This window comes from Pleurodeles waltl, chromosome 3_1, assembly GCF_031143425.1.
Source record: "Pleurodeles waltl isolate 20211129_DDA chromosome 3_1, aPleWal1.hap1.20221129, whole genome shotgun sequence".
NCBI lineage: Eukaryota > Metazoa > Chordata > Amphibia > Caudata > Salamandridae > Pleurodeles > Pleurodeles waltl.
Window position 1 is genome coordinate 209,367,160 of NC_090440.1, and position 72,089 is coordinate 209,439,248.

Consider the following 72,089-nt stretch of genomic DNA (forward strand, 5'->3'; position numbering starts at 1 on the left):
TAATAATGCAACTCAAAATCAGTGGTTTTGAAGCTTTTCTCATGAAAACATCTATTAATAATAAATAATTGTTTGCTATAGAGCTCTGTAATACCATTCTGCAAACAACAGATGTTACTGTGATCTGCTTCAGTGGCACTAAAGTAATGACATCCAGAGGATGGAAGACTTAGGGGGTGATTCTGAGTTTGGCTGGCGGCGGGCGCCGCCAGCCAAACGGGAACCGCCAGAATACCGCTGTGCGGTCAAAAGACCGCCGCGGTTATTCTGAGTTTCCCGCTGGGCGGGCGGGCGACCGCCAGAAGGCCGCCCGCCCGCCCAGCGGGAAACCCCTTCCCACGAGGAAGCCGGCTCCGAATGGAGCCGGCGGAGTGGGAAGGGTGCGACGGGTGCAGTTGCACCTGTCCCGATTTTCAGTGTCTGCTATGCAGACACTGAAAATCTTAGTGGGGCCCTGTTAGGGGGCCCCACGACACCCGTTACCGCCAGCCAGGTTCTGGCGGTCAAAACCGCCAGAACCAGGCTGGCGGTAAGGGGGTCAGAATCCCCATACCGGCGCTGCCTGCAGCGCCGCCATGGAAGATTCCCCAGGGCAGCGGGAAACCGGCGGGACACCGCCGGTTTTCCGTTTCTGACCGCGGCTGTACCGCCGCGGTCAGAATGCCCATGGGAGCACCGCCAGCCTGTTGGCGGTGCTCCCGCGGTCGTTGGCCCTGGCGGTCCATGACCGCCAGGGTCAGAATGACCCCCTTAGTCTGTCTTACCCAGATTTGAACTTATGACTTTCAAATCAGATGCCCAAAGCAAGCATTAACTCGGTTAACCATCTAGCCACTGGTTTTGCATCTTTAACATGATGAGTAATTTGAGATGAGATGAGATGAATGTCAATGAATGTCACCTCTTGTTTGAGAAGTGCAACGTAATGTATCAGTGCTTTGTAACTACAATGCCGTGGTGCCCCCGTAATTGAGGTTGCAACTGGTTCTCAGAGAGGTTGCTGTCTCCATGGCTGTGGATTTTGGGGAGCAGGTAGTGGTCTATAGAATCTCTTCCTGCTCCACACCAAAACATTTTTAAAGCAGCATCTGCCCCTTTAAGGAACATCGGCAGCTTTAAAAATATTCTCGTTTGCGAATGGAAAGTTAGAGATTGGCGTTTCGTGTTCCATGCAGGCCTACCTCCTAGCGTTCTCATCCAATCATGGGTCTTGCTTGTTGCGACCTGTCTAATATCCATCAGCTAGAATGATGTGTGACCCCTGCGAAAGGACAATTTGCAATGCAACCTATTAGCACAGCAGTCACTTCCTAAATTGATTTCACATTACAAACCAGTTAATGTGCAAATTGCACGACACTTGTTCGTGAATGGGAATATTAAATATGGCGCCCCATTTTGTTTAATTGACCTTATTTTGTTTATTGAGAGGAGTGAAAAAGTATGTCCACTGTTTGATTTCACAATTAATGCAGGCAATAAATCCTAGGCACCGAAATTTGCGTCTAGTGGTAATCTCGATTCAGGTGCTTAGGGGCATATTTATACTCTGTTTGCGCTGAATGTGCGTCAAAACTTTTGACGCACAATCGGCGCAAACCCTGCCCCATATTTATACTTTGACGTCCGACCCCGCAGGCGTCAAAATTCCATCATGTGCGTCATTTTTTGGAAGGGGGAACCAGCCTTGCGTTAATTATATGCAAGGTGGGCGTTCCCTTCCAAAAAATGACTTTAAGGCCTGTGCCCCATATTTATACTCTGATGTCATTTTGACGCACAGGAGGGGGTGGGCCTTAAAAAACGACGCACAGCCTGATGGGTGCCGTTTTTTAACGCCTGGGCATTAAGGGACCTGTGGGCTCGGAAGGAGCCCAGAGGTGCCCTCCCCTGCCCCCAGGGACACCCCCTGCCACCCTTGCCCACCCCAGGAGGACACCCAAGGATGGAGGGACCCATCCCAGGGAAGTAAAGGTAAGTTCGGGTAAGTATTTTTTTCAGATTTGTTTTGTGGCATAGGGGGGCCTGATTTGGGCCCCCCTACATGCCACTATGCCCAATGACCATGCCCAGGGGACATAAGTCTCCTTTGCTAAGACATGAGTCATGTCAATGGAGGTTGGGCGTAAAAAAAAATGGCGTGAATCCGGTTTGAGGCCTGAATTTTGCCCAGACCTGACTTGCCCCATTTTTTGACGCACAACCCCCATTTTCCCATACGCCGGCGCTGCCTGGTGTGAGTCATTTTTTTTTACGCACACCAGTCCGCAGCGCCGGCTAACGTCATTCCATAAATAAGGCGCCCGCATGGCGCGTTGGAATGGCGTTAGCCGGCGGTAAAAAAATTTACGCACAACTGCATTGGCGCAGTTGTGCGTCAAAAAGTATAAATATGGGCCTTAATGTACTCATCATAACATGTCTCTATTAGCATGCAACAGCGTGTGGTACAGACAGTTACAGGTTTTTGAATGAGTTGTCTACACCGTTTGCTTCAGCATTCCCTTACATCTGTGCTTTGAGGACACATAGATGTTACTGGTTAATTTAGAACACAGTACCAGTATTATGAGTCACCTTGAAGTGATACGTGTGCCGTTCTACAGCGTGCCAGTATTGATCTGTTATAAATCTTCAGAATATTTTTATGCGTATTGCCATACCTAACAGGACTGTTGCTTAATGTCAGTGTATGCTCAATGAAGGCGTTAAAGGGATGCACCCATTTTAATCAATTGGCCTCCTTGCACTTTGCTGCACTAGCATCAAACTTACTGACACTAGTGCAGCAAAGCGCCACGATAGCATAAAAAAATGTTGACGCTATTGGTCTAACATGCGCCATGGTGCGCCATATTGTAAATATGGCACACCCATGGTGCTGTTATGCGGGGGAGGGGGTGACACAAGAAAACTGACGTATCATCCCTGATGCATCAGTTTCCTGTTAATGGACCCCTTAGTTCCTTTAGCTGGGTTTCATGCTCAGCAGTGTTGTTTTTGTGACTTCGTATGGCTTTTCTTTTCTTTTCTAATGGTTTAGCTGCACCATTGTAATTTTAAGCACAGTATCACATCCTGTTCTTTTCATGTACAACAGAAAAGACCATGACCAGTGTCATGATGCAACTAGCATCATCTGGATTTATCATGAAAAGATACCTATTTGGGTTTTGGGGGAGGTCTGTCCCCCAGAGGTTTGAAGGCAAGAGTTGCAGTCTAGTCGATTGGGCTTTGTGGGCTACATCAGTGAAAGGATGTAGCCTAAGAGGTATATGAAGCCATTTTAGGGCTGCCACCCACCGTTTTGGTGGTAGGTGCACCCAGTGGCTGCCCCCTTTAGCTCAGGAAAAGGTTTTGTGATCTTTGCTTTGGAACAAGTAATTCCAAAAAGTTTAGTCACAATTAGCAGCATTTTGTGAGCTGTAATCCTTAAGCTCAGCGCTGATAGTGCAAATTGAACACTGCAATCTTTCCTTCATGGTACACATAGCAGTGTTGTCGGCAGTTTTTAGGCGGCACAAGGATGGCTGAGGGGAAAGTATGCCAGGCACTCCCATTCCTGGAGGAGGCGGGCACCTGCACTTGCACTTGCTCACTCGTCCAGCAAGGTGCACATCGGTCAGGGTAGTCAACGCTCTGTTGGGCCCTGTAAAGGGGCAGCCCACATGGTTGTGGAGCGGGTGCAACATAGAAGACAGGCCGCTTGGTTGAGGGAGGGGATGCAGGGCATGAGCAGCATGGTTAATGTGGGCGGGACAAATCGAGGGACGAGTTCCCCAAGGCCTGCAGTGTGTGGAGACAAGCACAGTACCGGAGCGCAGGGCACAAAGAAAGAAACAACCGGCCCTCTAGTATGGCTCAGCCAGGAAAGAGAGAGGCCGTCTTTTGAGGCGGCTAAGGACAGGGAGGATGGGAGCAGCCTGTGAGGCAGGGGAGACACATGAGGAGGGATTTTTCTGGGAGATAGCCAGATGGGTGAGGGACCCAGTGACATGACAAGTCCTCATGGGACTGGATTTCTGGAAGGCATAGAGGAATTTGGAAAAGGAGGATGATTTCAGAGTGGGACAGGACCCGCACATGCCTAGAAGCAGGCTTGCATACAGTGGTTAATGAGGTGGCCAGCGGTGCTGGGTCCTTAGCCTCATGGCAGATGAGAGAGTGGAACTGGCTGCACAGGGCCACCAAGGGCTTGCAAGAGCAATGGCTGAAGGAAGTTCTTGAGTGTAGGATGGCCACCCCTTTACTGTGCCTGATAAGGGTGGTGCCAAAGAAGAAACAAGGTCAGTTCCGATTAATACAGCAACTGTCATAACCAGAGAGTCAGTCAGTGAATGACTTCATCAGTGAGGAGCTGTCGACAGTTTCATATTCATCTGTTGAGGTGGCAATGGCATTGGTGGAGCAGGCAGGAGTGGGAGAACGTACGGCAAAATGTGACATAAAATTGGCTTTCCGATTACTACCAGTACATCCAGAAGGTTTTCAGTTACTAGAAATTCAATTTGGAGGACAATGGTACATGGACAAAGCTATCTCATGCACTCTTTTTGATCGATTTTGCTCATTTTAGCAAAGACTATTTACCTGGTTCACTAGGCAATGGAGGGTGACCCATTATTTGGATGATTTTTTCTGTGGACTGACAGCAATGCTGATGAGTTTGCAGGAGCTTTTGGAGGACGTTGTTGTACCTTTAGCACCCGAGAAGACAGTGGGGCTACTGACAACCCTTTCATTCTTGAGATTTGAATTGGACTCAGAGGCTGTAGAGGCTTGTCTTTCACTGAACAAAAAAGTGGGGATGCAATTACTACTGGACACTATGGCGGTCATTACAACATTGGCGGTAAAAGCCGCTTACCGCCGTGCAGAAGACCGCCAACACACCGCTGCGGCCGCGGAATTCCGCCACGGCTATTATGACCCACTGCTCGGAATCTGCCAAAATTCAGACACCCACACAGGTCCGCCACACCAAAGGTCAGTGATAAACTGGCGAAAACAAAACCTCCACCGTCACGCCAACAGAAATACGCCCACACTATCACGACACACGAATCCAAGCAGGGGTCTTTCAACCGCGGTATTCCATTGGCGGTTCACACCGCTGCGCTCAAAATACACACACACATACAAAACACAGCCACATTGGACAATTCGAAATACACACACCTGATACACATACACACACCACTCCCACACACTCAATACAATATAAAACACACACCCACATCACCCACAAACCCATACGACCAAAAATCCAGAACGAGGGCCAGAGAGAGACACCACAAACAACTACCAAGCATCCACAGGCACACAATACCATCACCCACAGAACTTCCACACACCTCACACAACACACCACTAAATATCACCCCACCTATCACCACACACACCACCCCACACATCACACACCCCACCCCATGGCACGGCAAAGACACCTCAGGTTCTCGGAGGAGGAGCTCAGGGTCATGGTGGAGGAAATCGTCAGGCTAGAGCCACAGCTATTCGGATCACAGGTGCAGCACACCTCCATTGCTAGGAAGATGGAGCTATGGTGAAGAATCGTGGACAGAGTCAACGCAGTGGGACAGCACCCAAGAAATTGGGATGATATCAGGAAGAGGTGGAACAACCTATGGGGGAAGGTGCATTCTGTGGTCTCAAGACACCACCTGGCGGTTCAGCGGACTGGCGACGGACCCCCAACTCCTCCCCCACAACTAACAACATGGGAGGAGCAGGTCTTGGCGATTCTGCCTCCTGAGGGCCTCGCAGGAGTAGATGGAGGAATGGACTCTGGTAAGGCAAATCTTAACTATTACATCCCCCACCCTACCTGCATGCCATCACATACCCCCACCCTCACCCACATCCCCATCACTCCTACTCCTCACAAATGTTCCACTATAACAACCCACAAATCCCAACACCAAGCCCTGCATGCAACAACAAAGCATGGGCACCCATCACCAAAGCATGCCCACTGCACATACCCATACAGCCCCCTAAACCATCATCACACAAGGTCCTACACAGGAATGCAAGCACTGGGGCACACAGACTCCCACCCATTGCACACCATGGCACCCACAGATGTAATAAACATACTTTTATACCCCTGCAGCACCCCTACCCAACGTCACCGGACAGGAGGGTCCACACATGTCCACACCACCAACAGAAGAGGCCCACAGTGATGACAGCAGCTCTGTCCAACTGGATCTAGATGACCAGCCCGGCCCATTGGGGACCTCTGGACAGTCGGTTCCCCTCACACAGTCACAGGCAACCACAGAGCTTCCCCCCTCTGGAACCACCAGCACAGCACCCACCCAGCGGGCCCATACCTCTGTCCCCAGGACACGTCAATCAGCAGTGTGTCCACCACTACAGGGAACCCAGGCTAACCCAACACCCCAACAACAACAGGGACCTGGGGGCAGTGGTAGTGGGCACACGGTCCAAGGGACGGAGGCCAAGGAACACAGGGGAACTGGGAGGGCTGCTGTGCGACAGGGGGAGGACAGGCCCAGGGAACCCACTCTCCACGAGGCCCTTTCCTCCATCATGGGAGCCTACCACCACTCCCAGGAGATGATGGCAACAGTACTGGCCAAGTTTCATGAGACCGAGCACCTGCAGGAGGAACAGTATTTGGGCTTCAGGGAGGAACTCAGAACCATCAATTCCACCCTGGGCACCATCGTTGGGGTGCTGAAGGAAGTACTCTACACCAGGAGGGACACTGTGGCACAACAAGGGGCCCCTGACACTAGCATGGACGATGAACTGCCCACCACCTCCGCCGGCGCTAGTGGACAGGAGGCACCGCCACAGGACCACCACACCAGCACCCCACACCCTGCAGAGGGAGAACCAACCCGCAAATGCTCCCTGAGATCCAGGACAAAGACAGAGAACGATGCCAAGACCCCCGCCAAGAAATTAGACCACCCTGAATGTCATCCTTCTGTCCCACTTTGTCACCCTGTCCATCCTTAAACTGCCCAGCTCCACTTCCTATGCCCATTTGGGCAATGCACCTGTGAGACTAATAGACTGGACTCTGCCATGGACATTCCTCCACCATCAACCCTCACCATTTTGCAACCCCCTCCAATATTGAGCACTTAAATAAACACCCTTGAAGCACAAAACAATCTGGAGTCAGTCTGTGATTTCAGAATAGTGTATTAGCAATTACTGTGGCAAAATGCTCTTTCAATTGTAATGTCAACATACCTACAGCTCTAGTCCTTGAGGAATCAAAGCAGATGTCACACAGTGGGACCCACATCTGTGAAATGGTAAGGGAAAGTGACAACTCAGTGACCATACACTGGGTGAAAACGACAGACAGTAGAGAGGTAGTAGTGTTAAAGTACATGTAGTAGGCAGGTTTGTATTCTTACCTGTGTCTCACTGGAAATATTGCAGGATCACCGAGTTCCTGTTGTCCATGTCCTCTTCTTCTGCTTCCTCGTCTTCACTGTCCACAGGCTCCACAGCTGCAACAACACCGCCATCTGGACCATCCTCCTGCAGAAAAGGCACCTGTCGTTGCAAAGCTAAGTTTTGAAGCATACAGCAGGCCACGATGATCTGGCACACCTTCTTTGGTGAGTAGAATAGGGATCCACCTGTCATATGGAGGCACCTGAACCTGGCCTTCAGGAGGCCGAAGGTCCACTCTATTATCCACTGTGTTCGCCCATGGGCCTCATTGTAGCATTCCTCTGCACTTGTCTTGGGATTCCTCACTGGGGTCAGTAGCCATGACAGGTTGGGGTAACCAGAGTCACCTGCAAATGGTGAGGGACAACTGTTAGACACACACTAACCTGGAGTGATATCCCCAGACCCAGACAACCATTCCCACTGACTTGCTTCCAGGTGCTCACCTAATAGCCACACACGCTGCCTCTGGAGTTGACCCATCACATAAGGGATGCTGCTATTCCTCAGGATGTAAGCGTCATGCACTGAGCCAGGGAACTTGGCATTCACATGGGAGATGTACTGGTCTGCCAAACACACCATCTGCACATTCATGGAATGATAACTCTTCCGGTTTCTGTACACTTGTTCACTCCTGCAGGGGGGCAAAGCCACATGTGTCCCATCAATGGCACCTACGATGCTGGAGATATGTCCCAGGGAATAGAAGTCTCCTTTCACTGTAGGCAAATCCTCCACCTGAGGGAAAACGATGTAGCTCCGCATGTGTTTCAGCAGGGCAGACAACACTCTGGACAACACGGTGGAAAACATAGGCTGGGACATCCCTGATGCTATGGCCACTGTTGTTTGAAATGACCCACTTGCAAGGAAATGGAGTACTGACAGCACCTGCACTTGAGGGGGGATTCCTGTGGGATGGCGGATAGCTGACATCAGGTCTGGCTCCAACTGGGCACACAGTTCGTGGATTGTGGCACGGTCAAGCCTGTAGGTGATGATAACATGTCTTTCCCCCTTTGTCGACAGGTCCACCGGTCTGTACACCGGAGGATGCCGCCATCTCCTCATATGTCCCTGCGGACGGTGCCTATGAAGAACAACAGCGAGCACAGAGTCAAACAACTCAGAGGTACATAAACACAGCTTACACCGAACACAAATTATAATCCGATATTTGGCTTGTATGTGTGTTGAGGCTAGGCCTAGGTATGTGTGACACAGTTAAAAGTTAAGCCATGTGGGCCCCTGAAATGGCAGCTGCCTGACCTGTAAAGTGGGACAATGGGATGTGAGGTAACTGCGCTGGCGTTGTACACTGTCGCGGTAGGCGGTCGAAGACCGCAGCGCAATCCTGCATTGGTTAACATTGGACCGTATGGGTCCCAGGACCCAATGACGATGTACGCCGGCAGTGATGGTACGCACTGCCGCGGACATGACTGCCATTTTCTTTATGTTTAATCACCCAATACCTGATCTTCGACAGGAGAGGACCTACACTGCAAGTGCTGCTGTGACCTCGGTCTGGAAGAGACAATGGCTTGTGGAACTGGGGAAAGGGCCCCTGCCTTCACATCGGAGGAGTTGGAGAAACTCGTGGATGGGGTCCTCCCCCAGTACACGCTACTCTACGGTCCTCCAGACAAACAGGTAAATACACTGGGAGCATGCTGTATGGGCTATGCCTGTGTGAAGTGGGGAGGATGAAAGATGGGGGGGGGGGAGATTGAGGTGTGCATGTAACAACGGTGAGTGCATGTGCATCATGGCAAGGGTAGGGATGGGGGCAAATGACTGTGATGGTGCATTTGGTAATAATTTTTCTTTTCCCCCTGTGCAATTCATGTAGGTCAGCGCCCACCAGAAAAAAGATATTTGGCGTGCCATCGCCAAGGACGTCCGGACCCTGGGGGTCTACCACAGACAGAGCACCCACTCCCGTAAAAGATGGGAGGACATTCGCCGCTGGAGCAAGAAGACGGCGGAGGCCCAGCTGGGGATGGCCTCCCAACGTGGGAGGGGTGCCCATCGCACCATGACCCCCCTGATGTTCAGGATCCTGGCGGTGGCGTACCCAGCGTTGGATGGGTGCTTGGGGGCATCACAGCAGCCACAAGGGGGTGAGTACACTCTCATTCGGGTGGGGGAGGTGGGCTGTGGGTTTCCCTAGGCCAGGGCGAGTTTAGAAGGCAAGGTCCAATTGTGCTGGCAGAGCCTGTGGCTCCCCACCCCACCTGTGTACAGTGCCAAGTACACCTAGTCAGGCTCCTGTGAAATCGATGTGCGCAGATGTCGTCCATAGCATTGTAGGTCATGTCCCAGGGATTGAACAGTGGAGGCCAAGTGCGCGGCGTAGTGCAGGGGGCTTCTGTGTCTGTCGTGTCCGCCAACCGTAGCGGTAATGCATGCACTCAACATGTCTTTCTTTTGTTGTCCCCCCCCTTTTTGTGGTCTCCCTGTTCTTGTGTGCATTAGCATCATCAAGCGGAGGAGCAGTGGCAACAGAGCAGGAGGGAGCTGCATCCCACATGGCCCTGGAGGGCGAGACAACGGAGTCGGAGTACACCAGTGAGACAGAGGGAGAGGGGAGCTCCACGGCGGGGACAGGAGCTGACACCAGTGACACGGACTCGTCCTCTGATGGGAGCTCCCTTGTGGTGATGGCAACATCAGTGCCCCCCGCATCTACAGGTAGAGCCGCCACCCCACCTACCAGTACCGCCCTCCCAGCAGCCCCTCAGCCTTTGCCCTGTGCCTGCTCACCCAGGAGGGTGGGCATCACCTTTGCCCTAGGCACCTCAGCCCCTGCCCCAGTCACCCCTGCTGCCCTCAGTGAGGAGGCCATTGACCTCAGGTACCTCACTGTTGGACAGTCTACCATTTTGAATGCCATCCAGGATGTAGAAAGGCAGTTGCAACAAACAAATGCATTCCTGGAGGGCATTAATTCTGGTCAGGCGGCCCTTCAGCGAGCTTTTCAGACTCTGGCCTCAGCACTGATGGCAGCCATTATCCCTGTCTCTAGCCTCCCCCCTCCAACTTCCTATACCCAGACCCAATCCCTTGTACCTCAGCCTATCCCAAGCACACCTTCAAACCAGCATGCACACACCTCAACACGCAAGAGAAGCTCAGGCAAACATAAGCACCACACATCCCACAGGCACTCACACAAGCATCACACACATGCAGACACACCAACATCCACTGCCTCCAGTGTGTCCCCCTCCTCCTCATCTACCTCCTCCCTCCCATTCTCGTCTATACTCACACCTGCATGCACTGCATCTACAGCCACTACTGCCATCACCAGCACACACGCCACCACACACCACTCACGTGCAGTCACCACTCCCACTGCCATTCACACTTCCCCTGTGTTGTCTCCCAGTGCGTCTGTGACGCCACCTCCCAAGATACACAAACGCAGGCACACACCCACCCAACAGCCATCCATCTCAACACAGCCTCCAGCGCATGCACCTTCACCCAAAGTCATCAAACCAACACCTCCTACAACAACAACCTATTCCTCCACTCCCAAACCCCCTCCAGCTACCCGTCCCAGTGTTTCCCAAAAACTTTTCCTGCCCAACCTTGACCTCTTTCCCACACCTCCCACACCCCGTCCGTCTCCTAGGGCCCGACTCTCGAGGTCCCAACCTAGCACCTCAGCCACAACATCTCCGGGACCAGTGGTGCCTGTAGTCACTGGAATCTGGAGTGCACCGGCCACCAGGGCAGCCAGTGTGGCACGGAGCCACAGCACAGACAGTCCCCCACCTGCGAAGCATCTAAAGTTGGCCAGTGCCCGGCGGGAGAGGGGGAAGACTCCAGCCACCAAAGCTGCTCCCAGAGGTACAGGTGGGAGTGTGGAGTCAGCTGCGACACATTCCAAGGTGGGGAAGAGCCACAAGAAAGTCATCAGGTCTGGGAAGAGCAGCACGGCGGAGAAGACCGCCATCATCCCCGCTGCCCAGGAGCCCACCGCCATCATCCCTGCTGCCCAGGAGCCCACCGCCATCATCCCCACTGCACAGGAGCCCACCACCAGCACCTGCCCTGCTGCCCAAGAGGCCACCACCAGCACCAGCCCCGCTGGGCCAGATAGGACCGCCAGCACCAGCCCCGCTGGGCCAGAGAGGACCGCCAGCACCAACCCCGCTGGGCCAGACAGGACCACCAGCACCAGCCCCGCTGGGCGAGACAGGACCGCCAGCACCAGCCCCGCTGGGCGAGACAGGACCGCCAGCACCAGCCCCGCTGGGCGAGACAGGACCGCCAGCACCAGACCCACTGGGCCAGAGAGGACCGCCAGCACCAGCCCCGCTGGGCCATGAAGGACCGCCAGCAACTGAGTCACTGCAAAGGACACCGCCGCCACAAGCACCGCTGAACAGGGCACCGCCGCCACAAGCACAGCTGGCCCATGAGCGCCAAGGGCACTGACGCTACTGAGTCCGTCACGAGCAGGATGAAGCACTCTGGGCACCATGCCCCCTCCAGAACCAGTGGAGATTCACATCCACTACTGAGTCCGTCACGAGCAGGATGAAGCACTCTGGGCACCATGCCCCCTCCAGAACCAGTGGAGATTCACATCCACTACCTAAGTCCTTAGCAGGATGAAGCACTCTGGGCACCATGCCCCCTCCAGAAGCAGTGGAGAGATGCATCCACTACCTCAGTCCTTAGCAGGATGAAGCACTCTGGGCACCATGCCCCCTCCAGAACCAGTGGCGATTCACATCCACTACCTCAGTCCTTAGCAGGATGAAGCACTCTGGGCACCATGCACCCTCCAGAAGCAGTGGAGAGATGCATCCACTACCTCAGTCCTTAGCAGGGTGAAACACTCTGGGCCCCATGCCCCCTCCAGAAGCAGTGGAGAGATGCATCCACTACCTCAGTCCTTAGCAGGATGAAGCACTCTGGGCACCATGCCCCCACCAGAACCAGTGGAGAGACACATCCACTACCTCAGTCATTAGCACGATGAAGCACTCTGGGCACCATGCCTCCTCCAGAACCAGTGGAGACTGTCATCCACTTGTGAGACTGTGGCTTTGCACTCCTCAGGATGGAACAGTGGGCAACCCATCCACTGTAGAGACTTGAGAGACTGTGGCCTTGCACTTCCCAGGATGGAACAGTGGGCAACCCACCCACTGTAGAGACTTGAGAGACTGTGGCTTTGCACTCACCAGGATGGAACAGTGGGCAGACCACCCACTGTAGAGTCTTGAGAGACTGTGGCTTTGCATTCCCCAGGATGGAACAGTGGGCAACCCACCCACTGTAGAGACTTGAGAGACTGTGGCTTTGCACTCCCCAGGATGGAACAGTGGGCCACCCACCCACTGTAGAGACTTGAGAAAATGTGGCTTTGCACTCCCCAGGATGGAACAGTGGGCAAACCACCCACTGTAGAGACTTGAGAGACTGTGGCTTTGAACTCCCCAGGATGGAACAGTGGGCAAACCACCCACTGTAGAGACTTGAGAGACTGTGGCTTTGCACTCCCCAGGACGGAACAGTGGGCATGTGGCCCTTGCGTGGATTTGGCGTTGTGTACTCAACCGGCTGAGGTGCCCCCCCTTTCCCTCCCCCTGAGATGCCTGTTTTCTTGCTCTATGATGCCCCTGCAGTGTTCTCTCCGTCATGGTCGGGGATCTTGTGTGGGCCTCGCCCATACCGTGTGGGCCCAGTGTTCCACAGACTTCATTGGAGCACTACCTGGACTACTAAGCTTGGTGTATACTTTGTTTATAGTGTATACATATATTTTTGCATACTTGATTTTAACATATTACAATGGTTACACTCATTTTCTTTTGTCTTTGCATTCTTCCGGGGGGTTGGGGAGTGTAACTATAATGTATCATGCTGTATTAGTGTGTGTGTTGTCGTGGGTGGGGGTGTTGCGTGTGTGTGTCCCTGTTTTTTCCCCGCCCCCTCTCCTGTGTCGTAGGTGCAGTACTCACCACTGTCTTCGCCGCCGGCGTTCGTGCTCCTGGTAGAGGAGCAAGAAGATAAGGGCTGGCAGTATCTAGAGGTCTGGTTCCATGGTGTCCGGATTCCTCGTGGGGTGTGTAGAGGTGAGCGTTTTCCCTTCGAAGTCCGGTTTCCGCCGTGTTTTAATCCACGGTGAATCCGCCCCGGAAAAGGTGGTGGATTGGTAGGTTGTGATACTGTGGGCGGTACTTTGTCCTCCGCCTGTCTGTTGGTGGTGACCGCCGCGCTGTTTGTTTGTACCGCCAAGGCGGTCGGAGTGTTAAAGTGGCTGTCTTTGTTGGCGGTTTCCACCACTGTCGTACTTGCAATTTTTTTACCGCCGGCCTGTTGGCGGTCTTACCTCTGCTTTAACACCGTCCGCCAGGGTTGTAATGACCACCTATGTCAGCAACACAGAACGTCACGGTCAGGGAAGTGCAGGTGTTCTTGGGTCATCTCAACTTTGCATGTAGGGTTGTGAGGGCAGTTAGGACCTTCTGCAAGCGGCTGAAATTAGCCCTCTTGGGGTTATCTCTGCCACACCATCAGGTGCGCTTGTCTGCAGGGGTGAAAGAGGATTTACGGATGTGGCACTTCATTTTGAATCCTTTCAAATGCATTCCTATTAAGGCCCTCCAGGAGTTTGATTAAGATGTTCAAATTTACTCAGATGCTTCAGGGGGTATAGGTTTTGGTTTGTACTGGCAGGGACGTTGGTGCACAGAAGAATGGCCTGAAAGCTGGAAACATGGGGCAAAGTATTGCTTTTTTGGGATTGTTTCCCAGGTTTGTAGCAGTTGTATTGTGGGGAGATTTGTTAAAGCACAATAGGGTGCTTTTTCGGGTGGATAACATGACTGTGTTCAGGTGGTTAACAGACAATCAGCTAGGGACACCTAGGTTCTCAAGTTGCTGTTAGTATTTGTACTAGAATGCTTGGGGCAATACATTCTGTTTATGGTGCAACATGTACCAGGTGTGGACAATGACATTGCAGATGCTTTGTCTTGTTCACAATGCGAGAGGTTCTATGGACTGACCATGGAGGTAGACAGGGACAAGACTCATATGCCACCGGATCTTTGGACAGTAGGAAACAGAGGATGTTCCAGCTGGTGGTAGGGTCTGTGGGTGTGTCCACTCACAAGGCATACACTCAGGCCTGGGCAGAAGTTCTAAATATAGGAGCTTGTCAGTGCTCAGGGGAATGGGAGAGAGTTGAGGATGTGGTGCAGTTGATTTTGTGGTTGACAGAGAAAGGCCTATCTATGGTCATAATCACAGGGAAACTGGCGGGCATTGCTTTTACGGGAAAGATGTTCTGGGGTTGTGCACAATCGGCGGGGGAACTGGTCAAAAGGATGTTAGAAGTTTGGGCCAGGGGACAAGATCGTGCAAGGCAAAAGAGGAAGCCCTTTACATGAAAGGTTTTCTGCACTGTAGTAGGGATCTAACTGGAAATTTGTTCAATGGCATGTGAAATCACTTTGTTTTTGACATTGATGACATAGATGTTTTTTGGTGCATTTCAAGTGTCAGAAATGTTGGGGGGACAGAGTAGCAAAGAGCTGTTGTGGGAATACATAGGTTTTAGGCCAGCTGGGAAAGAAATGTCCTTGCGTAGGTCAAAAACAAGTCAGCGGTCCAAGGGGATGACTGTCCTGTTGTCCACATACCACCTAGAATGTTTTTGCCCAGTAGCATGGCATAAAACATTTTGGAATCAGCTACCTGAACCACAAGGGGCAGATGTCACGCTTGTGCAGGGGGATACAGTCACTGCATTTCAACTCCTGTCGGTTCTGAGAAAAGCACTTGCAGGGTTGGGCCGGGTGGCTACGGACTTCGACACACATTCTTTCTGCATCGGGCAGCAACAGAGGCGAGTAGGCGAGTTAGTCAAGGGAACAAATCATGGGTCTGAGTAGATGGTTGTCTGATTGCTTCCAGAAGTATGCCCGGTATGGTGAAGGGGTATTGTTGGATGTATAGTTTGTCATATTTTTCTTATGTACTTTTCTCTTTCCAGGTTCAGTTCCTGGCATGTTGGCTGCTGGCTTGAAGGTTTGGATCGCTGCTTATTCCTTTGTGAAATGGGTGGACCAGGAAGCAGTGGCATGTGTGCTTGGGAAGACAACCTTGGTTTTGAGATGAATACCATTTCTGTAGCATAGCATGGTTAAGGGGGTATAAGATGGAAAGAGCTTTTGCCCAAGCTGAATAGTATGATTAGAATGAAGGTTTGCCCAGACATTTTGCTAATACATTTGGGAGAAAATGACATCGTGGTGGAACAGGTTTGTAATTACTGAGAACCATGAAACAGAACCTGAAGGAACTCAAAGCTCAGTGGTCAAGGTGCTTTGTGGTTTGGACTTCATTTATTCCAAGAAAGTGTTGGAAAAAAAACAGTTGCCATAGATAGGTAGGGAGAAATGTTGATAGGAAGGTGCAGCATTTTTGCAGGGACGAAGGAATAGGCTGTGTGGTGCATGCTGAACTACGCTATGATGCGGTGGAGTTTTTAGGGATGAAGGAGTATATCTGTCTAGGCATGGGATGGCATTATATCTATTAGAAGTAAGGACGTTCTTATTTTAGACGTTGAGGATGTAGGTGTGAACAGGTACCACGTCGGGGGGGGCAGAAATAGTAAAAGTAGTGCATTTTTATGGTGCCGGTTGGCCCGCAAATTTGCTGGGATTTATTTAAGGTTATTGTTGTTGACATAGGCAAACCAGGCTGAAATGGATGGTGTGAACAAGCCCACACCGAAAACTTGCAGGAAGCTACAGGTTACGCCATCGGAATATTATGTTTAGTAGATGTTAAATGATTCAGTGTTAAACAGGAGTGGAAGTTTAAAGTGTTAGAGTCACAGAGTACAGCAGTTCATGATGTAGATACTTGCTGGATATGTATTTGGGGATGGGAATTTAGGGAAAAAGCGCACAGCGGAAACTTTCAGGAAGCTAAAGGTTACGCCATAGGGCTATTAAGTTTAGTAGATGTTAATTGATTCACTGTTAAACAGGAGGGGAAGTTTAAGGTGTTACAGTCACAGAGTACAGTAGTTCATGATGTAGATACCTGCTGGATACCTATGTGGGATGGGATTTTAGGGGTGAGGTATGAGGTGTCTAAAATGTTTTGTGAGAACTTAGTTTGCACAGGATGGTTTGTGAAGCGCACCTGTTTAAATATTGCGACCTTTTTCACACACACAAAGGCCCGTATTTATACTTTTTTAGCACCGCATTTGCGTCATTTTTTGACGCAAAAGCGGCGCAAACTTACAAAATACGGTTGTATTTTGTAAATTTGTGCCACCTTTGCTTTAAAAAGCGTCGCAAATGCGGGGGTGAAAAAGTAGAAATATTGGCCAAAGAGTCAGTGGTCTATGCTGCGCCCCATTTCCCCCAAACACTGGGTGTTTGTTTGCCGTTCACTCCTTTGGTAAATATATGTAATGCAACAGCCATTTCTCAGAAAACGCGGGGCATACGAACTCGGCAGGCACATTTTCAAGATTTCTTGGTCACTTGTGAAATGATTTCTATGAAGGATGAGCTTTTGACAATCCAGACTTGTCCAAAGGATTGCTAACAAATATTTTTTCACCTGTACAATGGCTGCTCGCTATTGGGTTAGCTGTGTGGAAGGGACTTCGCTATGCTGAAGAGTCAGGTCAATCTTTCCTAAAGCTGCATCTTGTGCTTTGGCGAACAAGCTGGATCACTTTCTAATCTTAATTTCGATGGGGAATGATTATAGTACCGGAACCTATAATTTAGGAGTGTGGAAGCGAAGGAGAAGGGAAAAAGCTTTGCTGGACTAAGATCTGTTATCCAAGTTAGAGTCAGAAAAACCTTCATATAACGGAATGCATAGCCTATATGTGTTACATGGTATTTTAGCAACTTTTTTCGAAATTTATGTGCATCCGTTTAAGCATGTCTTTGGTCTATTTTTCCTTTGATTAGCACGAGTTAGAACTTGATTTGGATTTTCCATGTTAGCTTCCCAATCCTGTACTGGTTTTCTTTGAGTGCCCTGAGTCATAATTTAAGCAAGGATAAATAAGTCACCTCTGCTCCTTGGTTGTGTGGGAAAACAGTCCTAGTTCGGAGCAGTCGCTTCCACAGGCCTCTGGCCGCTGTGCCACTGCATCTGTTGCACTAATAACAGCTAGGCCCCTTGAACGGAGTTCGATTCAATGTACAAAATTAAATGACTACATAAAAAGTAAAAAATGCTTAAAACAAAAAGAAAGCACAGAGTACACTTCAATAAGAATACATACATCAACAAACCACTCTGTGCAGAGTGAATATTTGCTTACTCCTGCATAACAATGTGTCTGAGCATCAATTTCTTTTCTGTCCAGGCCCTTCCTCTCACCTCTTGGGTGACATCAGTTTTTCAGAACAGAATTTGAACAGAGGAACTAGCAAAGCATTCTGCAGAATATAATTCTGATTTTGAAAATTGCAGAGAAATGTTATGCTTCCTCTTCCTCTTTAGCCTGACTGGGGGAGGCATATGGCTCGCAGAAACAGGAATTTATTTTGTGGCTGTCCCATGGTGACAACACACAGACACATTGTGACAATTATTCTTGATAGAAACACAAGGTCAAAACACTTTTTAGCTGCAATACAACCTCATCCACATCATATCAGACATGAAAACCATGCTCTTCGTTGGTAGCCCCTTTAGGCCTGTATGGGTGCTCGGGCTTCCAGTACTGCTAACAGGGGTTTAGAACTTAGTTCTGGGTTAGGCCAGACTACATTGAACATTTGGTTTGGGACGCTTGCTGAAAGATAATGAGTCTGGAAATTTTCTCAAGTAATACGACATAATGGGGCTCATTCTGAGCCCGGCGGGCGGCGGGCGCCGCCCGCCTGGAGGGAGCCGCCAAATGACCACACCGCGGTCATAAGACCGCGGCGGCCATAAGACCGCGGCGGCCATTCAGACATTTCCTCTGGGCCGGCGGGCGCTCTCCAAAAGAGCGCCCGCCGGCCCAGAGGAAATGCCCCTGCAACGAGGACGCCGGCTCAGAATTGAGCCGGCGTAGTTGCAGGGGTGCGACGGGTGCAGTTTGCACCCGTCGCGTATTTCAGTGTCTGCATTGCAGACACTGAAATACACAGTGGGGCCCTCTTACGGGGGCCCCTGCAGTGCCCATGCCATTGGCATGGGCACTGCAGGGGCCCCCAGGGGCCCCGCGGCACCCCCTACCGCCATCCTGTTCCTGGCGGGAGACCCGCCAGGAACAGGATGGTGGTAGGGGGTGTCAGAATCCCCATGGCTGCGGAGCGCGCTCCGCAGCCATGGAGGATTCCCCCGAGCAGCGGGAAGTCGGCGGGAGACCGCCGACTTTCCGCTTCTGACCGCGGCTGAACCGCCGCGGTCAGAATGCTCGTGGGAGCAGCGCCAGCCTGTTGGCGGTGCTCCAGTGGTCGGTGGCCCTGGCGGCCACCGGCCGCCAGGGTCAGAATGACCCCCAATATGTCATCTGGAAACTTGTGAATTTAAATTTTTTTTATAATGTGGGTGTTACAAATTTACACATATCAAATCCTATACGTCTGTGATAGAAACCGGAAGCCAGTACATCCAACTGGTGTAGATGAGGGCCCCATTTCAGGTATATAAATGTAATACCCTGTTTAGACTGGATATGGATGGCTTACCCTCTAAGAAAACCAATCACCTGATTATATCAGAGCTTTCAAAGATTTCACGTCTTCTGTCAGAAAAAATACATATCAGTCTTTGTGTGGTATTGATAGGGACTTTTAGCTCTTTCTACGACTTTAAACAGGATGACTTTGTGCAGTTCATCACAATGCCAAACCAGAGAGTGCATGTGTGCACTCATGTTCATGGACGTCAACAGGAGTCACCAAGGTTAGTAATTGCTGCTTCTGCCTTCTCTTTTGTGATTCCTGGTACCGCCCTTGTAACCTTGGCTAGGTCAATGGTCTTCAGGCCCTACTAAGAACATAAAGCAAAGGCGGCTCTAGAAGAGTCTTGTTTACATTTTATTTTCCCATCTCTTGTCCTGCCCTTAACACATCACAGCAAATAGAAGGCTGTTGAAGATTTAAGGTAAGGATAAGGTGTGGTATCTTCAAGCCTCTTTTTCCTTGCTTAGCATCTCAGTAGCCTCCTGTTTGCTAGTCAAGATCTTAAAGAAGAACAGTGGGCTTTAATTTCCTTCCTTCTGCATCAAAGTATGTGCAAAGGAAGAGAAGCTTACAAATGCCACATACCTGCTGTCCATGATCAGTAGTGGGATTGGCAGTACAACAGTACCTGGAGCTTGCTTTTCCCTGTGTTCATTGCCTGTAGGTGAGTGGACTTTTGGGGCCTGAAGTGGGAGCCATTGGTGACATGCGAACAAGAGTGCATATACAGCATTCTTATGAGAAAAAGATGGAGATGTATAGGGCGTGGCATCAGAAGAAAAAAACATGTTCTCCCCTCATCCCCAGAAGGCAGACGAGAGTGGTAGGCCAAAGAAGACCTGAAGGTATACTGTAAAAACAGAAATGACGCCCCTGAACAACAGCTTGAGTACCGCGCAGAAACGTGCCTAAGACAAGTCGAGGTCTTTTGTTGATGCCCTACATGCCAGTCAGTATAACGGGCAGTAAATTAGCTAAAATGACACATTGTGGCTGGTACCAAAGATGGTACAACTTCTACAATTTGTTCAGCCTGTCACCTCAACGTTTTAAGGTCTTGCCTGAGACAACTTTCAACTCCTATACATTTATTGTTAACTAAAAAGGGCTTGGAGCCCACTCATTGATTCCCATCCATTGACTTCATTGCTTCTCTTATTTGCTGGTTCCTGATTGGTCATTGTGTGCCGGTTTTGTTCAAGACTCCCTTACGTGGAGCAAGGACCAAGTACTGATTGCTTCTTTTTAATTAGTGTCCTGCTGCTTGCGCTGGGATTGAGGTACATTTACTTAATTAATTTTTTTCCCTTCATTCTTGTTGTTGTTTTTTGGCCATCCCCCTTTCTGCATTAATATGTGTACAATCACCCTACCCATCCCCAACTCATCACCCCCTACTACCATCACCACCACTCAATCACCCCCTATCATCACCACTGTACCACAATGATGTACCACCATCACACTTTTACCACCCTACCACCACAACTCTATCACCACCCTCACCACCACCATACCACCAGCACCCTACGTCCTATGATCATGTTAATCACCACCATAACACCACCCTAAACACTACCCCATCACTCTAGCCACCTGCACCACAGCACTAACCACCACCCTACCCTACCCACACCACCTCCACCCTAGCCACAACCCCTACCTCACACGCCTCACCACCAACACAACCATGAATACCACTACCTACACCATACCCTACCACCACCCTGACAACCACCACCACCCAACCTTAACTACCACTACCCAGCCCTAATGACCATCTTACTCTAACCACTACCACCACCTTAACCACCACCACTCTACCCTAAACACCATCACCCTACCCGAACAACTAACCACCGGCTTACCCTAACCACCACCACCCTAACCACTATCACTCTACCAGCCCCACTATAATAAAACCACCACCCTAACTACTACCACCCTCAACAGCACCACTACCATTTGAACCACCATGTCCACCCTACCACCACACACACCCAACCCCACCACCACACCTTACCACTGCCCTACCTACCACCCTTAAAACAACCACCACCCTACTCTAACCACCACCACCCTACACTCCACAAATCTACCTTAAACACCTCCACCACCCAACTACTTAACAACATCACCACCCCACCCTAACCACCACCACCACCACATTATATCACTACCACCCTCACCCTAACTACCACTCTCACTTCTACCCTAACACCACTAAGCCACAACCCTAACCACCACCAGTTTCATCACTCTCACTGCCCTCACTACTCTATCACCACCATAACAACCCTCAAGCTCCACCCTTATCATCACCACCAACCCTAACCACCACCCTAACCAGGCCACCACAACCTTAATCACCACCATCATCCTAACTGTCAAAATCATTCTAACCACACCATCCTACCCTAACCAGCACTACCTTACCCTATTCTAGCTACCTACATAAACCACCACCTTACCCACCATCACCATCACCACCACCCTGCCATTAAATGTTTTCGACCCCCTAACGGGGGAATGCCCCCTTGCATACATTATGCCTTTATGGCGCAGGCATAATGTAGGGCAAAGGGTTACAAAGCGGCATGATGCATGCATTGCCCCATTTTGTAAATAAGGCACAGCATTGTTTGTCCTTCTAACGCCACATTAGGGTAAAAACATTATGCTAATAAGGCGTTAGAATGGCGCTAAGGGCTCTTAAATATGCCCCATGGTATCAGCACAAGACATCCGTGGGTTCCAAGACATCAGCCAGGTCATGTTATGTCTGTTCGCTGATACCACATGCAGTAGGCACAGATAGGTTTACTTATCCCAAGAGGTAGCCTCTGAAAAAGTCAAATGCATTCTCCATCCATACCTATGCAAGGCTAGGGCCAAAATACAACCTAATTGTTTAGAGCCCCATACGATAGTAGTACATCTGACCAGCTAAGAGACCAATCCCTCAGCGCTGTACCTTCTCACAGAACCTAGCGATATCCAAACTAAGCTAGATAAGATGTGCAGAAAGGGCACTGTAGGGGAGGATACTCTTTGGCCCTGAGATTTTCCAGAGAAGAGATTCTTGGAGGCAGAAAAACCACCTAACCAGTGAAGAAACATGTCTGCTCTCACTTCCATCTGTGGCCCCAGGTTGCCCTAAGTGTATCTAGGACTGTCTTTGTTTATAACAAATGGACCCCAGACATAGAGTTTCAGTGAAGGGCCATCCACCTTGATGATATGACGAGAAATGGGTGTCATAGGGTAATGTTGAATAATAGCATAGATACCCTATGTCAGGAGATCTGGGACTCTGAGATAGACAGGTATATGTGGATAGTTGTATGGAAACACATGCTGGATTCCTTATGTCTCGAAAGCAAAGGAACCATTCTGCTGGGTGTGAATGAAAACTGTGGCACAATCCTGCACAATTTGGACATGCAATGGGGCACATCCAAGATAGACACCTACTGGCAATGCGGTGAGTTTGCATACACTCAGCTCATTCCTGGATGGTATGGCCTCTACTCCCTCGTCACCATGCACACCCCAACCCTGGTCATCCCCGGAGAAGATATTTCAGAACTGTACCAACACCTGCTAAGGAACAAGATCACTCTGTTGCCTCATGATTGAGAGAAAAGAACTGCAAATTATGTTGGCTGGGCTCAGTACAAAGACATACCAGAGGAATTCAGACTGTTTACGGAAGCACAAGTATCAGCAGAAGGGTACAGTCCCTTCTTCACCTTGCAAATGTAAGCTAACTCCTGCTGGTTGCAAATAACCTAGTGGGAAATACTCAAAACGATGAACAGCATTGAGCTCAGCCTTAATGTAATCAAGGAAGAACTGAGAGCCAATCTGCATCATGGTGATGCAACATCGATTCGTATTGGACTTGATGACCCCAATGGAGGGTGGAGCAAGCACGAAGATTGGTGCATCTTGCTGTACATTCATACCTTGCAATTACATGGACAATGGGACTCTGACTCTTGCCATTCAAGAATTACACTGACAACAAAAAGACAAGCATGAAGAGGGAGGTGCCCCTGAGCAGGAGTGGTTCAGGAACTGGTTCTTCTGGCACCCCGGAGGCTGACTGGTCTGTGCACACCACTGTTGCCTGTTTTCATTGTATCACTGTTTTTGTGTGGTTTCCTGCAAATGGGATTTCATTGCTCTATAAAAGGAGTCCTCTAATTGTGTAGAATGCAAGTAGCTAGGGAAGTGGGACAACAAGGTCCGAACAATGTGACTGTCGTGACATATGGGTATGATTGTGTAATTGAAAATTTAACTAGAGGGGGGAATGTTAATATTGGAATAGTCGATGTCGAAGCACACAACGAAACATTCATATACATGAACGAAGTCGCATCACCATTATTAGATTGCCCCATTGTGAAGTCTCTGTCAACCCTGCCACCTAGGTATGTGGTTGTCGTAGACTCTCGCTCCTCAGTGAGACTGCTGGTTTAAGGGCGGCAGCACTTTTGTTTGTAGGTGACGGAGTCACTCCTACAACAAGTCCCAACTGGTGGCCCAACCTTTCCGGTTCACAAGCAGTACCTCACTGAAACTCAGACAGTAAAGCTGATTTCTGGCAGCCTTACACATGGTCTCTAGATGCAACTTCTCAGGGGAGTCGTGGTGAACGGAAGTTACCCTTTTCTCTCGTTAGCAATAAGTCTCATACACACATGGGCAATGAAGGAGATTTAGGAGAGTTTTCAATATATTTATTCAAAAGCCTGCAATCTAGGGTAAAATGCATGAATTTCAATGATTAGAATATAAAATCAAAATCGTGAAGAGCTGTGAATATGAAATCCCACACCATATTGCAATAAACATAGCCTAACCTCTACCCTAACGAGAGCTAGGTGTGATAAACCTTAATCTGCCAGTACCATGTCCATGATAAGCATCCCCCAGCGCTTGTTACCTTGGAATGAGGTCTGTAGGTCAGACTCTGTCAAGATACAAAGGCTGCGTTCTGCAGCAAAGTGATATTCAGCATAGATGGCATCTGGAAGGAACCCCGCTAATGACCTTGTCCATGTGAGGTGTACTGATACGGCTCATGTAGGATTCCTGACGCAGGTATGTACCTAAACAACTAAACTATGAATGCAAACTTGTGTCGGCAATTACATAAACAATGTCTAACAAGTGTGCGTTATGTTCCTGTCAAACATAAGAAAGAAAGGGACACAATGAAAATACCTACGTACATCACTGATAATGATGATGATAAAGACGCCTTCTCAGAACAGCCCTGATAATGGAAAACTAAATATTTCTTTTAAAATGTAAACAATTGCAAAGTGTTAATATAAATAATGGAATAAATAAGCTGAAACAGAGCATGCTAAGTAGGTAAAAGGTTACTAGGTAAAAAGGGCAACAGGCCTGCAAGCCGATGGCTAAGCTGGCTCCTGTGCCCAATGGGGAACTAAAATAGATTCACCACCTGGTCAAGCAGGCTCTGAGACCTAAACCTGAGGTTACTGACTGACAGGTCACTGGTGGGTTGACACGTAGTTGGCAGACAAACGCACAAATCCCACAGATCGGCACAGCGACACCACAATGGTCCCAGGAAATTGGCCCCAATAAAACACACATAGCCGGAGGGGTGCGTGCATTCCCAAACACACCATGATGTTAGATGCTACATGTAGTTAGGAACACTTAGCCAATCAGAACAGAAAGACACAGCACATGCAGTGACCACGTGCCCCTAAGGCCAGACATGTGGACACGTACTTGCTGACCCACATTGTGTCCACGCAAGTTTGAGTTCTACTTGCGTGCGTGGCTAGTGGGTGCTGGTGTGAGACTGAGGGTGGCAGGCCACCATAAGTCATCCCAAGGTGAAGGCTTATTTCCGAAGATGAGGCTCTCCGCCTTGTCTGAGTTTAGCTTAAGGCAGTTGGCCTTCATCCAGGCAGCAATGTCTGTCATGGTGCTTTGGAAGTTGGCTCGTGTGGAGGTGGAATTGTCTGAGAAGGACAGGACAAGCTGGGTGACGTCGGCATGGGAGATGATGTTGAGCCCATGGGTTCGGGCAATTTTGGCTAACTGGGTCATGTAAGCATTGAAGAGGGTGGACTGAAAGAGTAGACCTTGGGGACACAGCGGATGATGTCTTTGGGGGCAGAGACAAAAGGTGGGAGGAGGATCCTCTGTATTCGGCTGGTGAGGAAGGAGGAGGTCCATTTGAGTGCTTTGTCTTGGATGCCGATGGTGTGGAGTCTGCTGATTAGGCTGTGGTGGGAGATGATGTAGAAGGCCGCAGAAAGGCCGAGGAGGATGAGGGACGCAGTTCCCCTGAGGTCAAAAAGGCATCTTATGTTGTCAGTAGCTGTGATCAGGGCGGGCTTGGTGCTTGGTTTAGCCGGAGGCTGAATTGGGGCGCGTTAAGTAGGTTGTTTTGTTCGAGGTAGTCTTTGAGCTGTCGGTTGATGGCTTTTTCCAGGACTTTGGCGAAGAACAGGATTAGCGAAATCGGTCTGTAGTTCTGGAGCTCATTGGGGTCGGCTGATGGTTTCGTCAATAGTGACTTGACCTCTGCATGTTACCAGGCATTGGGGATGGTGACTGTGGTGATGGAGGTGCAGAGGATTTCCATGAGGGCTGCTCCAATTGCTTCTTTTCCTACGTTGTATAGGTGGTAGGGGCAAAACTAGAGTGGATGAAGGTCATGATGGCAAGAGTATCCTCTGTAAAGAGCTGCTACATTCAGAGATCTGGTAAGGGGGTGGCATGTATTCGGGTGGGGGTGGATCAAAGTCAGTGGGCTGGGTCTCGAAGTTGCTGTAGATGTCTGAGATTTTGTATGGAAGTAGTCGACTAGCTTGTCACAGAGGGCTTGGGAAGGGTGAACTGTGCTCGTCTGGTGGAGGGGCAGGAGAATTCTCTGATGATGTTGAAGAGCGTGGTTCTTCTTGGTTTCCCTGAGTCGGAGATGGTACATTTTCGAGGGCGGACGTGAAGGAGTTGAGGTTCGCGGGGGTCTTGTGGGCTTGCCAGTGTCTCTCTAGTCTACTGAAAAGTTGGTTGAGGGTCCGGAGTTCTGGGGTTAACCAAGTGGCTTGCTTGGTGGGTTTGTCGCTGGTGGTGCTTTTCAGAGGGGCTACGGTGTCGGCGGCGGAGGTCAACCAGTCGGGGGGATTCTGTATGCAGAGTTTGAGGGTGTCTGTGGAGTTGGGTCTGGTGTTCTTGAGGGTGGTGATCCAGGGGGTTTCTGTGACTTTTCCCCAGTTAAGGAGGGTTAAGGGTGGGAGGTCCTATTGAAACGTAGTAGGTAGATGGTGAAGTGTACAATGTTGTGGTTGGTACATGTTACTTTGGTGGTGTGGGAGAATTTAGTTATATCACTGGTGGAGAAGATGGAGTCTAGTGTATCTCCTGCGCAGTGGGTGGGGTCGGTGACCAGCTGAGTGAGGCCGATGATTTTCATGTTTTCAAGGAGTGCGGTGGAATAGGCATTGTTCGGGTCTTCTAGGTGGAAGTTCAGGTCCCCTAAGAAGATTAAGTGGTTGGATTTGATTGCCAAGGGGGCAATGAAGTCTGGTGAGGTGTTGCAGAAGTAGGGGCGAGGGAGAGGAGGTCTGTAGGCAAGGGTTCCTTTTATGGTGGTTCTGGTGTCTAGTATGATGTGGAAGTTGAGGTGTTCCAAGATCGGTGTAGTGTTGTTGTCCAATGTGGAACAGTGGAGAGAGTTCTTGTGCATGATGGCATTGACACCGCCATGTCTGTTAGTGCAGTCGCGCTGGATCATCTTGTATCTGGGGGGGCGTCTAGCGGCGATGTCCAGAGTAGATGCGGAGGAGACCCAGGTTTCTGTGATGAACATTTAGTCATGAGAGAGAGAGTGTGTTGATGGTGTACCAGATCTCTATGGTGTATTTGCAGAGAAATCAGACGTTGAGTAGAGCGGCCATTGGCGGTCCTCTGTGGGGGGGGTTGTGGTGGTTCCTATGTTACAGAAGAAGCAGCAGTTGCAGCAGGAGAAGGGGCCTTTTGTGGAACAAGGTGAGGCAATGCTGCAGTCAGTGCTGAGGGTCTTTGTTTCCTCATTTCATTGGTGGTGTACCGTGTTGGATTGTTGGTCCAGGGGTTCTGGCACTGGGCGTGGCTTTGGGGCACCTCCGGAATGCCAGCGGCGCACTCACTAAGTGCGGTTGCCCACCCACTGCTATGAAGTGGGTCCTGGGGGTGGTGGGGCAAAGTGGGAGGAGGGCAGGCGAGGAGAGCGGAGGCAAAAATGACAGGAATCAATTGGCGGGCTGGTGGTGCTCAGGGAGGCACTGATAGGACAGCAAACACAGAGAAAGACAAAACAGAGAAGCACTAATAAAAACAAAACGGGCAGAATGGAACAGACATGCACTGATGGCCAGAGTAAAGTGGAACAAAGAGGTACAGATGGAAACTAAACAACACAGATGCACAGAGGCACAGATGGCAACAAAACAGACAGAATAGAACAGACAGGCAGAGATGAACAAACAGACCAGATGCGTGGGCGGAAGTTAAGAGGGCATGGACTAAGCTCAGAAGAACTCAGAGGGCAGGGAGAAGTGGTGGGAGAGAGGTGCAGGACCTGCTCAGTGGGGTCTCTCAAAGACCGCCATGAAGTAGGTCCTTGTGGGTGGGCGAAGTGGAAGGAGGACAGGGCAGGAGAGCAGGGGCAAAAACGGCTGGATCCAGGTGGGTGGGCCCGGGGCACTCAGGGAGGCAAATATGGCAGGATAGAAAAGCAAACAAATAGGAACAGAGCAGAACATAGACAAACAGACAACGTACAGAAACAAATGGGCACAGATTAACAGAGAAAGCTGAACAGAGAGGCACTGATTGAAATAAAAACAGGCAGATAGAAGAGACAGGCACAGATGACCAGAATAAAGTGGAACAAAGAGGTACAGATGGAAAAGTAACAGAACAGAACAGATGCACAGAGACACAGATGGCAATGAAACAAACGGAATAGAACAGACAGGCACAGATGAGCAGACAGACCAGATGCACGGGCAGAAGCCAAGAGGACACACACTATGTTCAGAAGAGCTCAGAGGGCAGGCAGCAGTGGGGGGAGCAAGGAGCTTGACCTGCTCTGAACAGTTCCTGTTTTACCAGATGCCTCTTGTCTTTCCGTTTTTTAATGATAAATTCACATTCGAGCAGCTAAGTTGTGTGGATTAGCCGAACAAACACGACTGCGACAAAGAGTCGTCCAATGGGGAAAAGAACATGGAGAAGAACTTGGAGCAACCAATGAGAGCACAGCAGGCATGTCTTCTGCACATGTGTTGCTCCAGAGGTGCAAAGTGGACTGAGTCCAGTAGTAGTATCGGGGAGATGGGAAGTCATGGCTCGCTGTTCTTTTAAGGGGCGGGGTGGGACATTTCATAAAATAAATAAAGAGACAAACTTACCTTCTCCATTGCCGCAGCTCCTCTGTCCCTCGTTGTTCCAGATTCAGACACAGTTTCCCAGCCTGCACTGCGGCCAATCCTGACAATGCTCAGAGCAGCATCAGGATTGGCTGGGAGCACCCAGCCACGGCGCTCCCAGGCAGACTGGGAGCCTGTGCGGACTCTTTCCAGCCCGGCAACTGTGTTGCTGGGCTGGAGATAGCCTACTGCGCATGTGTGTTTAGCTGGCCCAAGACGGCTGGCCAAACACACATGCGCTCTGAGGGGAGTGCTCTGTGCACTCCCCTCAAGTGCTTGTCACTCCAAATGCCCTGCCCCTTTTTAAGAAAATGACAATAAAAGGTTTTGCAACTGCGGCTGCTGGGCGAGGGGGCGACGCTCCTCCGCCCTACTGTAGGAGCCACCCCTGGAGATGGCGAGGAACAATCACTTCAGAAGAAGAAGAGCATGGCTAGGGAGATGAAGCAAATCACCTGTTTTATTAGCTGCAAAGTACTGTGCTTGGAGCATCCATGCAGCTGCACTGCACATCTCTTAGTTGTCGCCAGCAGAGTATTACTGTCTTAGAGACTAGGAGAGTGAGGAGGGTTTTTGTACAAGGTGTAGTAAGAATAACTTGTTTCCCCAGTTTCCCTTGTTTGCTTCATGGGAAGCCTCCTCTCTGCCTTACTTGTGGCTGTGGTGTGCTCACAGATTGCTTATTTTCTGCCGGCATATTTGACTTCCTCATGCATGTGCCCACTGCATGCTCGCTTGCATTTCCCAGCGTGATTCCTTTCCTCATTATGCATTTATTCCTGTTCTCCTTTCCCCTGCCTGCATCCCTATAAGGGAATCCATTTTGAAATGTTGAAGGATTGCTGCTCTGTAGAACGCAGTCACAGCTGGTTATTGTATTATAATTTTATCTAATTGTTCGCTGGTGTTTATTTGCCGGCAAATCCCGTATAACAGCAATTTGAGTGCTTGCTCAAACCAGCTGTGCGGCTAGTAGTTCAAATCCCAGCAGTGCCATCTTAAGTCTTAGTTAATTTGGATAACATAAAAAGGACAGAACCATTGTAGGTAAAAGCTAAAAAGAAGCTCTTCATGAACGCCACTGGAGGGGTCCGCGGAGAGAGAGACTCGCTCTAGTCTCTCTGCGGGTACGTTCAGGAGAGGGGAAGTGACGGAGGAAGGACTGGATTGGAGGCAGGTAGGTGGGGGTGGGAGTAGGTGAGGGGGGATAAAAGGGGAGTGGGGGAAGGTCCGGCTTCTTTCCGCTCCGCTCATCGCGCGGTTCAGAATTTGGTTGGTCCGTGTGGGAACAAAGAATTTTCTGGTGCGAAGGCAAGTTTTCAGCAAGTGTAATTACACCGGCATTGGCCTTTGGCCTTGCTGGGAGCAAAAGACAGTTAAGGGCATTTTTGCTTCAGCGCCATGGCACCAAGACACGACGCTGAAGCAGTGAGGGCTGCGATTCGCGTACTAGGTGAAGCTGGCCGAGCGGATTTACTCAGGCCTGGTGTAATTGACCATGGCAACAAGCCACGATGCTGAAGCAGTGAGGGCCGCGCTTCGCGTATTAGGCGAAGTCAGCCGAGCCGATTTACTCAGGCCTGGTGCACTTGACCAGGCCTGGGTCGGCATGATGCGGCTGACATGAAGCGCGTCAGGCTGGCAGCGGCTGTAGTAGCCACGTGTGTCCCCCTGAGAGGGCTAAAAAGCCCAAGAAAACGGCGGGGGACAGGCGCGAGGTGCGTCCACCCTCTTAAGCCATTTATACGAAGGAGAAGCAGGACAGGGGGAGGGAGAGGCAGCTGAGGACGGGGACAGAGGAGCAGACAGAGGGGGGCCCTGGGGACAGTCAGGAGCAGCTGGTTGTCGCTGGGCCAGTAATGATTGGGGAACAAGGAGCTCAGGAGCTGCCTGGGCCCAGTATAGAGATGGCCCCTTTGGAACTTTCTTTGCCTAAATATGGCACAGCAATAGTGAAGAGTTCTGGGCCCCCAATGAAAAAGAAGGGCAAGAGTGCTGTTAAGTCAGGGGGTGGGCCAGTCAAGGCTAAGGCAGGGAATGGCTGGCTAGGAAGGCTGGGGGAGGGGCCGGATGGGTGCCAGTCGGGACAGAGTTGGGGGGGTCCAGGCAGGGCAGGTTGGACTTGGGTGAGGCATGGGACCTGAAGGCCAGAATACAAGAACAGCACCATATAGTGGCAGAAACAGAAGAGAGGTGGGCCCAGCAGTGTAGGGACAGGGATGTGGCAGGGGCAAGAGGCAGGCAGCTAAAGAAGGCAGCTGAAGGGCTGGAAAGTATGGGATCCCTGCCTCAGGCACAAGGTCGGGGTAGCTGGGTTTGGGTACCACAGGTAGAGGTGGGGAGGGGACAGGAGGCTTGTGCGACCAGAGGTTTGGGCGGTGCAATGAGCACCAGTGGTGCACACGGCCATGAAGGGCGCGGACGGACAATGTCAGTGTATGAGACTAGCAGAAAGAAGGTGATGTCAACGGGGCGCAACACGGCCTCTGCACGTTGGTCTGAAGCACTCAAGGGGTCTTTGGTGGCCTTCTCTACACAGCAAGATCAGGGTCAACGCAGAGATGGTGTGCGCCATGAGGGTCTGGAGGAAGATTCGTCGAATAATATGCCGATGAGTGGTGGTGTTGACAGCAGGTGGGAGATGGATGAGGAGGAGGTAATGGAGCTCGATTATGATGAGGAGATGGATGAGTGGGAGGACGGGGAGATTCGGGAGGCAGAGGTGAGCAGCGGGAAAGGGAGGGGAGAGGGTGTAGGAGCGGCGCAACCCCTTCTTCTGTTTCTATTTGGCAGGATCGTATGTCTGGTGGCGGCAAGGTCTGACACGTGGTCGCGGGTCACGAAAGGTTTCACGGCCTTTGGAGGCACAAGGCAGAGGTAGGGGGCAATGGTGGTCGGTCTGGTTGAAAGGCTCTGGTTTCAGTGGAGCCAGTACACGTAAGTCTATAGGGGTAGGCGATTTTTCGGTTCATGACACACCTGCGGAAGGGGTCCTGCAGGGTGGGGACAGTGCAAAGGCTAAGGACGCAAATACCACAGCTGGGAGTGAATCTGGAAGCAAGGTGACTGGGGAGGTTACAGGGTCCGAGGACAAGGATAGGGGGCACAAGAAGCGGCTTCCATACATGGGTCTGACCATGCCTTTGGGTTCGCATGTAGCGGATAAAACGAAGTCTAGGATATGGAAGCATGAGTATGTGGACGTCTTTAAGCTCCTACATAGGGACATACAAGCCAAGGAGGGCTCCAAGGAAGAAGAGTGGGAGTTAGCGTGTAGACCGAGAGTTCCAATTACAATGGATAACTGGACTTCAGCATTTTTGATTTTTGCAAGTATATACTGTCAGAAGTTCCCAGACAGGGCCATAGCGCTATTTAAATACATGGATGTTATAAGGAAAGCCCAGATGCACTTCGGTGGTTTTGCCTGGCTTAGTTACGATGAGGAGTTCAGGGCAAGGGTGAGTGTCAATCCTGATAAGCCTTGGAGAGATGTCGATCCGGAATTGTGGAAGCAGTGGATGGCGTTGTCGCAGTTCACGGCGTCTACACACACCGCAAGCGGCTTGCCAGTGGTTTACAAACCTTTTCAGGCCCGTCCCGCCCAAGGAGGGGCTGTTGTGTGAGTCAATGAACCCCGGTACCCACGACAGGAGCCTGTTGGTACTTTAATAAAGGTTTCTGTTTCAGACAGCCCTGCAAGTTGAAGTATAATTGCTCCAAGTGCGGGGGCCGACACTTGGTTACACAATGTTTTTCCCTCTCCAGCCCAGCTGAGCAAAGGAGAGCGTCCAAGGGAAGAGGCATGCAGGGCGCTCCTGCACCAAAGGGCTCCTACACCAATTAGGCTGGAGGCTCTTCTGCCCTGGCTACATAGCTACCCAGATAAGGCCACAGCTTGTAAGTTAGCATGGGGTTTTCGGGTCAGTTACCAGGGTCCGCGAGTGAGGCGGTGGGCAGACAATTTGTGGTCTGCCAGGGAAATGCCACAAGTGGTAAAGGACAAAGTGGCTTAAGAGGTGTCTTTGGGCAGAATTGCAGGGCCTTTCTATGAATGGCCAAGTAAGGACGTTCTGATCTCTCCTTTGGGAGTAGTGCCGAAAAAGGCGCCAAGTGAATTTCGCCTGATTCATCATCTGTCATGGCCAGTGGGTGCCTCTGTTAATGATTTCATTGCACCAGAGGATACTAAAGCAGTTTACGCATCTGCGGACGATGCCATCAAGTTGGTCAGGGGGTGTGGCAAGGGAACGGAGTTGGCAAAATGCGACATCAAATCAGCCTTCAGGCTGCTGCTCATACACCCGGAGGATTTTGATTTGTTGGGTATGCAATTTGATGGGGCAATTTATGTTGACAGGGTTCTCCCAATGGGCTGCGCCATTTCTTGTGCACTTTTTGAAGCATTCAGTACTTTTCTACAATGGGTTTTTGTCAAAAGGAGTAAGAATGGTATGGTGACTCACTATTTGGATGATTTTCTTTTTGTAGGAACAGCTAGTTCTGGGGCCTGTGGGAAGGCTCTGGTTGCTTTTCAGGAGCTGTCCCAACAGGTGGGGGTGCCTTTGGCTCCCGAGAAGACAGAAGGACCACAGTCTGTGTTTACTTTTTTGGGTATTAAATTGGATACGAACACTTTGGTTACCAAATTACCAGTGCCTAATGTGGAATAAATTCTGGAAGTTTTGGGTAACGTGCGGGTATTGCACAAGATTGATCTGCGCACAGCTCAGAAGCTGCTGGGTTACCTTAACTTGGCTTGTAGAGTGGTCCCGGGGGGTAGGACGTTCTGTAAGCGTTTCCGTCTAGCTATGTCTGGAACAGTACTGCCACACCACAGGATACGTGTGTCAGTAGATTTGAGAGAGGATGTCAGGGTGTGGGAAACCTTTTTGACACATTTTAATGGTGCCTCCATGTTTTTCTGTGAAGAAGATACAGTTTGACAGGTACAGATTTTTTACGGTGCAGCAGGAGCCACAGGTTTGGAGCTTTTTTTGGACGGAAGGTGGTGCGCAGAAGCATGGCCCAGACTATGGGTGCATCAGGGGAGGAGCATTGCTTTTCTAGAATTTTTTCCACTCCTGGTGCCATTGGCCATATGGGGGCATGAGCTCCCTAACAGGACTGTGGTTTTTCGGGTTGACAACATGACAGTTGTTGATTTAGTCAACAGGCAGAGAGCGAGGGACCTCAGGGTATTGCGCTTGTTGTGCCAGTTCATGCTTCTGATGCTTGTCTTTAAATGTTATTTTCAAAGCTGCTCACATGCCTGGGGTATACAACGAGATTGCAGATTACTTGTCTCGTTCACAGTGGCAACGTTTCTGCAGCTTGACACCAGGAGCAGAGCAGAACAAGACTACGGTCCCGGCAGACATTTGGGAGTGGGCTGGTGGAGATGTCCTTAGCGGAATCCACTCGGCGGAGTTACCGACTGGCATGGTTGGATTTTCAATTCTTCTAGTTGTTTTCAGGCAATGTTTGGTTACAGAATGCTAAAGAACTTGAGTTACGCAGGTTGCGTTTTGTGATTTTCATGATACGGAAAGGTCCGTCACCCGCTACCATTGGTGGTAAACTGGCAGGGGTTTCTTTTTACAGGAAGTAGTTTTTTGGCTATGATCCAGCTGGGGATGATTTGTTGGGAAAGATGCTGAAAGGCTACGGTGGGGCCAGATCAGTTTCAGGTAAGGCAGCAAGAGAGCCCATTACTTTTGACTTGTTGCTAGAACTATTGCACTTTTTGCCTGAGTGTTGCGCAGATGATTACGAGTTGGCGCTTTTCTGCTTATGCATGGTGTGAAAGTTTTTTGGTGCCTTTTGAGTGTCTGAACTGTTGGGGGTAGGGAGAGAGGTAGGTGTGCAGGTCGGGGGGTTTGTCTGCATGGGGATTGTTTGGGAATTTGGCTCGGGCGATCCAAGACTGATCAGTTAGGGAAAGGCAAATGCGTGTGGTTGGAAAAAGGTGGTAATGTAGTGGCTTGTCTGGTTTTGGAATGGCTGAGCTTCCAACGTATGCCGGGTGATTCAAGAGAAAATTGAGTTTTTGTACATAGGTCTGGTGCTAAGTTTACAGGTTTCCAGTGTCAAGTGTCAAGTTTTAAGGACGGCTTTAAGGCGGATGGGTTGCCAAGCTCTCGATTTTGGCACACATTAATTTTGGATTGGGACAGCTACTGCTGAGGCACATTTGGGTTGGGACCGGGCAAAGATCACGGCTATAGGAAAATGGAAGTCTAGATGCTGTGAGCATTATGTGAGGCCTTAGAGGGGCTTGTCTGCTTTTTGCAACTGTTTAGGTTAGTCAGGGATGGCATCTGGTTTGTTGGGATGTGGGATCAGTTTTTTTAACCATTGTTACAGTTCCTTTTCTTTGTAGGATGTGTGCCCAGTCCACGGACCGACAAGATGGTCCCATGGCAGGTCGGCCATTCCTTTATCCATAGGGAAGCAAAGTTTGCAGAGAAGCAGATTTACGGACGGGGGTTGGGAATCCCTAGTAACCAACGCAAAGTTTTTTGGTGGGGCAAAAGCGGCATGAGCTGGGGAAATCTGCTTCCTTTGATAACTTCTAGCTTGCCGAACTGGGGTTGTCCTGATTTGCTACTGATTCATCTGGGTGAAAATGATCTTGTGAAACTGTCAGGGCTTACACTACTGCAACACATGCAGAGAGACTTGGAGCTACGCAAGCAGAGGTTGCATGGTACCTGCTTGGTTTGGGCTGAGTTTGTGCCCTGACGAACGTGGAGAGGGGGCATCAAACATGGAGCCATGGAGCGGGCCCGCAAGAAGCTTAACCGAGCTATGAGGGTTTTCTGTTGGGCGCATGATATGAACTAAAGCACGAGGACAGAGCAGGATGAGGCACTTTTCAGGGCAGATGGCGTGCACCTGTCTGAATTGGGGATGCGTATTACCTGACAGATATTAGGCTATTGGTTGGAGACTCGTAGGGAGAGAAGATGTGGCTCAGAGAGCAGAAGTCAGGTTGCAGTAGTGTTTTTTCTTTGGTATGGAAGCAAAATGCCAAGTTGGTTTGTGCTGGATGGCAGTAGATGGGGGAGGGTAGAGAGTCAGATACGGGCTTGGCCACCCTTCCAGGGGAAAAAACAAGCAGGTGAAGGATCAGAGTTTGGGGTATGCATGAAGCAAGTAGGGCATGAAAGGGAGTGTGTAGGGGAATGGAAGCCAAAAATGTGGGGTTTGAGTAAAAGGATGAGCAAGGAAATGTTAAAGGGTGGGGTTTATTATAGTTGGGTTTTTCGTTGAAAGTTAAGGTTATGCATTATTGTTACAATCCTGTCCTAAATAAATGACCTTTTACACTGAATGGTTTGTGTCACTAAAGTATGTCCTGATGGAGGGGCCCTTGGAGAGAGAGACTCGCTCTAGTCTCTCCGCGTGTACGTTCGGGAGAGGGGAAGTAACGGAGGAAGGACTGGATTGGAGGCAGGTAGGTCGATGTGGGACTAAGGGAGGGGGGATAAAAAGGGTGTGGGGGATGGATCAGCCTCTTTCCGTGCCCCTCATCACGCAGTTCAGAATTTGGTCACCCACCCAGCAATAGGCAAAGGAGTTGTGGGGTGAGTAGCGAGGTATGGACATAACAAAGGAGTGTAGGTAGGGGGTGTAAACGTCAATTAAGGCAGTCTGGTGATGGAGGGTGAGGCAGTAGATGTGGGAGGGTGGAGAGTCAGATGCGGGCTTGGCCACCCTTCCAGGGGAAAAAAACAAGCAGGTGAAGGATCAGAGTATAGGGGATGCATGAAGCAAGTAGGGCATGAAAGGAAAAGGGGTGTGTGTAGGAGAATGGAAGCAAAAAATGCAGGGTTTAAGTAAAAGGATGAGCGAGGAAATGTTAAAGGGTGGGGTTTATTAAAGTTGGGTTTTTCGTTGAAAGTTTAGGTTATGCATTATTGTTACAATCCTGTCCGAAATAAATGACCTTTTACACTGAATGGTTTGTGTCACTGAATTGTGTCCTGATTATATCTAATAATGCCTGGCGCAGGCATAATGTGGCGCAAGGGTTTACCAAGTGGCGTGATGTGTGCATTGCACCACTTTGTAAATATGGTGCAGAATTTTTGACAACCTAATGCCACATTAGCGTCAGAAAAATGACGCTAATATGGCACAAGATGGCGCAAGGGGCTTCTTAAATCTGGCCCTTTGTTTTTCTTGTGTATGATTGAGGCAGAATGCGAAAGGTTAGCTTTGAACTTTTCGGCCCCCCATACATGGCACAGGGTGCAGTGGCCATGCCCAGGGGACCCTTGTCCTCTGTGCTGGCCATTGGGGTGGTGGGCATGGCTCCTGCCTTTTCTAAGGCAGGAGTCATGTGGCATGGTAGGTTTAGCACCATAAAATGACGCTAATCTGGTTGCAGTCATTTTCTTTTCCTTTAACCTGCCTAAAGTCATTTTTTGGTGCTAAACCCTCTTCTTCTATACCACCAGCCCCACCCGACTAAAGTCTTTTTTTTTCACTCTAGCCTACCATTTGCACCGGCTTGCACCATTCCATAAATATGGCGCCCGGCTGGTGCACGGAAATGGTGCAAGCCGGTGCTAAACTTTTTGGTGCAAAACTGAGTTAGTGCAGTTTTGCAGCAAAAAGTAAAAAGAAGGGCCAATATTTTGTAAGTTTTTTTCCACTTTTGCATCAAAAAATGATGTTAATGCGGCGCAAAAAAAGTATAAATCAGGGCCTTGGTGCTAGATGGGTCTAGCACCAAAGTATTAATATGGAGTTAGTTTTGCACCGAATTAGAGTAAAAACAATGACGCTAATTCAGTGCAAACAGAGTATAAATATGCCCCAGAGTATAAATATGCCTCTAAATATAGTGTTAAGGCCATAGAGTCATTTTTTGACAGGAACACCTACCTTTCATCTCATTAAGGCAAGGTAGGTCTCCACTTCCAAAAAATGACTTTAACTCCATAAATTTGGCGCTAGACGGGTCTAGCACTATAGTATAAATATGGAGTAAGTTTTGCACCGAATTAGAGTTTAAAAAAATGACGCTAATTCGGTGCAAACAGAGTATAAATATGCCCCCAGGTATACAAATCAGACCCTCAGACCCAGTCATCAGTTCACTTTCTGGACATGCGTCATAACTCTGAGGCCTCCCAACTGCAGCGGCCTGCTGTGTACTTCAGAAGACTTTTTTGCTGCACTTGGAAGGCCTGTTCTGCAGCCTGAAGCCTGCACTGAACTCTCAAAAGTCTGCTCTTGCTTGCTCCACTGCTTGACTGAAGGCTACCAGAGCGACTTTAAGGGATAGTTGGCTGGCCTCCTGCTCAAAGCCTCAGGGATAGAAAAGGCTCCAACCATTTTGAACCTGCACCTAGACCCAGCTTGAGTTAGTCCTGACACTCAAGTGGTGCCTTTCCAGTCCTGGTCCCTTGGAAATGGTGCCAAAGGTGCACAGATGGCCAAAATCCAAAACTTGGGACTTGCAAAGTTTTGGGATAAAAACTACTGAGAGAATTAAGAGGAGACTGTGACCTACCTGCTTGTTGATTTGCCCAAAGCGGATCGCCAGTCGGCCTGACTTAGCAGCAGCTCCCCCTACATCATAGGGAGAGTGTGACAAATGAGGGACAAGAGGAAACTAGAATCAGACATTGAAAGCTGTCAAAGGACTGACAGGAAGCAATCAAAAGGTAGGACAGGCAGCAATCAAAAGAAAGGACAGAAAGCAGGCATTCTAAGAGCCAGGTCATTTTTGATGAAGCTGAGATTGTGATTTACTAGGCGCATTAAGAAATACAAGATCCATAGGTAAGTGTGACTCCTGTGTTCTGCACTCATACATTTCACATACACAAAGCAGGTTTAATGTCTTGTGTGGAATAGTGTATAATACTGTGTCCCAGTAGAAGTCCCAATTTCTAAGGATCAACCTTATAACAGGTCAGCATTGCCAATTGCCGAATTCCCAGGAATATTGTTGTGGGAATAGTATTCAAAGCTTACTGCATCATATGTAATGACGCCTTGAGCTTAGAAAACAGAACACACGCCCAATATATTACAGGCATGAATTTAGATATTATGTGCCCGAACAACTCTCACCAGTATCACATCTTTCTGAACACAATAGTCTTGAAATAGGGTATCAAAAGCAGCACTTTCCAGGAGCCTGTAGAACATGCAACACTACTTTAGCACCACTGGAGCCTTCACTGCACCATGACATCGTTCTCATCCCATAACCATCTGCACAGCGACCTGCTTTGGCTCCCTAGCTCACATATGTCACTCTCACATTTACCAACTGTAAATAGCCAATATTTGTTTGCCATACAAGCTATTTTAACCAATTCTCTGTGCTCTACAAAAAGGCTGTGCAGATTAAAGCGTGCCACAGAGATGCAGTCATGTTTCCGTAGGCCCCTGGCCAGGTGGACTGGGGCTTTCTAGGCCTGATGACGTTTGATGATAACTTGGACACGGTGGCCTGTATAGAGCAAGTTTCAGTAATCTAAGCAAAAGTGCTGTTTGTAACTTTTAGGCATGCTGCACAGCAACTGCACAGCTTTACAACATGGCCAATAGGTTTCGCATAGACAAGACCTATTGGCTTTGCTACTGCTTATATTTGAGATTACTTGATAAAAAGAAGCATTACTGTATCCGAAAAGTCCTGAAGTGACAACCTGCACCATCAGTATTTCCACAGACTGCCTGACGATGTCAAAACCTCTAACTCTTTCTTTGCAAAAATTACATTTAGGAAATTATGAAAATGAAACCCTGTTACAGGAGCAGGTGCTCTGATGCTGTAGCACAACGACTTCCACCATAATTGAAAACTATGTACACTGGAATGGTGCTGCAGCACAAATAGTGCGGTACCTTCTCACTCTGGTTGTGAGGATTCTATTGCAGACATGCAGTCAGGCATTATTTAGACTACTTTACGCTGAAGGCGAGTGAAGGTATTTGATGTTTTGTTGTAGATAATTAAGGGCCACATGTAGCAATTTCCGAATCGCAAATTCGGATGCACAACGGTGTCTCAGACACCGTCTGCGATTCACTATGGGGTCGCAAAGACCCAACTCATTAATATTAATGAGGGGCGTCACATTTTGCGACCCCATAGCGAGTCCCTGCACTCACAGGGATGGTGGCCTGCTGAAGACAGCAGACCTCCATGTCTGTGACTGCTCTTTAAATAAAGCAGTTTTTTTTTTTTTATTTTGCAGCCCGTTTTCCTTAAAGGAAAACGAGTTGCAACACAAAATAAATAACAAAACCATTTGGTTTCGATTTTTTCAGAGCAGGCAGTGGTCCATTGGACCACTGCCTGCTCTGAAAAAACCTTTTTGGCAACATTCACAAAGGGGAAGGGGTCCCATGGGGCCCCCTTCCCTTTTGTGAATGGGCTACCACCAGTGTGACACTGGTGATAACTGCGAATTGCTTTGCGACCGCGTTCGCGGTCACAAAGCAATTTGGCATCACGGTGCGAGTCGCATTCACATTTTGCGAGTCGGTACCGACTCACAAAATGTGAATGAGCATCGTGATGAGCATTTTGCATGGCGCAAACTGCGATTTTCGCAGTTTGCACCATGCAAAATGCTTCCTACATCTGGACCTAAGTATACTATAATTTTGATTGGTTTGTTCCCATTATGATTTTCCTTCTTTGTTTCCCTTCCTTGATTAGTCGTTATTTTGATCTCCAGCAACATTTACCCTATATTGGCGCATTTTAGTACTGAATAGGAATGTGTACCTACTTGGGGCATTGTGATACTGCTTAGAATGTGTGCCTAACGGGGACGTTGTTATACTGCACAGAAATAAGCACCATATGAGGGCCTTGTTGTACTAAAATCAAACATTGTGATACTGACATAAAAATATGTGCCCAATTTCGGCAATATAAAAATAGAATAAAAATGTGGGCTGGTGACTTTGTTTTGTCACATTAAAATATGTGCTCAGTTGGGACAGTGTCATCCTGGTATTGATGTCTACCTAACAAATGCATTGTGAAAAAGGTATATAAATATGTGGCGTACTGAAGCCTTGTGATACTGCGAGTCACCACTGTGTAGTTAAAGTTAGGACCAAGTTTCCATGGGAAATTGATTTTTTTCTTTAGCACCCTTTGACAAATCTTCACCACACCTCAGCTCCTTCCTGGAAAGTTTTGGTGTGATCTGTCCAAATAAGGGCTGAGAAAAGGGTCGGTGTCCCAAAACACATTTTCCCCATGCAATTTCCAAGAGGAACTTTAGACAATGCTAAATGCAAAATGGCTTAACGGGATTACACCAAATTTGATAGAATGCTAGATCTTTCACCTGAAAACACGCTTTTTGTTATTTGGTGTAAATCTACTCCATAGTTTTTCAGACATTAAGGTTCAACATTTATAGATATCTAGTGATATGGTACTCCTGAGGTACGCCGACAGGACTCTCACAGGTCTGTGAGGCCAAAAACTCGAATTGATTGATGAGTCCCACAGGACTGACTGATGTGATTGCATTGCCGCAATTGAGAAAAATGTTGCAGTCGCCATTAAATATCTCTGTCCCGAGTCCTGAAACTTTTAATAGAAAGGGATGTAAGGGGGCATGGTTGGCCTACCCTGATCCCCTAACCTTCATGAGAGAGTTCCAGAGAGAATCCGCCTGTGTGGCCAAAACTGAAAAAAAAATTATATCAAATGTTGTCATGGTCCTCTGGTACTCCCTCAATACTCAGCAAAGTCCTCATGTGGTCCTGCAGGACAAAAGCAAAAACCTCCAAAGGTTACTATGCATCGCTTTCACCCTATATAGATATGTACATGGAGAGGCCAGTCCTAGCCTTCCCCCTGGCCAGTCCCTCACCAAACCCTACTATACACAGCCTTTACCCTGCCAGTGACCATGCGGGGCTCTGGGTCGACGGTCCACAGGATGTTAGATGCAGAACCTCACGGTAGGTGAGAATGGTAAGTACATATTACTTTATATCAGCAGTCAAAGTGCATTAAAAAAAAGTCTGGGAACTGTGATGCTGCATGCAGTGGGGGTGCGGTTATAGCGTGGGGGCGGGGTCAAAAGTGTGGCTAAAAAAATAAAATATTCTGCACTTTTTTGGTTTTTCACTGTCAGGTAGCTACATAAAAATAACACGCAGCTTAAATTAAATATAAACTAAAAAAAAGTTGTTACTTATTGAAAACACACTATAGTACATTATAAAATCTCTATTAGTTAATGTACTGCTGAGGTCTGTGTGTAACCAGAGAACCACAGAATCAACTCTATATTACATTATATTACTTTATATCAGCAGTCGAAGTGCATTAAAAAAAGTCTGGGAACTGTGATGCTGCATGCAGCGGGGGTGTGGTTATAGCATGGGGGCGGGGTCAAAAGTGTGGCTACAAAAATAAGATATTCTGCACTTTTTTGGTCTTTCACTGTCAGGTAGCTACATATAAAATAACGCGCAGCTTAAATTAAAAATAAACTAAAAAAAAGTTGTTACTCATTGAAAACGCACTGTAGTACATTATGAAATCTCTATTAGTTAATCTACCACTGAGGGCTGTGTGTAACCAGAGAGCCACAGAATTAACTCTCTGTTGGTACAGGGGGAAAAGTGACGTGTATTTTAAATGCTACGAGGTCACAGCCTGTGACAGAAAGCTCTGAGAATATGTAATTCATTACTTTATACCTGAATTACATGCACTATGAGAGAGACTGCTACAAAATGGGCAAAATGTTTAAGATAAATTGGTGATTCCATAATATAGATTTTAGTACTACTCAGAGTGTACATAATGCATCTCTTACATTTCTGTCTCTTCAACATCTCCAGGTGTAGAAAGCGCAATATAAATACAATTACAATTAAATGCACGGACTTCACAGCCCAGTTGTTAACTCTTTGCGCTACCATTCAAAAAGAATAATTCTTCGTCATCACAAAGCTTCAAGCAATTAGGTTAATTAAAGCCAGTACCAACTCAAAAGCATACTTTACATTTTCAGATTAACTTGTAGCTCACATGTGCATTTCTTTCAGGCAAGCAGGCATACTGGCAGGAACACTTGTTTAGCTGGCGTCCGAGCTTTGGTTTCACCGCACAGGAGACTCAGTGAGTGACACTTCAGCGGAGGCATTTCAACTGTTGGAATTAACGGTCCCAGGATGGTTGTCTTGTTACAAACAGTATAGGAACAGTATTCATAAATCATAAAAGTATGGGCACGTTGTGCGCCTCCGATCCAGCTCACTTCATCCGCTGCTTTATATTTAAAAAGAAACCCTAGAAACTCACTGAAAAAAATAGGTTGAAGTGGCATTATATTTAGGTAAGGTAAAAATATCTTATTTTACATTTTAAAAAACTCAGGAATTCACTGCAAAAAAACAAAAGTTAAAGTGATGTTATAGTCAGGTATGGTAAACTAGCTTACTTTACAATTAAAAAACCTCAGACGTTCTCTGAAAAAAATCAAAGGTTAAAGTGATGTTATAGTTAGGTTAAAATGCAAGTTAAAATGTAATGTTTTAAACTAAAAAACATTGAAATTAACCAGTTATAGTGAAATCAAATAACAATCACTTGCACACTTACCATGCACTGCTTATGACCTCACATTTGAGCTCTGAAATTACTTCACTCTAGAGGTTCTATGATATCATTGATAACATAACTAATCACAACTAAAACTACATCATTAATGAAGCGAGCTATAGCTACTGTGAGGTGTTCTTTTAATTCCTGGCAACCATTGTTTTCTGTTGGGGTATATTGTAGTACCAGTGGCTGGCCATGTGCGGTGTAGGATATACTCGAAATCTGGGAGTGCATTTAAGCCTGTTCGGTGTAATTTGAGAACTACAATGTTCTAACTGTTTGTGGGTGTTATTTTTTCTGTATTAGCATGTCCCTCCCATACCCTCCTTAAATTTTCCCTTAACAACATCCACTTTTTGGTAAATATTCCCCGTAGTTCCCACTACACTAGTTGGCCCCACACACATTTGCTACAAAGTAGTGTGATTGTATGTGCAGAGGTCTCTGCCACCAATGAAGGAGATCTCGGCAAAGAAAAAGTAAAAAAGGCATTGGCGGAGGTCTCCGACCGTAGAGCTGTGAATTGCGTTTCGCGCATGCTGAGATCTCTGCCACCATGGAGGAGATCTCCACACAGAACAGATAAGAAAGGCATTGGCGGAGGTATCCAACCAGGCTGTAAATTGCATATTGTAGTATACTTGAAGTACTATCATAGTACCTCTTTACATACTAAGAAATGCAATTTGCCAAACAGGTCCACAGAACTCATGCATTAGTGTCCCTGTCCCTGTATCTGTTGTCCCAGTGATCTGGTGTAAGTTTCAGTGTCCCTGTATCCTCATGTTCGAGTATCAGCATTGCAGTGTCAGTCTCCTAATGTCACTGTCAGTGACAATGTCCATCTGTCAGTATCCCTTTATCAGTATCAGATGGGAACATCTCGGGTTCACTGTTCGACCCCGTGTCCACGTTTCCTTTTGCCAGTTTCAGTGTCCGAGTACTAATGTCTACATCCCAATGTTTGTGGCGTTGCCCTGTGTCTTCATTCCAAAGTCAGCATTCCTGTGTAAGTTGAACTGTCCCAGTGTCAGTTTCCTCCTGTGTCTGTATCCCAACGGCAGCAATGGACTTTCCAGTGTCCCTGCTAGTGTTCCAGTGTCGGTGTCAGTATCAATTTCCCTGTTTCCAGTGTCACTGTATCCATATCAGTTCACTCCTGTCAGTACACGAGTGTGAGTATCTCTGTGTTGGTATCTCCCAATCAATATGTATGTGCAAGTGTTGGTGCTCTAGTGTCTATGTCTAGCTGGAAGTCTCCCCTTTGTCAGTGTTAGTATTATAGTGCTAGCGACAGTGTCAAAGCCTCAATACTGGTCTCCAGGTATCTTGTTCCTAGTGTTAGTGTTTGTGTCAGTATCCATGTGTTTTGCCATCCGTCAGTCAAAGTCCCAATACTTTTACCCTATCAGTATCTCAGTTATGAGCTTTGTTGACTTTGCAATGTTCCTCAGTCAGTGTCCCTATGACAGCATAAGAGCATATACTGTGAGTGCATATATGTCAGAGTTCCTGTTTATTCCCCCGTCAGTGTGTCAGTGTCAGCGTCCCTTTTTCCCCATCACTGTTCCAGTGTGTGTGCCTGGTAGCAGTGCCACAGTGTTAATGTCTTGTCCCAGTGTTAATGTCCACATGGTAAATGTTCTATGTTACTGTTCATGTGCCAGTGTAAGCACCAGTGGCCCTAAGCTCTTCTTTGAAAAGCGCCTGCTGCAATTAAAAATTAAATGTAGGAACACGAAATAATGAGGCGGCGTAATCCTGAAGCCATCTCGGGCCTCTTCAATCCATTTACAGCCACTCCCTGCCCCTTCAGCTCACTCTTCAAGCCTTCTGCTTTCTCCCTTTGTGACGCTTTGTCGTTTTTCCCTTCCTGCTTCTTTCCCATATGTGTCTCGCAGCAAATGCTTGAGGCAGAAGAATAAGCGCCGGCCCTCAAAAATAAGCACCGGAAACAACAAGCAAAAAATTAAGCACTGGTCAGCACCCTGCTGTTAATGTCACTCTTGAGAGTCTGTGCGTCAATATTCCCTTGTCTCACTACCCGTTTATCTCCCCCAGTGGCAGTAACAATATGTAGTGTTTCAGTGCTGTATGTCAATTTTAGTGTCAATATCGATGCCTTTCTCCTTATCTCAGTGTGTTGATTTAAGCGGTCTTGTATCAGTATCCCTGTGTCAATGACCGATGTAAGTAACCACACGTCAGTACCGAGGGGCTGTGAGACCCCATCAGTGTCCTTGTGTTAGTGGCCTCATTGTGTTTCCCTTTACTGGTGCTGTGTCCAAGTATCGGTACCTTCATGTCAGTACCAGAGCATACCTTTGTCAATCTTCCCATGTCACTGCCTCGGACCACTGTCCCAGCATCAGGGTTTGTGCTCTCTGTCAATGTCCCGATGCCATTGACTCTAAGTCAATATCCCCATACCAGTGTTGGAGGTCCTGTGTCAGTGTCCCAGTATGTGTCTCCCAGTGTTACTGCTTCAGTGCCTGTGCCCTTATGCTAGTGTCATTGTGTGATTGTTTGCCTTGCTGTCAGGGTCCTATTGTCAGTATCCCTCTGTCAGTGCACTAGAGTAGATATATGTGATCCATGCCAATAGTCAAGTGTCATTATCCCCACTCCAAATGCCCATTTTATTTGTGGTGTTCCTTTGTCAGTCGTCTGATAGCAGTACCTCAGTGGCAGTGTCTGAATGTCAGTGTCCTTGTGTTATCCCCCAGTCAATATCTACATCTGTACACTAGCATTAAATCCCCCAGTCACTGTCCCTGTGTCAAATGACAGTTCTGTCCTAGTGTGACTATCTTAGTTTCAGTTTTTCAGTGTCTATTAATACCTGTCAGTGGCCCAGTGTAATGGCCATTGCGAGCATTTGTGTTTGTGCCAGACGGCAGCTTTCCAGTGTCACTGCTCTCATGCAATATTGCTGGACTAATTCCAGTGTCCTCAGTTTCAGTGTCCTATATATCAGTGTGGATTTAACTGTGTCAGTATCCTAGTTCAGTGCCCAATTTGCCAGTGCTGGTACCCCCTTGTAAGTGACCTAGAGTCAATGCTTCTTTCTCACTTTATCCATGCCAATGTTCCCACATCGGTGTTGGGGCTTCTGTGGCAGCTTGCAAGTGACAGTGTTGGTGCCCCTTTATCCATGCCCAGGGGTCCTTGCTGATGCCTCTGTTAAAGTTTTATAGCATCAATATAATACAACAAATATTGCTGTACGTGCTGAAAAGAAGTTTATCTTTAGAGCGCTTGCATTCGCTTCCTGTTTAGCAGCATCACTTCCACTTAACAAACTTGTCTCTGAAGAGGGAAATGTATTTTAAAAGTCATCAACAGTTTGTGCTAAGTGCATCGACTTAATTGTCTTAAAAAGAATAATGTAAATTACAACGTAAATTTGCAACATTACAGACAGAAAAACAGAATATTGTAGCACCTGCTATATCCATCTATCATACACAACTTTTCCCCTTCTGGAACTTAACATATCGCGTTATAGTCATTGTCTTTGGAGGGTCTGGGGAATTAATACAGGTCTACAAGGAGCAGGTCTCTCCACGTTTATGGATCCACCCTTTGGCACGGCCTTCCAGTCTGCCAGGAGCTTCAAACATGCTTCTTACGGTTTAGCAGATGTGCACAGGCAGATTAGTATCTTTCTAATGAGCATGTGCGTAAATTAATTGTTTCTATTACAGCCTTTTTGATTGCATATGTTGTGTTAGTGTATTTACTTTTGACTTCAACACAGCAAAGGAAAGGAAAATAGTGACAGTATTCTGGCATCAATGATCATGCTGTGCTATGTCTCCAGTATTATGAGCCGCCTATGGAGAGCTTTCATTGCTACTGATTCATGCTAGGAGTGAACAAGTATGAACAGGAAATCAAGGCTGATCCTCAAAGGACAATATAGGAAACAGTGTTCCAATAAAAACAGATTCAAATAATTTAAATATCTTGTGCTACTCACGAACTTGAACTTGTGATTAGTATTCTCCCGCGAACATGTATTTCTTCTTCATCAGCCTCGTGGCATTATATTGTCTATGAATTTATTGTGACCTGTGCCATCACTGTAGAACTATGGCTCACATGAATTCAAAGTCATGCCATGATTCTACCATTGTAACAGGAGAACGTTGGCTAGAGAAAGGAGGTTGACTGCTGAACAGTGAAGAGCTGTGCAGACTTTGTGCTGTGTGTTGGTGGATTAAAGAAGAAGAGTTAAAACTATTTTATGCCTCAAGATGTCTTCTTGACATTGACGATAAGCCCCTGTGAGGGGCAGGCCATCCACCAACACCCCTCGTAATCTCTGGATGAACCATTGCCTTACTAACCTCTAGCATAAATTGAAGTGTATTTCGAGGACCGGCACGCCAAGTACCATGAGTAGATACATTTTACAACACAAAAGTGGGAAGGGTATGCCCAGACGTGGGTCCCTTGCTCACTGTGCCACTAGATTCAAGCTAGCTTAGCTGATGAAGCGTGAGACCCTGAAACCGGTCCTATGATGCTTGTTTCCGGTCCAGAGAGGACCTAGCTTGGCAGTTTGGGCTGGACTGTTCCCATAGGGAACAGGGTCAAGATTGATTTGCATATGGCTGGATCCAAACTGGGGTGGCATGGTGAGCAAAAAAACGATGGATTAAACCCAGATCTGTGACTGGGGGTGAATATATGAAATGTTTTTTATACTCCGTCCATCATCCTTTTGTGTTGCTAAAGTTGCCCTAAGTGGGAAGGGTATGCCCAGACGTGGTTCCCTTGCTCACTGTGCCACTGGGTTCAAGCTAGCCTAGCTGATGAAGGGTGATACCCTGAAACCGGTCCTAGGATACTTGTTTCTGGTCTAGGGAGGACCTGGCTTGGCAGTTTGGGCTGGACTGTTCCCATGGGGAACAGGGTCAAGACTGATTTGCAAATGCCTGGGTCCAAACTGGGGTGGCCTGGTGAGCAAAAGAACAATGGATTAAACCCAGATCGATGACTAGGGGTGAGTGTTTAAAGAGTTTCAACACTCCGTCCATCATCCTTTTGTGTTGCTAAAGTTGCTCTAAGTGGGAAGAGTATGCCCAGATGTGGGTCCCTTGCTCACTGTGCCACTGGATTCAAGCTAGCCTAGTGAAGGAAGGGTGATACCCTGAAACCGGTCCTAGGATGCTTGTTTCCAGTCCAGGGAGGACCTGGCTTGGCAGTTCGGGCTGGACTGTTCCCATGAGGAACAGGGTCAAGACTGATTTGTATATGGCTGGGTCCAAACTGGGGTGGCATGGTGAGCAAAAGAACAATGGATTAAACCCAGATCTGTGACTGAGGGTGAGTGTTTGAAAAGTTGGAACACTCCGTCAATCATCCTTTTGTGTTGCTATAGATGCATTTTACATTCTGCACAATAAAGTATTCCTAATTTTCGTTCAATACTAGGCCATTGTGAGGAGTGACCTTTGGAACTATTCCTCGCCAGTCGCATTGCACTTTGAATTGAGTGCATGTTTAGAACGGCCTTGCAGGAGCTCCGTAATTATGGAGAGCGAGCTGGTCGCATGCTGACTTATTAGTGCATATGGAATACATGAATAGCAAGCTTGTGAGCCTTGCTGATCCCTTCACTTTCACTGTGCACTGCAGCTGTGTGACACAGACTCTTCGTTGTCCTGGCAACACTTGTGGACACCGCCACGTCTCAGATGAATGTGTTGTGGGCACGGATGTGCAAACAGTTAGGAGACATGTTGCTACGCATTTCCTGGTGAGCTTTGCCATGTGATTGGTGACTGCAGTGAATCGTCAAGAAGGAGTTGCCTCTCTTTGTGCAAATAATGACTAGACTGCAGTCTTCTTTTCACTTTAAAAGTGTTAAACGGAGGAAATTGGATACACTTGGAGGAATTTTAGATGGATTTTTCAGCACAGTCAAGCACTTATTCTTGCATTGTTATTTGAGATCGTTATGTAAGTTTATCAATTATTGAGTCTATATTTTAGCTTCTTATTTGAGATTATTATTTTGCTTTGCTATTTTACATTTACAGTGAACGAATGGCAGCAACAAGTGTGTCACAGGCATCACAATTTTTGTCAGAACACAGAGAACCTATTTTACCCTGGAAGAACAGGAAAAAAAATTGTTATTTCCTACCTCATTGCGATTGATGGTGAAAAGTTTTCTGCAGCCTGGAAACAGGGCATATTATTACATAATGTAGGAATTGAGGAATGGAAAATATATGAGAGTTTAGATGAGACTGCTGTTAGCAATGAGGAGGGTCAACCCAGGAATTTGTTTGAAATGTCAATCATTATGTTGGAAAGACATTTTGGACCACGCATTAATGTTGTTATGGAAAGGCACGATTTCTTCTTGCGAGTGCAAGCTAAAAATGAGAGAGTAGGTTATTATATAGCCTAGTTAAGAGGCTCAGTGAGGACATTTGAGTTTGGTGGCTCCCTAATAAGGGACCAACTGGTGCGCTGTACTGACAAAAGAGTTCATGAGAAATTGTTGAAGAACTCTACCTTGAAGGAGGCAATTGACATTGTGGAAAGTATGGAGTATACTTCTGGATGGATTAAGTAAATGCAAGGTACTCTCCCAAACACAGTGGAGAGTGTGGGCATTGGCAACGGAGCGAAGGAGGTAAAAGAAGTAAAACAGGATGATGAAAAGTTGAATCTAAAACCCACATGGACCAAAACTGCTACTCAGGATAGAGACTTAAAATTCAAATGTTTTAGCTCTGGAAGCCCCAACCATTTGCCAAATAGTCCCAACTGTTTTGCCCGCAGTTTGGTATGCAAGAATTGTGGAAAAGAAGGGCATTATGCTCGCCTGTGTAAAAACAACAAAGTGCATGAAGTAAATGAAGTAAAGAAGGATGATCACCAAGCCATTTTACAAGTAAAGTATTTTGCGCGAAGGAATTAAAAACATTGGAGAAGTAGATAGTGGACAAATTAGAATGCCTGAGTGTAAAATTACCAATGGAGGGAAATAACTTGTGGTTCTTGCGGATTTTGGTTCTCCCTTTACCTTAGTGGGAGATAAGAATTGAGAGAGAACGTATGGCAAATAAAACATAATGTTGCTTCCTCCAGAAATCAAACCAGGGGATTATGGGGGAATAAGCATTGATCTGATTAGTTACACAGCCATAAACATTAGTTTTAAAGTTTTAAACAGTTGGAAGGAAAGGTTTATGTGGCCAAAGGGGAAGACAATTTGTTGGGCTGGCGACATCAAAGAGACTTAGGCATTATCCTTAATCTGAACTCTCAAGAACAAGTTCTTTTGATTGCCAATGTGGGGGAAAGTTCAGAAGTTACCCATGATTTTCAAGATGTATTTAGGGATGAACTGGGTCGCTGAATCTTTTTTCAGCATGGAATTTTTTAAAGAGCAATGCCAAGCCTGTAATGCACAAGGTGAGGAAAATGCCGAATTTTATGTTGAAACTCTTGGAAGCAGAGATCAATAAACTATTGTCCTTGAGTGTCATTGAGGAGATTGAGTCATTGGAATGGCTAGTCTCCAGTGGTTATGGCTCCCAAGGGCACCAGTAAAAAAAAATTGAATGTGTGTAGATCTTAGGGATCTTAATAAGTGTATTTGGGTAGATCAGCAACCATTACCCAACATAGCTGAAGCTTTAGCATTACTTTAAAATGCTCGGATGTTCAGTGTAATGGACCTATCTGCTGGGTACCATCAGGTGTGGTTGCATGAGGATCCCAAAGCCTTAACATCTTTTATGACACCTTTTAGGGCATGCCAGTTTGCAAGGATGCCTTTTGGTTTGGCATCAGCTGCAGTGTGTTTCCAAAGACTCGTGAAGGCTGTGTTAAAAGGCATTGACTCTGATGTTTTTAAGGACGATATTTTGGTCTATGGAAAAGACACACAAGGCCATAATACTGTACAGGACAAGTGTTGAAAAGACTGAGGGAAATTGTGTTAGCACTCAAAAAAGAGAAGTGTACATTTGGAGTCAGTTCAGTTTCATATTTGGGACATACTATTTCAGGGGATGACATAAGTCCCATGGACTTAGTAAAATCCATCTTGAATGAACCTACTCTCATCAACAAGGACCAAGTCATGTCATTTTTAGGCCTAGCATAGTACTATGCCAAGTTTCTTCCAAACTTTTTTAGCGTGATCTAGCCTATCAGATTTCTTCTCAAAAAGGGCATGAGCTTTGTATGGTCGGATGATTGTGAAGAAGCGGTCAAAGTGGTCAAACATAGCATAGCCAAAATGTCTCCTTTAGGGCATTTTGATGCAACTAAGAACACTATTCGGACCACTGATGCTCTCATGAAGGGTTTTGGTGATGTGCTGTTCCAAGTCAGGAATGGAGAAGAAAGACTGATAGCATTTGCCTCTCATTCCTTGAGAGGCCCTGAGGAGAGCTACTAGGTGATAGAGCGTGACACCTTGGCATGCATGTGGGCAGTACATCCTTTTTTAAATGTTTTTTTGAAAAATGTTTGTGGGGGTCTACACTTTTGTCGTCAGAACGGACCATAAACAACTTGCTGGATTGCTGGGATGTAGAAACATTGACGGATGGAACGCTTGATTGAATACAATTACAGAATGGAGTCAGAAATGTATGTGCGGATTGTTTCTCTAGGTTACCAGTTGAATGAGACGTTACATTAGAAATGGATTCACAGGTTATGTGGGTCAGAGAAACAGCCATAAGCAAGACTGAATGGGAAATGGAGGCATGAAATGAGGAGACCAGGGAACAAGTGTTACAGTTTGTAGTTGCAGGGTGGCCTGATTGTCGTAAAAAATGCATGAGGAAATGAAATCTTTTTAGGGTGTCAGTGAGGAATTGAATATCCTTGATGGAGAACTGTACCAATGAGAACTCACAGTTCCACCCGTGGGGTTCATGGAACAAGAAAGTAACTTTAGTACATGAGGGGCATTTTGGTAGGAATTTACCAAGTCCAGGGTAAGAGAGTGGCAGGGAGTAGATAGACAAGTTGAGGACATGGATAAGGCTTGTCTGCAGTGTGCTGGAAGTGACAAAGCCAAGACTGTCAGAGTAACTCTCATGTCTCCTGTCAAGATTCCCACTGTACCATGGAACAATTTGGGCTTAGACATAGTAGGTATCTTTGTAATACTGCCTCCGTCAGAGGGATTTGGCTTAGTCTTGGTAGCTTATGCCTCCAAGTGGGTCACAGGAAGTTGCAAGCAAGAATGTGATCAGATTTCTGCATGATATGTTTACATGTGAGGGTGTACCCAAATAAACTATAACAGACAATGGGGTTCAATTTGTTTTGGAAGAAATGGTTTGGTAGAAAGCATGAACCACTTAGTGAAAGTGTGTGCACAAACTGCTGTAAAGAACAGGACAGCCTTAGGAGTGGTGCTTCGAGAAAAACTCTGGGCACATTGCAACACTCCCAATTCCATCACAAAAATCTCTTCTGTCAGGTGCCCAAAGGGAAGGTTGGCTGGGAGTAAGTTAAATCCTTCATGGTTGGATTTAAAAAAAATATGTTCAAGTTGTGGATTCTCGGGTTACAAAAATTACCAACAAAAATACAAGAAACAGTTTGATGACAGACAGATGACACATTATCAAGAATGGAAATTGGGGATACAATCCCCCAAAGGCAAATCTAAATTTATAGGCCCGAAAAGCATAAAAGAGGTGAAGGAAACTGTGTTTTTTTTGTGTGTTAGGGAAGTATGGAGTATGTCATGATTAGCAAGAAGTGTGAATAATGGTGGTCATACATCAGCATCTGGTGAAAAGGACAACCCAAATGTGGAGGTTGGACCAGATAATAGACTGAGTGATGGGGGAATTCGTTGCAGTTATCATCCTGTTAGGAAGCCTGCACATTTGAATGACTAAGTCTGATCATCAAAACAATAATAATAAGTTATGTTATTCCATATTTCATTTATCATTTTATGTCCTATGCATCTATTATATTTACTGTGTGGGATCCTAGATACTGTATAAAATGTCCAGTTATTTTATGTTTCTGTTTGTGTTTAACTCCTATAATATTATACAGCCATACCTTTACACTCTTCCATGTTACTTTTGTTATCCCTAGGTCCTTTCCTGCATTGTCCTTCTGTAAAGATATGGTGGGCAAAAACATGATGGATTAAACCCAGATCTTTGGAGGTGAAAGTTTGCATTGTTCACCAGTCCATCCATCATCTGCTTTTTGTCAGCCAAAGTGGGAAGGGTATGCCAAGATGTGGGTCCCGTGCTCACTGCACCACTGGATTCAAGCTAGCCTAGCTGATGAGGGGTGATACCCTGAAACTGGTCCCAGGATGCTTGTTTGTGGTCCAGGTAGAACCTGGCTTGGCAGTTCAGGCTGTACTATTCCCATGCGGAGCAGAGTGAAGACTTATTTGCATATAGCTGGGTCCAAGCTGGGGTGGTGTAGGGAGCAGAAAATGATGGATTAAACCCAGATCTTTGTGACTGGGGGTGAATGTTTGCATTGTTCAGCATTCTTTCCATCTGGTCTTTTTGCTTTTGTCGCTTTATGTCAGAAGGTATACCCAGACGTGGGTCCTGTGCTTACTGCACCATTGGATTCAAGCCAGCCTGGCTGATGAGGGGTGATACCTCAAAACCAGTCCCAGGATGCTTGTCTCCAGTCCTGGGAGAACCTGGCTTGGCAGTGTGGACTGGACTGTTCCCATGGGGAACAGGGTTAAGACTGATAGGAATATAGCTGTGTCCAAATTTGGGTGGTGTGTTGGGCAAACAAAGAATGGATTAAACTCATATCTTTGTTACTGGGGGGTGAATGTTTGCATTGTTCAGCATTCCCTCCATCATCTGTTCTTTTCACTAGTGGGCCTGCAGCATTTATTGTACCCCCACTTAAGTAGTGATAAGCACTTTAATAACTGCTACATTTTGATTGGAAAAAGGTAGAAATTTCATGTTTGGTCTCAAATTAATTGCAATTTAAAATCCTTGTTAATGGTAAAGTTTGATTTTACCTCACAATTCCAAAAATGAAATGTTTACTAAGTTGACATTTTCTTGTCCATCCATTTGGTGCCTGTAGCCTGTTTCCTGGGTCACATGACTATGAATAGCTTGACAGTTTTTCTTTGTGTAGTTCTCCCAGACATTGAGACAAACAGGTACTAGATGTTGCCAGTATGGGCCATCCTGCCAGGATGGTTGTGGTGGAGCTGTTCCCTGCCCCACTTACATTTTAAAAAGCTGCCGCCAGCACTCTCACAAAGGAACCTGACGCCAGTCTATTGTCACCCCCAGACTATTTGGAGCCTTGGCATGGGAAGAGAATTACTTTCTAGAACCAGGGAGTAGCCAGGCTTTCACTCCACTTCAAAGGCTCTCACCAAGGATAAATATTGGACCTCGTGAACCACCTCTTCACTACACTGCTAGACCTGTAGACGATTCAGAAGGACTGCCTGCTGCCCTGCTGCTGGAAGGACTGCCCTGCTGCTAGAAGGCTTCATTGCTGCACTACTGACTAAAGGAGGACTGAACCTGCTTCTTGAACACAGACCAACAGAGCGACTCACAGGGCTGGTTGTCGGGCCTCTTGTGCAAGCTACAGGGACATAACCTCCAGAGACCCTGATCCCTGCATGTGGCCTCTGCCGGAGTGAGTCCTGACCTCCCAAATGGTGCCCTTCCATTCCTGGACTTTTGGTTGTGGTGGTGCTGCTCCGAACACTAAAAGTTGGAAGTTGGGATATTTCACCAAAAAGTGGCCTGAGCACCAGCAGAAGACCAGGACCTAACTGCCTGCTGATCCACCCAAGGTGCATGGCCATTCGGTCTGATTTAGCAGTAACTCTTGCTATGTTCTTCTCCACAGTAGCAAATCCTGTTTAATGGGACCTCTGAGCAATGGGATTCGGCCTTATGGAGCCCTCATAGATTACAGTTTACAGCCTCATTCCGCTGGACATTTTTGAATTCCAAAATAGTGACAAAGTCCAAACTTAGAAATTTTCACCACAACTCAGTTAGCTGCTCCCTGACAATGATGTCTCATCCTCAGACACTGCCATTTGCCTTACTCCGCTGCAGTTTACCTTCTCAGGAACTTTTTAAAAAAAAATCTTCTAAATCTGAAGGTAAACTGAGACTGAGCCTAATCCAACTCATATAGCCGAACTATGCTCTTCTGCTGTCGGCTTTAACTGTTATTTGCCCCTTTCTCACGTGATGAGACACCTTTGGTTGGAGCTTTGAAGTTTTAGGTGCTATTTTCCACTTACACATATACAAATTCATAACTTCGGTTCTACTGATTGGATTTAATTCCTTTTGGTGTAATTTTCTTTATTACACTTTTCTTGGTTTGGGATTTTTCTTGTGTCATGTTTTCCCTTTATTACTGTCTGTGTGCTGCATAAATACTTTACACATTGCTTCTAAGTTAAACCTGACTCCTTTTGTGCTAAACTACCAGAGGATAAGGCACATATCTAATTAGTGACTTTGGTGGATGTTGCTTGAAACGAGTCCCCTCCTCAACCAATAATCCAATTTCTTACAGTAACATACCATCATTAGTCTGTCCTTCCTTGGAATGCATAAAAAACATGGATGAGTGTGGGCAACTAGCATTTTCTGGTTTGGACATTACCTTTCAAGACTGAGCAACTGAGGAAAGAAGGTGGTGGAAATGCACCATTTTGGGAAAACTGAATAAAAGGAGGGAAAAAGCACATGAATTGTAGAAAGGAGGATAACACACCCCAAGCTACAGCAAGCAATGCCTTTATTTTAAGGGACTTATGCATTCTACATGTGTGTAGTCTGTGAAAAAAGAAAGAGTATCTTGCCTATGAAAATGTCTCCTAATAGGCAAAAATGGTGTCCTTTAATATTAATGGATTGAATAAAAAGTTGTGCAACCTATTAAGCTGCAAATTATAAAGGTATAAAGCATGCCTCTCATTCTTACAGCAGGACAATATTTTATTTTCCAAGTTTATTTCATAAAATCAAGTATGCCATCCAAGTCAGAAGCAGCACATTATGGGTCACAATCTGTGTTAGGAGGAATCAGGATACTCAAGTGTTTAGATTCTAAAGGTACTTGGTGGGAAGATGCGTGTTAGTGCAAAGAAAGATAGTGGCATGCATTGAAAAGCACACAATTTTAGTTTTCATGCTTTAAACCATACCCTTAGTTGCGTAGGCCAAACGATTCATACTTACACTTCTTTGCCAATGTCCCTTTTAAAGACTCTAGTGAGAAAAGAAGGGTGCACTGTTCCAAATAATGACTAAATGGGATTATTTTCTACAGGAGCGAGAACCCTCAAGCATCACATTGGATGTAAGATTTCATCATTGGGATAGCTCCTCGTTAGGCCGGTGCTGCAATGCCTAACGGGCTCCGCTGAGGGGGCTCTTAACCGTATATGCTCTACTAATAGTTAGAGATAATAATCAGTCTGGAGGGGTATCAGAGATTACCCAAGCAATATAGGAGAGAAAACAAGAGTAAAATTGGTTATCCGTCTACATTTGGTAATCATGGTTTTAATCAATACTACTGTGATGGAGACCAAGGTTAAAAACAAAAGAGGGAGTAAAGTTGAGTTATAATGCTCATCTACTCTCACACAAAATATGAGTTTTGAGAAAAAGACCCAAAAGTGGCTTCTCAAAAAGGGGTCTACATGTTTCGCGTCTGGTGGTCCGTACACGTCAGCGTAAGGATATGGTGGTCCATACACGTCCGCGTACATTGCGTGATACCTCTACCCAAAGAACATTATGGGACTTACCTCCAGTTGAGGGCCACTAGCCTTGTGGTAATTGTAATGTATGCACAATGACTCACCAAACAATATCATTGGACTTAGATCCCTTTGGTAGATGGTTTCTAAAAAAACACACAAATTGCAACTCAAAGAATTGCATTTACATGATCACATGCCCTTGTGGATTACGTTACATAGGGATGACCACACGCCCTGTGAAGATACGTATTAATGAACACAGGAGCAACATTAGATGCCGTAGAATTACTACCAAACTCAGTGCTCATTTCATTGACTTCCCTCATACCCCAGATGAGTTACGGTGGGTGATTCTAGAAGCACCAAGAGTGAAACAAAATGTCACCCAGTTTCTTTTCAGAATTGAACAACGTTGGATTTTCTGACTGGGCACCTCAACCCGGGGATTGAATGATGATATTCCATGGTCCACACTGACCCCCAGATAAATTAATTTTTCTTACCAGCAACTGACATTTCCTAATCGAACATACTTACCGTTTTTGTAATTTCTAACATGATATAATCTGCATATTGTTGACCGTATATGACCTAAGAATACTTTTATAAAAAATCTCTTTTTATGATGAAATCACCATAATTGTGACTCCTCCATAAGTTTTTTAATGACTCTTCTTGTCGTTTGAGGTTCTGACATTTCTTTTTCTATTGCCCACTTATTTAAATTTTTGGCACTAGTAACTCACATTTTTTGAGTTTTTTCTTTCCCATTAAACAGGTTTTCACAACCTTTGAGTTATTTACTTTGCCTGTACTGAATAGCTGGGAATTTGGCTTTTTTCCACCATAAACGGTGACGGAACATATGTCCGTCTTTGATTTTTTCTTTTTTTGCTCCCTCGACCACTTAATAGATAGCGCGAACCGCGCACGTCGTCGACGGAGCTCAAGTCTGTCTTCTGTTTTTAGTTCCGTTCCCATGACTACCAAAACAAACAACGCGAGACGCGCGTGCATACGTTGGTTACTTCCGGGTCCTCAAGACGTATTTGAGGACCTCCGAGACACTCGTCGATGTCGGCACGGGGACTTTATCAGTAGGGTAGGTGCTAGATGCCCTACAAACCGCTTACAGAAGTAAATACTTCTTCTTCTCCATTTCTGTCCGTCATCGCTGCTACAAAAAATCCCCTGAATGTGTCCACAGGATCTCGGCGGTAGAGAGGGTTGAGTTTTACTTCTCTTACCGCGATCGCTGTCGTTTTTTGGACAACACGGGTGTGATCAATTGTTTTAGTTTCATTACCATACTCTTGTGCCATAGTATTTAATTATATTTGAACCAACATAGTTCTTATTTTTTGTCCATTTTGACTTTACAATAATACCTATATTTCAGACAACTGTTTTACTTGATTTTTGATGATTTCTGGTATTACTCCTGATTTTCTTTTACATTACTACGACATTTAGATTGTTTGTTCCGGTTACTGATATTTGATTCCCATGGGGCTCTATCCACAGACTGGGGATGGTAAGCCTCAAGAAATGTTTCTATAATTTAGATTATTTTTGTCTCTCACATGATGTACTTAATTTAATTACGTTCGTGTTTAACTAATGGGGAGTTTATTCTCTACATGCTGTTGCTTTATCTATTTTTTAGGGCGACTTTGACTGACATAAAAAACTCCACAGTAAGTGACTGTGTTTTCCTTAATTTTTGCTCCTAATTGGATTTTAGATTTTTGGGAGAAGTCTTTTATGGTCCTGAAGAAGCGTCGAGGGATCCGTACGGACCACCAGACACGAAACATGTAGACCCCTCTTTGAGAAGCCACTTTTGGGTCTTTTTCTCAAAACTCATATTTTGTGTGAGAGTAGATGAGCATTATAACTCAACTTTACTCCCTCTTTTGTTTTGAACCTTGGTCTCCGTCACAGTAGTATTGATTAAAACCATGATTACCAAATGTAGACGGATAACCAATTTTACTCTTGTTTTCTCTCCTATATTGCTTGGGTAATCTCTGATACCCCTCCAGACTGATTATTATCTCTAACTATTAGTAGAGCATATACGGTTAAGAGCCCCCTCAGCGGAGCCCGTTAGGCATTGCAGCACCGGCCTAACGAGGAGCTATCCCAATGATGAAATCTTACATCCAATGTGATGCTTGAGGGTTCTCGCTCCAGTAGAAAATAATCCCATTTAGTCATTATTTGTAACAGTGCACCCTTCTTTTCTCACTACTGTATATGGGAGACTGTGCACTGGACCATTAATCTCCCAGGTCCCTCTCCTATGTTTTCAGTTCCTTTTAAAGACTCTCCACCTTTTTCATCCCACTTAAAACACTGGCCACCTGGGATGAGGGGTAGAGAGATCTGATCAACGGACAGTGCTATAGCTTCATGTCCCTCTCAGGCCTCATGTGTGGTGCTTAGACACTTGATACATATTGCTTCAGCAGTTGAAGGTGGGTTTTATATTATGTGTACCCCACTGCAGCATTGGTTTTCGCCGATCTAAATCTGCTGGTTTATATTAGACACAGGATTTTCGTTCTAGGTATTTTATCTGGTGCTGGTGGGTCCTAACAAAATCCAGCTTTGATCACTTTTTCCAGGCTCACATCTGATCTTCAAAGCCTCCAGCACTGCATGACCTACTTCCCTTAGCCTTTGGATGGACTGTAACCTATCTCTTTCTACCATGTGACAGCAGATCACGGCACCAGTGTTTGTGGTGATTTCATATCTACTCTGAGAATAGCAGTACAAAAAGATGCCCTTTAATGGCAGGTCGTTATCCTCCCAAAAATGTGTTATTGTAGTGCTTCATGTTGTGTCATTCTGAAGTGCTGTAAACAATGAATGTTCTGATAAATTGGGGCACATGGCTAACACAATTGCTGGTGTCCCAGTTGCATGTGTGACTCTAGAACTGAAACATACTTAGCAACATACTGTATATCATTCTCAGACAGCACACTGCTATTTTTTCTGCTGTGAGCCTCTCTTACAGTCAGTAGAGGCCAGGTCACAGTGTTGTTACATGTTTTTCATTACAGAATCTTAAATTACTGGGGTATGACTCCTAAGTGTTCTTAAGACAACTCCCAATATTTGTGCAATATCAGGATTCTTGATGAGATTTGGTAATGGTACTGCCCCATCACAGATGTTGTACAAGCTCTTTAAAGTCACTTTTATCAGCTCAGCATGTGAACGAGGGGATCAGCTCCAAAGACAGCAGCCTCAGGGTCATTTACATATGTCTATTCACATATACCTTATTCTGGACACACATGTACACTCCAAAGGAGGACCTGTCCATATACATGTACGACATGCATAATGTAACCTGTAATCCACCCATACACAAACTAACTATGAAACATTCTTCCACAAATGCCTATCAATTCACAGTAGGAATTGAACCTTCTGCTGCTATTACCATGATGGTCCTTTTCCCTGAAGAAGGAAAGCTTGCACTTGCTGTACTTATTCTATGATGAATGGAAGCCTCCATTGCTGATGCCCAGCTGTACCTTTTGTATGAGGGATGCTGTGGTGCACACTTTCTGTAAAGATAGGAACCTGGTCAACTGATGCACATGGTGGATCTGTTCTGTGAGAAAGGGAAACTTGCACTGCTAATACATGGATGTGCCTGTTCTGAGGTACACTTTACTACTGATGGTGTGCTGTACCTATTCCGCGAGAGAGGGAAACTTATACTCACATGTTTTAGAAGCAATAGCCACACCCAATGTTGAGTACCTGTCTGTTGGTTTCATTGGATGCATTTGGCTGTGGGTTCTAACCATGACTCTAGGAATGGTTGCCACCTTTCTCAGGAAAAAAAACTCAACATCACTGTATGCTGACATTATGCAAAAGCCAAGATATGGTACTTAGATATCAGTTTGTGTAAAACTCTCTGTTTTCTTTTCTTTAACATAGCAAATCTATTTCTGTTTGCAGTAAAATATTTAGGAACACTCTAGATAGCTCTAAAAAACTTTTAACATGTTTTCATCTTATAGCTCCTGCTTTCTGTTTATATTTTGAAAGAGAAGAATATTGTATTGTGTTGATTTTTGTGAGCTTTTGTATCTGAATTGCCATGGGAAGACAGGTAAAACCAATGGTCACATTATCAGTCATCCTAAAATAGCTTGGGCAGTTAATATACCAGCACCTGATCATTGTATGCAATGTTTGATATCACATTTGGAGTCTGACTAGGATAGGTTAGTGGGTAAATGATTTTGTTAGAGATATCCTTTTGTAACTGTTGCCTCCACTTTCTCCCTTATTTTTGTGTCTATGTAAAGGCCCCTCATCATCTGCTGCACAAACAATGGTGGTGAGGTGTGAGCTCCTGGAACAGTCAATCAACTACAAACCATCCAAATGTTTCAATGCTTGCTAGAGCAGTAGTGCATCCAGCTCAAGCCACACCATCACATTACCCTACAACAACGTTACACATTAGACACAAATTATATGCACAATAGAGCTCAAAGTCATTCAGTTGCCTCAGAGTTTGCTCCCTCAGCAAAACATCCTTTCAAGTTATACTGGCAAATGATGCCCCATCATTAATCAATATCTCTATCATGGAAAATTTTGTTTAAACCTACTACATCCACAGACACTTAGAATGACACCAAACACACATAATTAGGAAAGCCAGCTCGCACCTTTACAACACTTAGAAGCCGAGCAGTGGACAATTATACACCCCAGCAAAAGGAAACAAATTGTGGTGTTCTTCAGCAACATAATCCTCATATCATTAAATCTATGATACCTTCTTATATTTTTTATTAAAAGGTAGAAAGAAATAGAGATCAATAGTTTCTTGCTTTGTACGTCACCAGAGTACCATGTACAAGGGTTTTAGGTGCCTTAAGCCATTATAGACTGCAGGGAGTTCCGTAGCATTGTCTATATTTGGTGATTTTCACATAGCCTGCTTTCCCTGATCACACTCTTCTTCCAAGTGGGGTCTGCTGCTGGGCCTGTGCTACTAAAAGGCCTGTCCTAACTCCTTACCCTGAGATTAGTTTGCTGATATTAGTTGTAGGCCCATGCGAGCTTTCTTTCCTGGACCAATTTGCCCTGCATTGCTGTGAGGAGGAATTGGACTAGAAGACAGCAGAGTTCAGGCTATCTCACTGAGGCTCTACCCTAGCCTGTCTTACTTTTCAAAATAACTGAAAACTAATACCGCAAACCCAGTCCATTACCACCATTCAGTGGCTCCAACCTATCCTTCTCAATTGAGTACATGGTGTTGCTTGTTGGGAAATCTCACTCACACCACTCTAACATTATTGACTAAGCTACGCCCCTGCATATAGGGGTAGTAACCATGATACAAATGTAACACTACTGTTAGACCTGACAGCCTTAGGGTAGTCACCCCTAACTTTTTGCCTGCCTCCCTCCACTTTTTGGACACTGTTTTTGCTGGCTTTTAGACTCTGCGCACTTTACCACTGCTAACCAGTGCTAAAGTGCATATGCTCTCTCCCCTAAAACATGGTAACCTTGAATCATACCTGATTGGACTATTAATTTACTTATAAGTCCCTAGTAATGTGCACTTTATGTGCATGGGGCCGGTAGATTAAATGCTACTAGTGGGCCTGCAGCACTGGTTGTGCCACCCACTTAAGTAGCCCCTTTTCCTTGTCTCAGGCCTGCCATTGCAGGGCCTGTGTGTGCAGTCTCACTGCCACCTCGCCTTGGCATTTAAAAGTACTTGCCAAGCCTAAACCTCCCCTTTCTCCACATATAAGTCACCTCTAATGTGTGCCCTAGGTAACCCCTAGAGCAGGGTGCTGTGTGGGTGAAAGGCAGGACATGTACCTGTGTAGTTTACATGTCCTGGTAGTGTAAAACTCCTAAATTCGTTTTGCACTACTGTGAGGCCTGCTCCCTTCATAGGCTAACATTGGGGCTGCCCTCATACAGTATTGAAGTGGTAGCTGCTGATCTGAAAGGAGTAGAAAGGTCCTATTTAGTATGGCCAGAATGGTAATATAAAATCCTGCTGACTGGTGAAGTTGGATTTAATATTACTATTCTATAAATGGCACTTTTAGAAAGTGAGCATTTCTTTGCACTTAAATCTTTCTGTGCCTTACAATCCACGTCTCGCTGGGCTTAGTTGACAGCTCCTTGTGCATTCACTCAGACACACCCCAAACACAGGATACTCAGCCTCACTTGCATACATCTGCATTTTGAATGGGTCTTCCTGGGCTGGGAGGGTGGAGGGCCTGTTCTTACACAAAGGACTGCCACACCCCCTACTGGGACCCTGGCAGACAGGATTGCACTGAAAGGGGACCTGGTGCACTTCTTAGCCACTCTTTGAAGTCTCCCCCACTTCAAAAGGCACATTTGGGTATAAAACAGGGCCTCTGCCCTACCTCATCAGACACTTGCTGGAGAAGAAACCTGAACCAGAAACTACATCCTGCCAAGAAGAACTGCCTGGCTGCTCAAAGGACTCACCTGTCTGCTTTCTACAAAGGACTGCTGCCTTGCTGTTGGCCTGCTGCCTTGCTGAACTCTTGTCTGGCTGTGAAAGTGCTCTCCAAGGGCTTGGATAGAGCTTGCCTCCTGTTCCCTGAAGTCTCAGGACTAAAAAGACTTCTCTTTTTCACTTGGACGCTCCGTGCGCCGAAAATTTCGACGCACAGCTTGTTCCGCGGCGAGAAAAACGCCGCACACTGACGCTGATCGACGCGACGCCTTCGGGGCGACCGCAACTTTGACGCACGGCTTCGCAAGGACAACGCCGCCCGACCTCTAGAGGAGAAATAGACGCGACGCCTGCCGTGAGATCGTAATTTCGACGCGCAGCCCCGCAGACCGACGCGCAGCCGGAAAACAAGCAGGAAAATCCACGCACAGACCCGGGACATCTGGTAATCCCCGCGATCCACAGGAAGAGACTGCCCGCGTGCCGGAAAACGACGCACGACTTCCCCGCGTGAAAAATTACGACGCAAGTCCGTGTGTGCTGGGGAGAAATCGACGCACACACACCCTTTTTCCACGCATCTCTTCTTCTGTGGCCCTCTGAGGAGATTTTCCGCTCCAAACCAGGTACTTTGTGCTGAAGGAGACTTTGTTTGCTTTTTAAAGACTTAAGAAATTCTTATATCACTTTCCAGTGATATCTCTACAAATTCACATTGTAACTTTATTCTTTTTGACCTACAGTTATCCTGATAAATATTATATATTTTTTTTAACACTGTGTGGTGTATTTTTGTGGTGTTATATGGTGGTATTGTATGATTTATTGCACAAATACTTTACACATTGCCTTCTAAGTTAAGCCTGACTGCTCGTGCCAAGCTACCAGAGGGTGGGCACAGGATAATCTTGGATTGTGTGTGACTTACCCTGACTAGAGTGAGGGCTTTTGCTTGGACAGGGGGTAACCTGACTGCCAACCAAAAACCCCATTTCTAACATTGGTGATCAGCGGTGAGGATAGGACTTGTATTTGTGCAGTGACATACAGTAGCTAAGTATTTCACTACCGACCCACAGTTGAAGGTCAACTTGATTTTTATCTCTTTTTGCAAATTCGTTTTTCCTGACAATTTTCAAAAACTAAATCCTCACTCAACATGTCTCTGACGGGGTCTCAGATAGGAGACTTTGACCTAGTCCGGTTGGATACATATACGGTCAAACAACTAAGAGGATTCTGCAGGGCAATGAGGGTACCCACCCAAGGGGCCTCCAAAAAGGAGGACTTTCAAGTGGCGCTGAGGGCCTGGGTAGAAGCCCATTTAGAAGAGGATGATGAGGAAGAGGAGCCAGAAAATGGCCCCTCAGAGGATTTTTCACTATCTGTGGATGGTGTTACCACTGCAATTGTGCCCCCTTCCAGACCAGGGAGCAGTGTCTCTGTGCAAAGCCTGACCGCAGAGGAAAGGAGAGAGGAAAGGGAGTTCCAATTGCAAATGGCAAAACTGAAAATTGAGGCTCAACAGGAGGAAAGAAGGGCAGAAAGAGAAGCCAAGCAAGCTGAGGCTGAAAGAGCAGCCCAACAGATTGCAGCTGAGAGAGCCTTGGCTGAAAAGAAACTGTTATTGGCTCATGAACTGAGTCTCAAGGAGCTGGATCTCAAGGCATAACAGTCTGAATCCAGCAATAATGGTGGCAGCATACTGACAGGACCTGCTGGAGAAAAGAAGGTTTGTATACCCAAAAAATGTGGTGCCCAGTTTTGTGGTGGGAGATGACATAGATAAATGGTTAGCTGCTTATGAAGTTGCACTAAGGGCTCATGAGGTTCCTGAAGGGCAATGGGGGGTAGCTATGTGGGGTTATGTACCGCCACTGGGGAGGGACACACTCCTCACATTGGATCAACCTGATCAAAACACATACCCACTTCAGAAAGCCACCTTACTTGCCAAGTTTGGGCTGACCCCTGAGGGATACCGTCAGAGGTTCAGGGACAGCACCAAACAAACCACACAAACATGGGTAGATTACTTTGACTTCTCCAGTAAGGCACTGAATGGATGGGTGCGGGGCAACAAAGTAGATGATTATAAAGGTTTATATGACTTGATTCTGAGAGAGCATATGCTTAATACTACTTATACAGAGTTGCGCCAGCACTTAGTGGATAGTAAGCTGACTGATCCCAGGAAGCTTGCTGAGGAGGCGGACCTCTGGGTTAGCACCAGAGTGTCCAAGAAGGTACCTGGGGGGGACACCCACAAAGGTGGTCAGGGTTCCCAACAGAAGAAAGAGGGGGGAGATAAACTTACAGATAAGGAACTCTCCAAAGGCCCCCAAAAGAATTCCCAGGGAGGGGGTGGCAACCCTTCCTTTTCCAGATTTGGGAAAAAGCCAGGGACATATGACAGGTCAGGAAAATCCAACCCCAAATGCATGGAGTGTTACCAGTATGGTCACTATAAAGGCGACCCCCAGTGCTCCAAGAGAGCACCGTCCACTACCGGACAGACACCTGGGTTGACTAGTGTAGCGCTCGGGGGGGGAGATGGACCCAGATAGCTTTGGGGAACAGGTAGAGATTTCCCTAGTGTCCCTGGGAGAAGGAGAAATGGTGCCCAAAGCCCACATGCCCCAAAACACTTCCAAGTACAGGCAGTGGGTCACCATTGATGGGCAGAAGGTGGAGGCTCTGCGTGACACAGGAGCCAGTATGACTACTATCAAGAGTCAGCTGGTGTCAACAGAGCAGATAGTCCCTAATACATTCCACCAGGTCATAGTCGCCGACAATCGTGAGAGTAACCTACCGGTGGCTCTGATTCCCTTTGAGTGGGGGGGGGTCTCTGGTACTCTGAAAGTAGCTGTGAGTCCTGCCATGCCTGTAAATTGTCTGTTAGGCAATGATCTTGAGCATACTGCTTGGAAAGAAGTGGAGCTCAGGTCTCACCTGGAGATGTTAGGGTTACCTGAGTGGGTCTGCATGACCACGCGGTCCATGGCTGACCGAGAGGGAAGTCAAGGGCGTCTGGAGCCTGGAACAATGGCCCAGAGAGCTGCCAAGAGGAGGGGCAAGGGGCGCGGGAAACCGGCCCCAGAAGTTCCCGCAGTGGCTGACGGGGCTCCTGAGGAGGAGGCTCCCGAGTCAACTGGGGAAGACATTGCCACCCTGGGTGACTTACCTGAGCTTGCTGGCTGGCAAGTTGAGGGTGGACCCACCAGGGAGGAATTCTGCAAGGCGCAGAAAGAATGTCCCACTCTGGAAGGTCTGAGGAAACAAGCCTCAAACCAGGCGGCAGGTGAAGCCTCTGGCGATCACCATATATATTGGGAGAATGATCTCCTCTACAGTGAGCCTAAGGTTCCGGTCTTTGGGGCAGCACGTACGCTGGTGGTCCCCCAGTGTTACCGAACCTTCCTACTGGGTCTGGCTCACGACATTCCCCTGGCAGGACATTTGGGGTAAGGCAAGACCTTTGACAGGCTTGTCACCCACTTTTATTGGCCCAGAATGAGGACAAACTCAGATAAGTTCTGCAGATCTTGTCCTACCTGCCAGGCCAGTGGTAAAGCAGGAAAAAGGGTTAAAACCCCCCTGATTCCACTTCCTGTCGTTGGCACCCCCTTTGAAAGGGTGGGCATCGACATTGTTGGTCCATTGGACACCAAGACTGCCTTAGGCAACAGGTTCATCCTGGTTTTGGTGGACCATGCCACCCGTTACCCAGAGGCAATCCCTCTGAGGACCGTAACTGCACCGGTGGTGACCAGAACTCTGATGGGGATATTTACCCGTGTGGGGTTCCCCAAGGAGATAGTGTCTGACAGAGGCACTAACTTCATGTCTGCATACATGAAGTCCCTGTGGGATGCGTGTGGTGTAACCTACAAGTTCACCACACCCTATCACCCCCAGTCTAATGGTCTTGTGGAGAGATTCTACAAGACCTTGAAAGGCATGATTGGTGGCCTCCCTGAGGCCATGAGGCGTAAGTGGGACGTCCTCTTACCATGCCTTCTCTTTGCTTACAGAGAGGTCCCCCAGAGGGTGGTAGGGTTCAGTCCCTTTGAGCTTCTCTATGGGTACCCTGTCAGGGGACACTTAAGCATTGTCAAGGAGGGATTGGAGAAAGCTCCAACGGCACCCCCTCAGGATGTGGTCAGCTACATGTTGGCCCTCCGCAACCAGATGACCCGCTTCTGGAAAGAGGCCCAAAGTAACCTTGAGGCCAGTCAAGAGGTAATGAAACGCTGGTATGACCAGAAGGCCACCCTGGTAGAGTTTCAACCTGGAGACAAAGTGTGGGTAATGGAGCCAGTAGAGCCCAGAGCTCTCCAGGACCGCTGGTCTGGCCCATTTGAAGTAAAGGAGCGGAAAGGGGAGGCCACTTACCTAGTGGACCTCCAAACCCCTAGGAACCCCCTAAGGGTGCTCCATGTTAACCGACTACAGGCTCATTTTGAGAGGTCAGAGATCAACATGCTTCTGGTCACAGATGAAGGAATGGAAGAGGAGAGTGAACCTCTCCCCGACCTCCTCTCTGCCCAAGAAGGTGATGGGTCAGTGAACGGGGTCATTCTTTCTGACTCCCTGACTCTAAACCAGAAAGGAGACTGCTATGAGCTGTTGGAGCAGTTCTCCCCCCTGTTCTCCCTTACTCCTGGACTGACCCACCTCTGTGTTCATGACATTGACACCGGTGACAGTCTCCCTGTGAAGAACAAAATTTACAGGTTATCGGATAAGGTGAAGGCCAGCATCAAGGAGGAGGTCTCCAAGATGTTAGCTCTAGGGGTTATCGAGAAATCCAGTAGTCCCTGGGCCAGCCCAGTGGTGTTGGTCCCTAAGGCTACTGCCCCAGGTGCGAAGCCAGAACTCCGGTTCTGTGTGGACTACCTGGGTCTCAACTCAGTCACACGGACTGATGCTCACCCCATCCCCCGAGCTGATGAGCTCGTTGACAGGCTGGGCGCTGCCAAGTTCCTGAGTACATTTGATCTTACTTCCGGGTACTGGCAGATCGCCCTGACTGAGGGGGCTAAAGAAAGATCCGCATTTTCAACCCCTGAGGGCCATTACCAGTTCCGGGTGATGCCGTTTGGATTGAAAAATGCCCCCGCTACCTTCCAACAGTTGGTTAACGGGGTCCTAGCTGGCAAGGATGCCTTCTGTGCAGCCTACCTGGATGACATAGCTGTCTACAGTTCCAGCTGGGAGGAACACCTGCTTCACCTCAAGGAGGTGCTTCAGGCCCTGCAACAGGCAGGCCTGACCATCAAGGCTAGTAAGTGCCAGATTGGGTAGGGTTCCGTGGTGTACTTGGGACCCCTAGGGGGTGGTAGCAAGGTGCAGCCACTCCAGGCCAAGATTGAAACTATCAAGGCCTGGCAACCACCTAGAACTCAGACTGAGGTGAGAGCCTTTTTAGGCCTCACAGGATACTACCGCAGATTTGTCAAGGGCTATGGTACCATTGTGTCACCCTTGACAGAACTCACTTCCAAGAAACAACCTAGGTTGGTGAATTGGACAGAGGCTTGTCAGAAAGCCTTTGACACCCTGAAGGAAGCCATGTGCATGGCCCCCGTGCTCAAGGCCTCTGACTACTCCCAGGAATTTATTGTGCAGACAGACGCTTCAGAGCATGGCATAGGGGCAGTCCTAGCACAGCTAAATGAGGAGGGCCTAGACCAACCAGTAGTCTTTATTAGAAGAAGGCTATTACCACGGGAACAGAGGTGGAGTGCTATTGAGAGAGAAGCTTTTGCTGTGGTCTGGGCACTGAAGAAGCTAAGACCTGTTTGGGACTCACTTCCAGGTTCAGACAGACCACAGGCCCCTCAGATGGCTCATGCAGATGAGGGGTGAGAATCCAAAACTCTTGAGGTGGTCCATTTCCCTACAGGGGATGGACTTTACGGTGGAACATCGCCCAGGGGTTGACCACGCCAATGCTGATGGTCTCTCCAGATAACTTCCGCCTTAGCGATGAGAGCTCCCAGGAGGTCGGGTAGCTCTCCCCACTTTCAGCTGGGGGGGACACATGTTAGACCTGACAGCCTTAGGGTAGTCACCCCTAACTTTTTGCCTGCCTCCCTCCACTTTTTGGACACTGTTTTTGCTGGCTTTTAGACTCTGCGCACTTTACCACTGCTAACCAGTGCTAAAGTGCATATGCTCTCTCCCCTAAAACATGGTAACCTTGAATCATACCTGATTGGACTATTAATTTACTTATAAGTCCCTAGTAATGTGCACTTTATGTGCATGGGGCCGGTAGATTAAATGCTACTAGTGGGCCTGCAGCACTGGTTGTGCCACCCACTTAAGTAGCCCCTTTTCCTTGTCTCAGGCCTGCCATTGCAGGGCCTGTGTGTGCAGTCTCACTGCCACCTCGCCTTGGCATTTAAAAGTACTTGCCAAGCCTAAACCTCCCCTTTCTCCACATATAAGTCACCTCTAATGTGTGCCCTAGGTAACCCCTAGAGCAGGGTGCTGTGTGGGTGAAAGGCAGGACATGTACCTGTGTAGTTTACATGTCCTGGTAGTGTAAAACTCCTAAATTCGTTTTGCACTACTGTGAGGCCTGCTCCCTTCATAGGCTAACATTGGGGCTGCCCTCATACAGTATTGAAGTGGTAGCTGCTGATCTGAAAGGAGTAGAAAGGTCCTATTTAGTATGGCCAGAATGGCAATATAAAATCCTGCTGACTGGTGAAGTTGGATTTAATATTACTATTCTAGAAATGCCACTTTTAGAAAGTGAGCATTTCTTTGCACTTAAATCTTTCTGTGCCTTACAATCCACGTCTGGCTGGGCTTAGTTGACAGCTCCTTGTGCATTCACTCAGACACACCCCAAACACAGGGTACTCAGCCTCACTTGCATACATCTGCATTTTGAATGGGTCTTCCTGGGCTGGGAGGGTGGAGGGCCTGTTCTCACACAAAGGACTGCCACACCCCCTACTGGGACCCTGGCAGACAGGATTGAACTGAAAGGGGACCTGGTGCACTTCTTAGCCACTCTTTGAAGTCTTCCCCCACTTCAAAGGCACATTTGGGTATAAAACAGGGCCTCTGCCCTACCTCATCAGACACTTGCTGGAGAAGAAACCTGAACCAGAAACTACATCCTGCCAAGAAGAACTGCCTGGCTGCTCAAAGGACTCACCTGTCTGCTTTCTACAAAGGACTGCTGCCTTGCTGTTGGCCTGCTGCCTTGCTGAACTCTTGTCTGGCTGGAAAGTGCTCTCCAAGGGCTTGGATAGAGCTTGCCTTCTGTTCCCTGAAGTCTCAGGACCAAAAAGACGTCTCTTTTTCACTTGGACGCTCCGTGCGCCGAAAATTTCGACGCACAGCTTGTTCCGCGGCGAGAAAAGTGCCGCTCACCGACGCTGATCGACGCGACGTCTTCGGGACGACTGGAACTTCGACGCATGGCTTCGCAAGGACAACGCCGCCCGACCTCTAGAGGAGAAATCGACGCAACGCCTGCCGTGAGATCGTAATTTCGACGCGCAGCCCCGCAGACCAACGCGCAGCCGGAAAACAAGGAGGAAAATCCACGCACAGACCCGGGACATCTGGTAATCCCTGCGATCCACAGGAAGAGACTGTCCGCGCGGCGGAAAACGACGCACGACTTCCCCGCGTGAAAAATAACGACGCAAGTCTGTGTGTGCTGGGGAGAAATCGACGCACACACACCCTTTTTCCACGCATCTCTTCTTCTGTGGCCCTCTGAGGAGATTTTCCGCTCCAAACCAGGTACTTTGTGCTGAAAGAGACTTTGTTTGCTTTTTAAAGAATTAAGACATTCTTATATCACTTTCCAGTGATATCTCTACAAATTCACATTGCAACTTTATTCTTTTTGACCTACAATTATCCTGATAAATATTATATATTTTTCTAAACACTGTGTGGTGTATTTTTGTGGTGTTATATGGTGGTATTGTATGATTTATTGCACAAATACTTTACACATTGCCTTCTAAGTTAAGCCTGACTGCTCGTGCCAAGCTACCAGAGGGTGGGCACAGGATAATCTTGGATTGTGTGTGACTTACCCTGACTAGAGTGAGGGCTTTTGCTTGGACAGGGGGTAACCTGACTGCCAACCAAAAACCCCATTTCTAACAACTACAATATAATGAAATGTCAATGGCCAGCAAACAATTACAACAGTCTTTCTATGATGAGAAGGACTTATTTTAATACTCCCACTTCAGCCATTTGCACACCAGCTTCCTTGGTTCCCGACATTAATTTTGTCTTGAGCCAATAACGCTGGAAGAGCTATTTTTTGCCTAATGCTGCAGGCTATAGCAACCCTGCCCTCCCACCCCCCACACACACACTCCCACTCCCTTGTTTCTGGCCCTCTTGAACCTTAACCTATGGTCTAGGATGAGGCCTACTGAGGGGGTCTGCAACTGTTTAGAAAATTAATATTAGCAGATTAATAAAATATATACACATGAAAAGCAAAATGTAAAGCTCTATAAAGGTGGAGGAGTTTAAAATCAGAGGCTATAAATTAAGTCAGATCCCA